At 41.5% G+C, this 72,089-nt stretch overlaps 2 protein-coding genes across 2 annotated transcripts; both read left to right on the forward strand.

Moving 5' to 3' along the window:
• Positions 1-16,904: 16,904 nt before the first annotated feature.
• LOC308311036 (protein NLRC3-like) lies at positions 16,905-38,066 on the forward strand (the record flags this gene model as incomplete). Its single annotated transcript, XM_080757533.1, has 9 exons — positions 16,905-16,918; positions 18,056-18,169; positions 23,175-23,257; positions 23,557-25,336; positions 26,147-26,320; positions 27,151-27,324; positions 27,406-27,561; positions 28,557-28,625; positions 38,042-38,066. 9 exons carry the CDS (start codon positions 16,905-16,907, stop codon positions 38,064-38,066), a joined length of 2,589 nt encoding a protein of 862 aa, XP_080613659.1.
• Positions 38,067-39,157: 1,091 nt separating this feature from the next.
• LOC308311037 (NADH-cytochrome b5 reductase 3-like) lies at positions 39,158-45,756 on the forward strand. Its single transcript, XM_080757534.1, has 9 exons — positions 39,158-39,285; positions 40,198-40,323; positions 40,821-40,893; positions 41,416-41,516; positions 41,909-41,918; positions 42,004-42,087; positions 42,318-42,403; positions 42,799-42,898; positions 45,407-45,756. Exons 1-9 carry the CDS (start codon positions 39,265-39,267, stop codon positions 45,577-45,579), a joined length of 774 nt encoding a protein of 257 aa, XP_080613660.1. The 5' UTR covers positions 39,158-39,264; the 3' UTR covers positions 45,580-45,756.
• Positions 45,757-72,089: the final 26,333 nt, after the last annotated feature.

Raw genomic sequence — 72,089 nt, forward strand, 5'->3', positions numbered from 1 at the left:
GTTTATTTCTGCCTGGCGGACAGAGACGATATATTCAATAGGCCTACATGCAAAATTGTTGCACTATAAAAAATATTACTGCACTGTTTTTTTTGTTGCTTTGTTTTTTTGCATTTGTAATAAAATATCACTGATATCACATGGTGTTCTTTTATGGTATACCATCACACTTGTATTTTAAGGTAGTATGTATGTTATTCATTCAAGTCAAGCATCGTTTGTAAGTAATGTTTGTATCATCTCACTCACATCAATGTTGTCTTATCTGACATGCAATGGAAACGAGTAAGCTATGTTATGTTATGCATTGTGCACCTCTTTCCATGTGGCATATGCCGCATGGCTAATTTGCACACGATGGTCCTAATTTAAATATATGTTAATTAGCCATGTGCTATCGTGGATCATGTGGTATCAATGCTCGTGGGTCTCTGTGATTGGCCAAGCGTTGATTTTCTGCCTTGCTCAAGGGCACGTCGGGACCGAGACAATTGGGCGATACCCTTGGCACAGTCGGTAGTGTTGTCGCCTCACAGCTAGAAGGTTCTGGGTTCGATTCCCGCTTTGGGTGCTGGGGGCGTGTTCTCTCCTCTGCGTCACCAGAGCCCATACCCGAGGCGGGGTTGGCGAAACGGCCTTTCTGTGTGGAGTTTGTATGTTCTCCCCGTTTCCCCTAGGGTATAGTACCCTCACATGTTCTCCCCGTGTCCCCTAGGGTAGGTACCCTCACATGTTCTCCCCGTGTCCCTATAGGGTATAGTACCCTAACATGTTCTCCCTGTGTCCCCTAGGGTATAGTACCCTCACATGTTGTCCCCGTGTACCCTAGGGTAGGTACCCTCACATGTTCTCCCGTGTCCCCTAGGGTAGGTACCCTCACATGTTTTCCCCGTGTCCCCTAGGGTATAGTACCCTCACATGTTCTCCCCGTGTCCCCTAGGGTAGGTACCCTCACATGTTGTCCCCTAGGGTAGGTACCCTCACATGTTCTCCCCGTGTCCCCTAGGGTATAGTACCCTAACATGTTCTCCCCGTGTCCCCTAGGGTATAGTACCCTCACATGTTCTCCCCGTGTCCCCTAGGGTAGGTACCCTCACATGTTCTCCCTATGTCCCCTAGGGTAGGTACCCTCACAAAAACATGCAGTAATCCTGGTCGGAATGTGTTAAGGAGATAACTGTTACAATTACTCAATTCAACAGACCCATTCAGGATTCTAAAAACGCCTTCTCAATCCTGACCTAAGTTTTAAGTGTTTAGAGAGGCACTTGTCTTTATCTCCTTGGGCAAATCATTCCATTGCACCGTTTGTACTACATGGAATACAAGCTATTGTTATGCTAATTACTGTCTGTTATTTACTTAGTATTATTTCTAGTAGTATTATTCACGGTCTCTGTTGTTTATGTATTGTTATTTCTGTCTGTATGATTCCAGAAGTGTCCACCACAGAGCAGAGTCTCCAACTCCCAGTCTTCTGTCTGTGAAGAGTGACTGGTCTAAAGGAAATCCTCCTGACTTCAGTAACGAACCTGGACCTCCTGATTCACAGTATGTCAACCCTCCTATAAATATATACAACACTATAACACTGTAACACTATACAATTTACACTATAACACTATACAATATAAACTATAACATATGTTATAGTGCCGGTGAGAAGGCGGGCAGCTGTGTTCTGCACTAGCTGTAAACGCCTGAGTGACGCCTGGTCGATGCCAATATACAAAGAGTTGCAATAATCTTTTTTTCTTTTTTTTTCAATAATATTTTTATTGATTTTCACATTTTATGACAAAGACAAGACAGGAAAAACAAAACAAACAAACAAAAACACAGACAGCTCAGCTCAGGCATGTTGTGGAACAAAGGACACAGTTATACACATACCAAAACATTAAATACAAAAATAATATACAAATATGGACACATTTGCAGTTTGGTGCAGTTTGGTGCTTGAAAGTCTAGATGGGTCAACAACTCCAGAGAAAATAAAAGATATGCATATACATACATACATAACAATAATATACATAACTTTATCCATCAAGGTTAGTGGCATCGCATTTTATTATCGCGCTAACGCCCGTGCTTCATGGTTGAGGCTGGGAGTGAAAGCAATAAGTAGCACCGGCGAGTACAGGTTATGGCGATTAGCATTAACGTTCCTTTAACATTCCTATGGCCGATGGTCGTTAGAGTCTATTGTTCCGCCGTTGTTGTTGTCGTCGCACGTCTAATTAGGTTGTCGACGCAACAATATGAAGCCTGCAGCTCAGTAGCTATTTCGGGGCAGGGATAGTGATAATTTGGGTCAAATCAGGGTTATCAGGAGGAACACCTGGACACATCAAACGGAGCACCAAAGCTCCGGTTGGGAAACACAGGTTGGGAAACACCGCCCTAGGGTAGGTACCCTCACATGTTCTCCCCGTGTCCCCTAGGGTAGGTACCCTCACATGTTCTCCCCGTGTCCCCTAGGGTAGGTACCCTCACATGTTCTCCCCGTGTCCCCTAGGGTAGGTACCCTCACATGTTCTCCCCGTGTCCCCTATGGTAGGTACCCTTGCATGTTCTCCCCATGTCCCCTAGGGTAGGTACCCTCACATGTTCTCCCCGTCTCCCCTAGGGTAGGTACCCTCACAAAAACATGCAGTAATCCTGGTTGGAATGTGTTAAGGAGATAACTGTTACAATTGCTCAATTCAACAGACACCTTTAACTCATTCTAAAAACGCCTTCTCAATACTGAGGCACTTGTCTTTATCTCCTTGGGCAAATCATTCCATTGCACAGTTTGTACTACATGGAATACAAGCTACTGTTATGCTAATTACTATCTGTTATTTACTTAGTATTATCTCTAGTAGTATTATTCACTGTCTCTGTTGTTTATGTATTGGTATTTCTGTCTGTATGATTCCAGAAGTGTCCACCACAGAGCAGAGTCTCCAACTCCCAGCCTTCTGTCTGTGAAGAGTGACGAACCTGGACAGTAACGAACCTGGACCCCCTGATTCACAGTATGTCAACCCTCCTATAAATATATACAACACTATAACACTATAACACTATACAATATAAACTATAACATATTTTATAGTGCCGGTGAGAAGGCGGGCAGCTGTGTTCTGCAACTAGCTGTAAACACCTGAGTGACGCCTGGTCGATGCCAATATACAAAGAGTTGCAATAATCTTTATTCTTTTTTTTTTCAATAATATTTTTATTGATTTTCACATTTTATGACAATGACAAAGACATGAAAAACAAAACAAACTAACAAAAACAGACAGCTCAGCTCAGGCATGTTGTGGAACAAAGGACACAGTTATACACATACCAAAACATTAAATACAAAAATAATATACAAATATGGACACATTTGCAGTTTGGTGCTTGAAAGTCTAGATGGGTTAACGACTCCAGAGAAAATTAAAGAAAATAAAAGATATACATACATACATACATAACAATAATATACATAACTTTATCCATCAAGGTTAGTGGCATCGCTTCTGTCCAGGAACCCTATGGTCAAGGTGGTAGCTAACTGAGGGCCAACAAATCTCAAATATGGGTCCCATATTTTATAGAAGGTATCTGTGGTGGAGCGTAGCAGGCAGGTTAGGAATTCCAACGGCATGCACTGCATGATTATTTTGTTCCAATCTTTTTTTGTTGGTGGTTTCTCGTTAATCCAAGACAACAGAATATTTTTCCTAGCAGCATAAATTAAGAGATTAAACAGACGTGTATGGAACTTGTTAACAATCTTTTCATCGGGCAGCCCAAGAATCAAACACAGGGTCGGGTTCAAACTCCATAGTAAAGATCTCATTCAACTGCTGCACGATACCCAACCGGTATCGTTTAATCTTATGACATGACCATATACAGTGAATATAATTTCCCTCTTCAGTTTTACAGTTAAGACAGAGCGGAGATAGAGTAGGATTCATTTTATGGCGAAGGCTAGGTGAGATCTGTAATCGGTGTATGGTTCTTAGCTGAATCGACCAAGCTCTATGCAATAATCTATTCTTGATGAAATCAAAGCATGGATAACCATCTCCAGCTGTTTTTTGGGGAAGGTAGGATTTGACCGTGGCGATGATTGGAAGAAGATAGTTTTAACGACGGAGCTGATTTGTTTATTAAGTTGGAAATCTTTATCAAAAATAAAACCAAGAGGAGGGACAGTGGCACAGTCGGTAGTGTTGTCGCCTCACAGCTAGAAGATCCTGGGTTCGATTCCCGCTGTGGGCGCTGGGGATGTGTTCTCTCCTCTGCGTCATCAGTGCCCATACCCGAGGCGGGGTTGGCGAAAGGGCCTTTCTGTGTGGAGTTTGTATGTTCTCCCCGTTTCCCCTAGGGTAGGTACCCTCACATGTTGTCCCCTAGGGTAGGTACCCTCACATGTTCTCCCCGTGTCCCCTAGAGTAGGTACCCTCACATGTTCTCCCCGTGTCCCCTAGGGTAGGTACCCTCACATGTTCTCCCAGTGTCCCCTAGGGTAGGTACCCTCACATGTTCTCCCCGTGTCCCCTAGGGTAGGTACCCTCACATGTTCTCCCCGTGTCCCCTAGGGTAGGTACCCTCACATGTTCTCCCCGTGTCCCCTAGGGTAGGTACCCTCACATGTTCTCCCCGTGTCCCCTAGGGTAGGTACCCTCACATGTTCTCCCCGTGTCCCCTAGGGTAGGTACCCTCACATGTTCTCCCCGTGTCCCCTAGGGTAGGTACCCTCGCATGTTCTCCCCATGTCCCCTAGGGTAGGTACCCTCACATGTTCTCCCCGTCTCCCCTAGGGTAGGTACCCTCACAAAAACATGCAGTAATCCTGGTTGGAATGTGTTAAGGGGATAACTGTTACAATTGCTCAATTCAACAGACACCTTTAACCCATTCTAAAAACGCCTTCTCAATACTGAGGCACTTGTCTTTATCTGCTTGGGCAAATCATTCCATTGCACAGTTTGTACTACATGGAATACAAGCTACTGTTATGCTAATTACTATCTGTTATTTACTTAGTATTATCTCTAGTAGTATTATTCACTGTCTCTGTTGTTTATGTATTGGTATTTCTGTCTGTATGATTCCAGAAGTGTCCACCACAGAGCAGAGTCTCCAACTCCCAGCCTTCTGTCTGTGAAGAGTGACAGGTCTATAGGAAATCCTCCTGAATTCAGTAACGAACCTGGACCCCCTGATTCACAGTATGTCAACCCTCCTATAAATATATACAACACTATAACACTATAACACTATACAATATAAACTATAACATATTTTATAGTGCCGGTGAGAAGGCGGGCAGCTGTGTTCTGCAACTAGCTGTAAACACCTGAGTGACGCCTGGTCGATGCCAATATACAAAGAGTTGCAATAATCTTTATTCTTTTTTTTTCAATAATATTTTTATTGATTTTCACATTTTATGTCAATGACAAAGACAAGACATGAAAAACAAAACAAACTAACAAAAACAGACAGCTCAGCTCAGGCATGTTGTGGAACAAAGGACACAGTTATACACATACCAAAACATTAAATACAAAAATAATATACAAATATGGACACATTTGCAGTTTGGTGCTTGAAAGTCTAGATGGGTTAACGACTCCAGAGAAAATTAAAGAAAATAAAAGATATACATACATAACAATAATATACATAACTTTATCCATCAAGGTTAGTGGCATCGCTTCTGTCCAGGAACCCTATGGTCAAGGTGGTAGCTAACTGAGGGCCAACAAATCTCAAATATGGGTCCCATATTTTATAGAAGGTATCTGGTGGAGCGTAGCAGGCAGGTTAGGAATTCCAACGGCATGCACTGCATGATTATTTTGTTCCAATCTTTTTTTGTTGGTGGTTTCTCGTTAATCCAAGACAACAGAATATTTTTCCTAGCAGCATAAGTTAAGAAATTAAACAGACGTGTATGGAACTTGTTAACAATCTTTTCATCGGGCTGCCCAAGAATCAAACACAGGGTCGGGTTCAAACTCCATAGTAAAGATCTCATTCAACTGCTGCACGATACCCAACTGGTATCGTTTAATCTTATGACATGACCATATACAGTGAATATAATTTCCCTCTTCAGTTTTACAGTTAAGACAGAGCGGAGATAGAGTAGGATTAATTTTATGGCGAAGGCTAGGTGAGATCTGTAATCGGTGTATGGTTCTTAGCTGAATCGACCAAGCTCTATGCAATAATCTATTCTTGATGAAATCAAAGCATGGATAACCATCTCCAGCTGTTTTTAGGGGAAGGTAGGATTTGACCGTGGTGATGATTGGAAGAAGATAGTTTTAACGACGGAGCTGATTTGTTTATTAAGTTTGAAATCTTTATCAAAAATAAAACCAAGAGGGGGGACAGTGGCACAGTCTGTAGTGTTGTCGCCTCACAGCTAGAAGATCCTGGGTTCGATTCCCGCTGTGGGCGCTGGGGGGCGTGTTCTCTCCTCTGCGTCATCAGTGCCCATACCCGAGGCGGGGTTGGCGAAAGGGCCTTTCTGTGTGGAGTTTGTATGTTCTCCCCGTTTCCCCTAGGGTAGGTACCCTCACATGTTGTCCCCTAGGGTAGGTACCCTCACATGTTCTCCCCGTGTCCCCTAGAGTAGGTACCCTCACATGTTCTCCCCGTGTCCCCTAGGGTAGGTACCCTCACATGTTCTCCCAGTGTCCCCTAGGGTAGGTACCCTCACATGTTCTCCCCGTGTCCCCTAGGGTAGGTACCCTCACATGTTCTCCCCGTGTCCCCTAGGGTAGGTACCCTCACATGTTCTCCCCGTGTCCCCTAGGGTAGGTACCCTCACATGTTCTCCCCGTGTCCCCTAGGGTAGGTACCCTCACATGTTCTCCCCGTGTCCCCTAGGGTAGGTACCCTCACATGTTCTCCCCGTGTCCCCTAGGGTAGGTACCCTCGCATGTTCTCCCCATGTCCCCTAGGGTAGGTACCCTCACATGTTCTCCCCGTCTCCCCTAGGGTAGGTACCCTCACAAAAACATGCAGTAATCCTGGTTGGAATGTGTTAAGGGGATAACTGTTACAATTGCTCAATTCAACAGACACCTTTAACCCATTCTAAAAACGCCTTCTCAATACTGAGGCACTTGTCTTTATCTGCTTGGGCAAATCATTCCATTGCACAGTTTGTACTACATGGAATACAAGCTACTGTTATGCTAATTACTGTCTGTTATTTACTTAGTATTATCTCTAGTAGTATTATTCACTGTCTCTGTTGTTTATGTATTGGTATTTCTGTCTGTATGATTCCAGAAGTGTCCACCACAGAGCAGAGTCTCCAACTCCCAGCCTTCTGTCTGTGAAGAGTGACAGGTCTATAGGAAATCCTCCTGAATTCAGTAACGAACCTGGACCCCCTGATTCACAGTATGTCAACCCTCCTATAAATGTATACAACACTATAACACTATAACACTATACAATATAAACTATAACATATTTTATAGTGCCGGTGAGAAGGCGGGCAGCTGTGTTCTGCACTAGCTGTAAACACCTGAGTGACGCCTGGTCGATGCCAATATACAAAGAGTTTCAATAATATTTTTATTGATTTTCACATTTTATGTCAATGACAAAGACAAGACAAGACATGAAAAACAAAACAAACTAACAAAAACAGACAGCTCAGCTCAGGCATGTTGTGGAACAAAGGACACAGTTATACACATACCAAAACATTAAATACAAAAATAATATACAAATATGGACACATTTGCAGTTTGGTGCTTGAAAGTCTAGATGGGTTAACGACTCCAGAGAAAATGAAAGAAAATAAAAGATATACATACATACATACATAACAATAATATACATAACTTTATCCATCAAGGTTAGTGGCATCGCTTCTGTCCAGGAACCCTATGGTCAAGGTGGTAGCTAACTGAGGGCCAACAAATCTCAAATATGGGTCCCATATTTTATAGAAGGTATCTGTGGTGGAGCGTAGCAGGCAGGTTAGGAATTCCAACGGCATGCACTGCATGATTATTTTGTTCCAATCTTTTTTTGTTGGTGGTTTCTCGTTAATCCAAGACAACAGAATATTTTTCCTAGCAGCATAAATTAAGAGATTAAACAGACGTGTATGGAACTTGTTAACAATCTTTTCATCGGGCAGCCCAAGAATCAAACACAGGGTCGGGTTCAAACTCCATATTAAAGATCTCATTCAACTGCTGCACGATACCCAACCGGTATCGTTTAATCTTATGACATGACCATATACAGTGAATATAATTTCCCTCTTCAGTTTTACACTTAAGACAGAGCGGAGATAGAGTAGGATTCATTTTATGGCGAAGGCTAGGTTAGATCTGTAATCGGTGTATGGTTCTTAGCTGAATCGACCAAGCTCTATGCAATAATCTATTCTTGATGAAATCAAAGCATGGATAACCATCTCCAGCTGTTTTTAGGGGAAGGTAGGATTTGACCGTGGCGATGATTGGAAGAAGATAGTTTTAACGACGGAGCTGATTTGTTTATTAAGTTTGAAATCTTTATCAAAAATAAAACCAAGAGGGGGGACAGTGGCACAGTCTGTAGTGTTGTCGCCTCACAGCTAGAAGATCCTGGGTTCGATTCCCGCTGTGGGCGCTGGGGATGTGTTCTCTCCTCTGCGTCATCAGTGCCCATACCCGAGGCGGGGTTGGCGAAAGGGCCTTTCTGTGTGGAGTTTGTATGTTCTCCCCGTTTCCCCTAGGGTAGGTACCCTCACATGTTCTCCCCTTGTCCCCTAGGGTAGGTACCCTCACATGTTCTCCCCGTGTCCCCTAGAGTAGGTACCCTCACATGTTCTCCCCGTGTCCCCTAGGGTAGGTACCCTCACATGTTCTCCCAGTGTCCCCTAGGGTAGGTACCCTCACATGTTCTCCCCGTGTCCCCTAGGGTAGGTACCCTCACATGTTCTCCCCGTGTCCCCTAGGGTAGGTACCCTCACATGTTCTCCCCGTGTCCCCTAGGGTAGGTACCCTCACATGTTCTCCCCGTGTCCCCTAGGGTAGGTACCCTCACATGTTCTCCCCGTGTCCCCTAGGGTAGGTACCCTCGCATGTTCTCCCCATGTCCCCTAGGGTAGGTACCCTCACATGTTCTCCCCGTCTCCCCTAGGGTAGGTACCCTCACAAAAACATGCAGTAATCCTGGTTGGAACGTGTTAAGGGGATAACTGTTACAATTGCTCAATTCAACAGACACCTTTAACCCATTCTAAAAACGCCTTCTCAATACTGAGGCACTTGTCTTTATCTGCTTGGGCAAATCATTCCATTGCACAGTTTGTACTACATGGAATACAAGCTACTGTTATGCTAATTACTGTCTGTTATTTACTTAGTATTATCTCTAGTAGTATTATTCACTGTCTCTGTTGTTTATGTATTGGTATTTCTGTCTGTATGATTCCAGAAGTGTCCACCACAGAGCAGAGTCTCCAACTCCCAGCCTTCTGTCTGTGAAGAGTGACAGGTCTATAGGAAATCCTCCTGAATTCAGTAACGAACCTGGACCCCCTGATTCACAGTATGTCAACCCTCCTATAAATATATACAACACTATAACACTGTAACACTATACAATATACACTATAACATATTTTATAGTGCCGGTGAGAAGGCGGGCAGCTGTGTTCTGCACTAGCTGTAAACACCTGAGTGACGCCTGGTCGATGCCAATATACAAAGAGTTGCAATAATCTTTATTCTTTTTTTTTTCAATAATATTTTTATTGATTTTCATATTTTATGACAATGACAAAGACAAGACAGGAAAAAAAAAAAAAACTAACAAAAACAGACAGCTCAGCTCAGGCATGTTGTGGAACAAAGGACACAGTTATACACATACCAAAACATTAAATACAAAAATAATATACAAATATGGACACATTTGCAGTTTGGTGCTTGAAAGTCTAGATGGGTTAACGACTCCAGAGAAAATTAAAGAAAATAAAAGATATACATACATACATACATACGAATAATATACATAACTTTATCCATCAAGGTTAGTGGCATCGCTTCTGGCCAGGAACCCTATGGTCAAGGTGGTAGCTAACTGAGGGCCAACAAATCTCAAATATGGGTCCCATATTTTATAGAAGGTATCTGGTGGAGCGTAGCAGGCAGGTTAGGAATTCCAACGGCATGCACTGCATGATTATTTTGTTCCAATCTTTTTTTGTTGGTGGTTTCTCGTTAATCCAAGACAACAGAATATTTTTCCTAGCAGCATAAATTAAGAGATTAAACAGACGTGTATGGAACTTGTTAACAATCTTTTCATCGGGCTGCCCAAGAATCAAACACAGGGTCGGGTTCAAACTCCATATTAAAGATCTCATTCAACTGCTGCACGATACCCAACCGGTATCGTTTAATCTTATGACATGACCATATACAGTGAATATAATTTCCCTCTTCAGTTTTACACTTAAGACAGAGCGGAGATAGAGTAGGATTCATTTTATGGCGAAGGCTAGGTGAGATCTGTAATCGGTGTATGGTTCTTAGCTGAATCGACCAAGCTCTATGCAATAATCTATTCTTGATGAAATCAAAGCATGGATAACCATCTCCAGCTGTTTTTAGGGGAAGGTAGGATTTGACCGTGGCGATGATTGGAAGAAGATAGTTTTAACGACGGAGCTGATTTGTTTATTAAGTTTGAAATCTTTATCAAAAATAAAACCAAGAGGGGGGACAGTGGCACAGTCTGTAGTGTTGTCGCCTCACAGCTAGAAGATCCTGGGTTCGATTCCCGCTGTGGGCGCTGGGGATGTGTTCTCTCCTCTGCGTCATCAGTGCCCATACCCGAGGCGGGGTTGGCGAAAGGGCCTTTCTGTGTGGAGTTTGTATGTTCTCCCCGTTTCCCCTAGGGTAGGTACCCTCACATGTTCTCCCCTTGTCCCCTAGGGTAGGTACCCTCACATGTTCTCCCCGTGTCCCCTAGAGTAGGTACCCTCACATGTTCTCCCCGTGTCCCCTAGGGTAGGTACCCTCACATGTTCTCCCAGTGTCCCCTAGGGTAGGTACCCTCACATGTTCTCCCCGTGTCCCCTAGGGTAGGTACCCTCACATGTTCTCCCCGTGTCCCCTAGGGTAGGTACCCTCACATGTTCTCCCCGTGTCCCCTAGGGTAGGTACCCTCACATGTTCTCCCCGTGTCCCCTAGGGTAGGTACCCTCACATGTTCTCCCCGTGTCCCCTAGGGTAGGTACCCTCACATGTTCTCCCCGTGTCCCCTAGGGTAGGTACCCTCGCATGTTCTCCCCATGTCCCCTAGGGTAGGTACCCTCACATGTTCTCCCCGTCTCCCCTAGGGTAGGTACCCTCACAAAAACATGCAGTAATCCTGGTTGGAATGTGTTAAGGGGATAACTGTTACAATTGCTCAATTCAACAGACACCTTTAACCCATTCTAAAAACGCCTTCTCAATACTGAGGCACTTGTCTTTATCTGCTTGGGCAAATCATTCCATTGCACAGTTTGTACTACATGGAATACAAGCTACTGTTATGCTAATTACTGTCTGTTATTTACTTAGTATTATCTCTAGTAGTATTATTCACTGTCTCTGTTGTTTATGTATTGGTATTTCTGTCTGTATGATTCCAGAAGTGTCCACCACAGAGCAGAGTCTCCAACTCCCAGCCTTCTGTCTGTGAAGAGTGACAGGTCTATAGGAAATCCTCCTGAATTCAGTAACGAACCTGGACCTCCTGATTCACAGTATGTCAACCCTCCTATAAATATATACAACACTATAACACTGTAACACTATACAATTTACACTATAACACTATACAATATACACTATTACACTATAACATATTTTATAGTGCCGGTGAGAAGGCGGGCAGCTGTGTTCTGCACTAGCTGTAAACGCCTGAGTGACGCCTGGTCGATGCCAATATACAAAGAGTTGCAATAATCTTTTTTTCTTTTTTTTTCCAATAATATTTTTATTGATTTTCACATTTTATGACAAAGACAAGACAGGAAAAACAAAACAAACAAACAAAAACAGACAGCTCAGCTCAGGCATGTTGTGGAACAAAGGACACAGTTATACACATACCAAAACATTAAATACATAAATAATATACAAATATGGACACATTTGCAGTTTGGTGCAGTTTGGTGCTTGAAAGTCTAGATGGGTTAACAACTCCAGAGAAAATAAAAGATATGCATATACATACATACATAACAATAATATACATAACTTTATCCATCAAGGTTAGTGGCATCGCATTTTATTATCGCGCTAACGCCCGTGCTTCATGGTTGAGGCTGGGAGTGAAAGCAATAAGTAGCACCGGCGAGTACAGGTTATGGCGATTAGCATTAACGTTCCTTTAACATTCCTATGGCCGATGGTCGTTAGAGTCTATTGTTCCGCCGTTGTTGTTGTCGTCGCACGTCTAATTAGGTTGTCGACGCAACAATATGAAGCCTGCAGCTCAGTAGCTATTTCGGGGCAGGGATAGTGATAATTTGGGTCAAATCAGGGTTATCAGGAGGAACACCTGGACACATCAAACGGAGCACCAAAGCTCCGGTTGGGAAACACAGGTTGGGAAACACCGCCCTAGGGTATAGTACCCTCACATGTTGGGAAACACAGGTTGGGAAACACCGCCCTAGGGTATAGTACCCTCACATGTTGGGAAACACAGGTTGGGAAACACCGCCCTAGGGTATAGTACCCTCACATGTTGGGAAACACAGGTTGGGAAACACCGCCCTAGGGTATAGTACCCTCACATGTTGGGAAACACAGGTTGGGAAACACCGCCCTAGGGTATAGTACCCTCACATGTTGGGAAACACAGGTTGGGAAACACCGCCCTAGGGTATAGTACCCTCACATGTTGGGAAACACAGGTTGGGAAACACCGCCCTAGGGTATAGTACCCTCACATGTTGGGAAACACAGGTTGGGAAACACCGCCCTAGGGTATAGTACCCTCACATGTTGGGAAACACAGGTTGGGAAACACCGCCCTAGGGTATAGTACCCTCACATGTTGGGAAACACAGGTTGGGAAACACCGCCCTAGGGTAGGTACCCTCACATGTTCTCCCCGTGTCCCCTAGGGTAGGTACCCTCACATGTTCTCCCCGTGTCCCCTAGGGTAGGTACCCTCACATGTTCTCCCCGTGTCCCCTAGGGTAGGTACCCTCACATGTTCTCCCCGTGTCCCCTATGGTAGGTACCCTCGCATGTTCTCCCCATGTCCCCTAGGGTAGGTAACCTCACATGTTCTCCCCGTCTCCCCTAGGGTAGGTACCCTCACAAAAACATGCAGTAATCCTGGTTGGAATGTGTTAAGGAGATAACTGTTACAATTGCTCAATTCAACAGACACCTTTAACTCATTCTAAAAACGCCTTCTCAATACTGAGGCACTTGTCTTTATCTCCTTGGGCAAATCATTCCATTGCACAGTTTGTACTACATGGAATACAAGCTACTGTTATGCTAATTACTATCTGTTATTTACTTAGTATTATCTCTAGTAGTATTATTCACTGTCTCTGTTGTTTATGTATTGGTATTTCTGTCTGTATGATTCCAGAAGTGTCCACCACAGAGCAGAGTCTCCAACTCCCAGCCTTCTGTCTGTGAAGAGTGACAGGTCTATAGGAAATCCTCCTGAATTCAGTAACGAACCTGGACCCCCTGATTCACAGTATGTCAACCCTCCTATAAATATATACAACACTATAACACTATAACACTATACAATATAAACTATAACATATTTTATAGTGCCGGTGAGAAGGCGGGCAGCTGTGTTCTGCAACTAGCTGTAAACACCTGAGTGACGCCTGGTCGATGCCAATATACAAAGAGTTGCAATAATCTTTATTCTTTTTTTTTCAATAATATTTTTATTGATTTTCACATTTTATGACAATGACAAAGACATGAAAAACAAAACAAACTAACAAAAACAGACAGCTCAGCTCAGGCATGTTGTGGAACAAAGGACACAGTTATACACATACCAAAACATTAAATACAAAAATAATATACAAATATGGACACATTTGCAGTTTGGTGCTTGAAAGTCTAGATGGGTTAACGACTCCAGAGAAAATTAAAGAAAATAAAAGATATACATACATACATACATACATAACAATAATATACATAACTTTATCCATCAAGGTTAGTGGCATCGCTTCTGTCCAGGAACCCTATGGTCAAGGTGGTAGCTAACTGAGGGCCAACAAATCTCAAATATGGGTCCCATATTTTATAGAAGGTATCTGGTGGAGCGTAGCAGGCAGGTTAGGAATTCCAACGGCATGCACTGCATGATTATTTTGTTCCAATCTTTTTTTGTTGGTGGTTTCTCGTTAATCCAAGACAACAGAATATTTTTCCTAGCAGCATAAGTTAAGAAATTAAACAGACGTGTATGGAACTTGTTAACAATCTTTTCATCGGGCTGCCCAAGAATCAAACACAGGGTCGGGTTCAAACTCCATAGTAAAGATCTCATTCAACTGCTGCACGATACCCAACTGGTATCGTTTAATCTTATGACATGACCATATACAGTGAATATAATTTCCCTCTTCAGTTTTACAGTTAAGACAGAGCGGAGATAGAGTAGGATTCATTTTATGGCGAAGGCTAGGTGAGATCTGTAATCGGTGTATGGTTCTTAGCTGAATCGACCAAGCTCTATGCAATAATCTATTCTTGATGAAATCAAAGCATGGATAACCATCTCCAGCTGTTTTTAGGGGAAGGTAGGATTTGACCGTGGTGATGATTGGAAGAAGATAGTTTTAACGACGGAGCTGATTTGTTTATTAAGTTTGAAATCTTTATCAAAAATAAAACCAAGAGGGGGGACAGTGGCACAGTCTGTAGTGTTGTCGCCTCACAGCTAGAAGATCCTGGGTTCGATTCCCGCTGTGGGCGCTGGGGATGTGTTCTCTCCTCTGCGTCATCAGTGCCCATACCCGAGGCGGGGTTGGCGAAAGGGCCTTTCTGTGTGGAGTTTGTATGTTCTCCCCGTTTCCCCTAGGGTAGGTACCCTCACATGTTGTCCCCTAGGGTAGGTACCCTCACATGTTCTCCCCGTGTCCCCTAGAGTAGGTACCCTCACATGTTCTCCCCGTGTCCCCTAGGGTAGGTACCCTCACATGTTCTCCCAGTGTCCCCTAGGGTAGGTACCCTCACATGTTCTCCCCGTGTCCCCTAGGGTAGGTACCCTCACATGTTCTCCCCGTGTCCCCTAGGGTAGGTACCCTCACATGTTCTCCCCGTGTCCCCTAGGGTAGGTACCCTCACATGTTCTCCCCGTGTCCCCTAGGGTAGGTACCCTCACATGTTCTCCCCGTGTCCCCTAGGGTAGGTACCCTCACATGTTCTCCCCGTGTCCCCTAGGGTAGGTACCCTCGCATGTTCTCCCCATGTCCCCTAGGGTAGGTACCCTCACATGTTCTCCCCGTCTCCCCTAGGGTAGGTACCCTCACAAAAACATGCAGTAATCCTGGTTGGAATGTGTTAAGGGGATAACTGTTACAATTGCTCAATTCAACAGACACCTTTAACCCATTCTAAAAACGCCTTCTCAATACTGAGGCACTTGTCTTTATCTGCTTGGGCAAATCATTCCATTGCACAGTTTGTACTACATGGAATACAAGCTACTGTTATGCTAATTACTGTCTGTTATTTACTTAGTATTATCTCTAGTAGTATTATTCACTGTCTCTGTTGTTTATGTATTGGTATTTCTGTCTGTATGATTCCAGAAGTGTCCACCACAGAGCAGAGTCTCCAACTCCCAGCCTTCTGTCTGTGAAGAGTGACAGGTCTATAGGAAATCCTCCTGAATTCAGTAACGAACCTGGACCCCCTGATTCACAGTATGTCAACCCTCCTATAAATATATACAACACTATAACACTATAACACTATACAATATAAACTATAACATATTTTATAGTGCCGGTGAGAAGGCGGGCAGCTGTGTTCTGCACTAGCTGTAAACACCTGAGTGACGCCTGGTCGATGCCAATATACAAAGAGTTTCAATAATCTTTATTCTTTTTTTTTCAATAATATTTTTATTGATTTTCACATTTTATGTCAATGACAAAGACAAGACAAGACAAGACATGAAAAACAAAACAAACTAACAAAAACAGACAGCTCAGCTCAGGCATGTTGTGGAACAAAGGACACAGTTATACACATACCAAAACATTAAATACAAAAATAATATACAAATATGGACACATTTGCAGTTTGGTGCTTGAAAGTCTAGATGGGTTAACGACTCCAGAGAAAATGAAAGAAAATAAAAGATATACATACATACATACATAACAATAATATACATAACTTTATCCATCAAGGTTAGTGGCATCGCTTCTGTCCAGGAACCCTATGGTCAAGGTGGTAGCTAACTGAGGGCCAACAAATCTCAAATATGGGTCCCATATTTTATAGAAGGTATCTGTGGTGGAGCGTAGCAGGCAGGTTAGGAATTCCAACGGCATGCACTGCATGATTATTTTGTTCCAATCTTTTTTTGTTGGTGGTTTCTCGTTAATCCAAGACAACAGAATATTTTTCCTAGCAGCATAAGTTAAGAGATTAAACAGACGTGTATGGAACTTGTTAACAATCTTTTCATCGGGCAGCCCAAGAATCAAACACAGGGTCGGGTTCAAACTCCATATTAAAGATCTCATTCAACTGCTGCACGATACCCAACCGGTATCGTTTAATCTTATGACATGACCATATACAGTGAATATAATTTCCCTCTTCAGTTTTACACTTAAGACAGAGCGGAGATAGAGTAGGATTCATTTTATGGCGAAGGCTAGGTGAGATCTGTAATCGGTGTATGGTTCTTAGCTGAATCGACCAAGCTCTATGCAATAATCTATTCTTGATGAAATCAAAGCATGGATAACCATCTCCAGCTGTTTTTAGGGGAAGGTAGGATTTGACCGTGGCGATGATTGGAAGAAGATAGTTTTAACGACGGAGCTGATTTGTTTATTAAGTTTGAAATCTTTATCAAAAATAAAACCAAGAGGGGGGACAGTGGCACAGTCTGTAGTGTTGTCGCCTCACAGCTAGAAGATCCTGGGTTCGATTCCCGCTGTGGGCGCTGGGGATGTGTTCTCTCCTCTGCGTCATCAGTGCCCATACCCGAGGCGGGGTTGGCGAAAGGGCCTTTCTGTGTGGAGTTTGTATGTTCTCCCCGTTTCCCCTAGGGTAGGTACCCTCACATGTTCTCCCCTTGTCCCCTAGGGTAGGTACCCTCACATGTTCTCCCCGTGTCCCCTAGAGTAGGTACCCTCACATGTTCTCCCCGTGTCCCCTAGGGTAGGTACCCTCACATGTTCTCCCAGTGTCCCCTAGGGTAGGTACCCTCACATGTTCTCCCCGTGTCCCCTAGGGTAGGTACCCTCACATGTTCTCCCCGTGTCCCCTAGGGTAGGTACCCTCACATGTTCTCCCCGTGTCCCCTAGGGTAGGTACCCTCACATGTTCTCCCCGTGTCCCCTAGGGTAGGTACCCTCACATGTTCTCCCCGTGTCCCCTAGGGTAGGTACCCTCACATGTTCTCCCCGTGTCCCCTAGGGTAGGTACCCTCGCATGTTCTCCCCATGTCCCCTAGGGTAGGTACCCTCACATGTTCTCCCCGTCTCCCCTAGGGTAGGTACCCTCACAAAAACATGCAGTAATCCTGGTTGGAATGTGTTAAGGGGATAACTGTTACAATTGCTCAATTCAACAGACACCTTTAACCCATTCTAAAAACGCCTTCTCAATACTGAGGCACTTGTCTTTATCTGCTTGGGCAAATCATTCCATTGCACAGTTTGTACTACATGGAATACAAGCTACTGTTATGCTAATTACTGTCTGTTATTTACTTAGTATTATCTCTAGTAGTATTATTCACTGTCTCTGTTGTTTATGTATTGGTATTTCTGTCTGTATGATTCCAGAAGTGTCCACCACAGAGCAGAGTCTCCAACTCCCAGCCTTCTGTCTGTGAAGAGTGACAGGTCTATAGGAAATCCTCCTGAATTCAGTAACGAACCTGGACCTCCTGATTCACAGTATGTCAACCCTCCTATAAATATATACAACACTATAACACTGTAACACTATACAATTTACACTATAACACTATACAATATACACTATTACACTATAACATATTTTATAGTGCCGGTGAGAAGGCGGGCAGCTGTGTTCTGCACTAGCTGTAAACGCCTGAGTGACGCCTGGTCGATGCCAATATACAAAGAGTTGCAATAATCTTTTTTTCTTTTTTTTTCCAATAATATTTTTATTGATTTTCACATTTTATGACAAAGACAAGACAGGAAAAACAAAACAAACAAACAAAAACAGACAGCTCAGCTCAGGCATGTTGTGGAACAAAGGACACAGTTATACACATACCAAAACATTAAATACATAAATAATATACAAATATGGACACATTTGCAGTTTGGTGCAGTTTGGTGCTTGAAAGTCTAGATGGGTTAACAACTCCAGAGAAAATAAAAGATATGCATATACATACATACATAACAATAATATACATAACTTTATCCATCAAGGTTAGTGGCATCGCATTTTATTATCGCGCTAACGCCCGTGCTTCATGGTTGAGGCTGGGAGTGAAAGCAATAAGTAGCACCGGCGAGTACAGGTTATGGCGATTAGCATTAACGTTCCTTTAACATTCCTATGGCCGATGGTCGTTAGAGTCTATTGTTCCGCCGTTGTTGTTGTCGTCGCACGTCTAATTAGGTTGTCGACGCAACAATATGAAGCCTGCAGCTCAGTAGCTATTTCGGGGCAGGGATAGTGATAATTTGGGTCAAATCAGGGTTATCAGGAGGAACACCTGGACACATCAAACGGAGCACCAAAGCTCCGGTTGGGAAACACAGGTTGGGAAACACCGCCCTAGGGTATAGTACCCTCACATGTTGGGAAACACAGGTTGGGAAACACCGCCCTAGGGTATAGTACCCTCACATGTTGGGAAACACAGGTTGGGAAACACCGCCCTAGGGTATAGTACCCTCACATGTTGGGAAACACAGGTTGGGAAACACCGCCCTAGGGTATAGTACCCTCACATGTTGGGAAACACAGGTTGGGAAACACCGCCCTAGGGTATAGTACCCTCACATGTTGGGAAACACAGGTTGGGAAACACCGCCCTAGGGTATAGTACCCTCACATGTTGGGAAACACAGGTTGGGAAATACCGCCCTAGGGTATAGTACCCTCACATGTTGGGAAACACAGGTTGGGAAACACCGCCCTAGGGTATAGTACCCTCACATGTTGGGAAACACAGGTTGGGAAACACCGCCCTAGGGTATAGTACCCTCACATGTTGGGAAACACAGGTTGGGAAACACCGCCCTAGGGTATAGTACCCTCACATGTTGGGAAACACAGGTTGGGAAACACCGCCCTAGGGTATAGTACCCTCACATGTTGGGAAACACAGGTTGGGAAACACCGCCCTAGGGTATAGTACCCTCACATGTTGGGAAACACAGGTTGGGAAACACCGCCCTAGGGTATAGTACCCTCACATGTTGGGAAACACAGGTTGGGAAACACCGCCCTAGGGTATAGTACCCTCACATGTTGGGAAACACAGGTTGGGAAACACCGCCCTAGGGTATAGTACCCTCACATGTTGGGAAACACAGGTTGGGAAACACCGCCCTAGGGTATAGTACCCTCACATGTTGGGAAACACAGGTTGGGAAACACCGCCCTAGGGTATAGTACCCTCACATGTTCAGTAACTACTAGGGTATAGTACCCTCACATGTTCTCCCCGTGTCCCCTAGGGTATAGTACCCTCACATGTTCAGTAACTACTAGGGTATAGTACCCTCACATGTTCTCCCCGTGTCCCCTAGGGTATAGTACCCTCACATGTTCTCCCCGTGTCCCCTAGGGTATAGTACCCTCACATGTTCAGTAACTACGTTGATTAATAAATATAGCTATAGTATAACCAGGGGGGCAGTCAGACAGATATTTTGTGAAGCCACTAAGGAAATGAAAGTTCATATAATGGCCTGTTGTGGCGCTGTCATTGGACCCAGAAAAACCCATAGCCCCATAGAAGTCCATGTATTTGGGCCCAACTTCACCTAGACTGTATTACCTTAATATACATGGTCATGAATACTTTCTTCTTCCAGTCACTAGTTTAAAGTCTCATTTCTAATGTCATAATATTCTTTTTGGAAAATTATGGTCCCATTAATTTAAAAAATGACCATAAAGTCGTGTATGTTCTGAGGGGCGTGGCTACCGTTACAGTCTATGATAGGGATTCCCCTCCCACTCGAGTCAAAATAAAAACCAACGGAGAAGAAGGGGGGAAGTCCCGCCTCGTTGTCTGGGCCAGCCAATGGCCAGCTGGGCCCAAACGGATCTAGAAAGATGGCGACTTCCATTGCAAGGACTGACAGGCTTCATTTTACGTTCATGTTAGACCCGCGGAACGCTTTGTCCATATTTTTTACAGTCTATGAGTATAACACGCTGTGCACACTACAAAGCACACTGCACACACTGTGCGCAGTCGGATGCATACACACAGTCTTTATTACACACACACACACAGCACTGTGCGCAGTCAGATGCATACACAGTCTTTATTACACACACACACACACACACACACACTGTGCGCAGTCAGATGCATAAACACCATCTTTATTACACACACACACAGCACTGTGCGCAGTCAGATGCATACACACCGTCTTTATTACACACACACACACACACACTGTGCGCAGTCAGATGCATACACACAGTCTTTATTACACACACACACAGCACTGTGCGCAGTCAGATGCATACACACAGTCTTTATTACACACACACACACACACACTGTGCGCAGTCAGATGCATACACACCGTCTTTATTACACACACACACAGCACTGTGCGCAGTCAGATGCATACACACAGTCTTTATTACACACACACAGCACTGTGCGCAGTCAGATGCATACACACAGTCTTTATTACACACACACACACACACTGTGCGCAGTCAGATGCATACACACAGTCTTTATTACACACACACACACACACACACACACACACTGTGCGCAGTCAGATGCATACAGACCGTCTTTATTACACACACACACACACACACACACACACACACACACACACACTGTGCGCAGTCAGATGCATACACACAGTCTTTATTACACACACACAGCACTGTGCGCAGTCAGATGCATACAAACAGTGTATGCATCTGATACAGACTTAGACTTAACTGATTCTTTTGCCTCAGAGTTCCCCTTTAACTTAGCCATTGCACGTGTCACCGCACATGCTGAGAAAACCTCCGGAAAGTCACGTTCACTTTTATCCATCCCCCCAGTTAGCAAAGGAATAGACGTCACCACTGCCGGTGGAGGAACTGTTGCCCACACCCGAGCACCAACCAGGTCGTTTCCCAGAATCACCGTCACCCCTGGGATCGGCAGCGCTGGGCGCACAGCAAGCTTCGCTTCCCCCTGGAATAATTCACATTTGAGCAAAACGTTATGCAAGGGAACCCACAGAATATTCATATCTATGCCACGGATAGGCACCTTGTCACCCGTGTCAGAATCCTGAGTTAAAGGGAGAACACCAGCCTGAATAAATGAGTCAAAAGCACCTGTGTCCCTCAAAGTAGTTACTGGCACTTCTTTTCCATTTTGCAGCAAAGCCACAGAGCCTTTCATGATGAACGGGCGGTAAGATTCCAGTGCTGCAACTGACGTGTCCCTATTTGGGCCGCAATTTGGTGTAGCACAAGTGGACACCGGACGTGGAGCGGCTGCGCCAGCCCCTTTTGGTTGCGAATGTCCTGCAAAATTAGGAGTCCTGGGGTTTCCATTCAACCTAAAACATTCAGACTTCCAATGGCCCCGTTTATGACAGTAATTGCACACCTTGTTGTCTGGCTCACGCAAATTACCACTGCCATTAGAATTACTTTTAGCTTCAGCAGGAAAAGGTTTATCAGATCGGCCGAGAGACTCAATTCAATTCAATTCAATTCAAAGGGCTTTATTGGCATGAGAAAACATACGTTTACATTGCCAAAGCAGAAAGAACAATACAACAATACAGCAATACAATCAAAACAAAAATTATGTACTTTGAAGGTCAGAATCTTCAATAGATCAACTTCTGTGTACCAAGATAACTCGATGCAGGTATAGTGCAGGAATATACACAATTATTAGTCTTTAGGGTGGTTGTGTTCCATTTGATATCCTTCTCCTATCACAGCAACTCACAAATCTTGCTGCTGTGTTTGCACATTGTTGTACTTCGCCCAGCAGATATGGGAGTTTTTTGTCATTGGTCATGTTTTCAAAATCTCCGTGTGTGGTTGTAATCTGTGGGAAGTATGTGTCTCTGATGTCTTGGTACAATGGGCAGATGGTTAGGAAGTGTAGCTCGGTTTCCACTTCGTTTATTGTGCAGTGGGTGCATATATAGTCTGTCTTCTCTCGGGATACAGGTCTGCCTATGACGGCCTTTCTCGATCGCGAGACTGTGCTCACTGAGTCTGTACCTAGTTAAGATTTTTCTTTGTTTTGGGTCGGTCACGGTGCTCAGGTATTCTGCCACTGTGTATTCTCTGTTTAGGGCCAGATAGCATTCTAGTTTACTCTGCTTTTGTGTTGCTTCTTTCCAATGTGTCAGATAGTTTTCCCTTTGCTGTTTTATAATTTGGTTTAGTCCAATGGGTTTTAGCAACTCACTAGCAGTGTTGCCACCGCCAATTAACTGTTGGATACATATGTATCTATATGTATATATTCTATTGTCTTCATCTATATGTATATATTCTATTGTCTTCATCTATATGTATATATTCTATTATCTTCATCTATATGTATCTATATGTATATATTCTATTGTCTTCATCTATATGTATCTATATGTATATATTCTATTGTCTTCATCTATATGTATCTATATGTATATATTCTATTGTCTTCATCTATATGTATATATTCTATTGTCTTCATCTCCACAGAGAGACATTCAGAAACACACCTGGACAGAAGACATTCAGAAACACACCTGGACAGAAGAAATTCAGAACCACACCTGGACACAGTAAGACTGGACACATTTTACACCAAATTTTTATTTCAATGAATGAAATGTTTAAATAGCAGCAGACTCATCAGATTAAATATACTCGTTGTATTCCTGTCTCATTGTCCAAATACAAATACTGACGATAAACACATACATTTAGACAAAAAAAACGATCCAATGTTGTTTATTTTAGCCAATTTTCTCATTTGTTTTACTTTTAGTTTACTTTGTAGTTTTAATGCTATGGATTGTTCAATGTAAAGTTGTAAATGAAGCATAATGTTTAACATGTATTAATTGTCTCCTCATATCAGATGTCCGTCTGCCGGGGTATTTAAAGGTCTATAGGGTCACTTTGGACGGTCTTGAACATGTGACATTCGTCACTGAACATCCCTCCCTCTCCAACATCTACACAGACCTCCACCTATCAGCGGGAGTGAGTGAAGGGGTTAATCAGCAACATGAGGTGTGGCAGCTTGAGACCGCCTCCAGCATGAAGACCCTCTATGACGTCCTAATCAAGTGCCGTTCCATCTTTAAGACCGTCCTCCCTGGCAGAGACACACCCAGCAGCAGAGTTCTGACCAATGGCATCGCTGGCATCGGAAAGACATTCTCCGTGCGTAAGTTCGCTCTGGACTGGGCGAGAGGTTTGGAGAACCAAGATATAGATCTCCTGGTTCTCTTCGCATTCCGGGAGCTGAACTTGGTCCGAGATAAGCAGCACAGTCTTCTCTCACTGATCCATGTTTTCCATCCAACGTTAGAGAAGCTCACAGCAGAGCAGCTTGCTGCCTGGAAAGTTGGCTTCATCTTCGATGGTCTCGATGAAAGCAGGTTTCCGCTGAAATTCCAGAACGTTGACGTCGATTCTGACGCCTTCGACAACAATGACGTCGTCTCTGATGTCACGGTGACATCATCGGTGGGCCTGCTGCTGACGAACCTCTTCAAGGGGAATCTGCTCCCCTCGGCTCTCTTCTGGATAACCACCAGACCTGCAGCAGCCAATCAGATCCCTCCTGAATGCGTTGACATGGTGACAGAAATACGAGGGTTCACAGAGCCCCAGAAGGAGGAGTTCTTCAGGAAGATGTTCAGTGATGATGAGGAGCTGGCCAGCACCATCATCTCACACGTGAAGACATCAAAGAGCATCCACATCATGTGTCACATCCCAGTCTTCTGTTGGATGACCGCTACCGTTGTGGAGGACCTGGTGAAGACAGGCCAGACAGGACAGATGCCCAAGAACCTGACCGGGATGTACAGCCACTTCATATCGCTCATGATAAAAAGGATGATGACAAAGTATGATGAGACTGACAGGGATGTTCTTCTGCAGCTGTGCATGCTGGCGTTTGTACATCTGAAGAAAGGCAGCCTCATGTTCTACCAAGAAGACCTGGAAGAGTGTGGTCTCGATGTGAACCACGCCGCGCTGTACTCGGGAGTGTGCACAGAGATCTTCAAAGAAGAGACCGTTCAATCCCAGAGAAAGATCTACAGCTTTGTTCATCTGAGCATCCAGGAGTTCCTGGCTGCAGTCTACCTGATGCACTGTTTCACACAGAAGAACATGAAGGTACTGAAGACGTTCCTGGGAGATGATGTCAGTTCCCTGGAGGACTTCCTGCAGAGAGCCAGCGAAAAAGCCCTGAAGAGTAAGAACGGCCACCTGGACCTCTTTGTCCGCTTCCTTCATGGCCTCTCGCTGGAGTCCAACCAGAGTCTGTTAGGAGGCCTGCTGGGTCACACAGAGAACAGTCCAGAGAGCATCCAGAGAGTCATCAACAACCTGAAGGAGATGGAAATAGAAGATGTGAGTCTCTCTCCTGACAGATTCATCAACATCTTCCACTGTCTGATGGAGATGAACGACCTCTCAGTACATCAGGAGATCCAACAGTACCTGAAGTCAGCGGACAGATCAAAGACAGAACTGTCTCAGAGCCAGTGTTCAGCTCTGGCCTTCATTCTGCTGACGTCAGAGGAGGTTCTGGAGGAGTTTGACCTGCAGCAATACGACACATCATCAGAATGGGGGAGATCCAGACTACTCCCAGCTGTGAGGAACAGCAGAAAGGCTCGGTTAGTAGTCATGTGGATAGAAAACCTGTTAGAATCAATCTACCATCACACCTAATTACTATAATAATAATCGGGTCTCAAAGTGTGTGTGTGTGTGTGTGTGTGTGTGTGTGTGTGTGTGTGTGTGTGTGTGTTGCCTAAATGGATCTGTCTGACATGCACAGAGAACAAAGTCAAAAGAATAAATAAGAGAACATTCATAGATCAATCAATGCAAGTTACACACTGTAGTATTAAACCATTTTGGGCGGGAAACCCCTTTTGGTGTTAGCATTATGTTATGCTTTAGCTATTGAAAAATAGCAGATCTACAAGCTCATAGCGCGCCACTCGGTGGCGCGCTATGAGCTTGTAGGTCTGCTATTTTAATCGAAGAACGACTGACATAGAAACAGCTTTTTCAGAAAACTGTCAGGATGTACAAGACATTTTTAGAATCTGATCTCGGGTCAGAATGGGTTAATACAGATTATCTGTCTTTCACTTTGATGTTTTCTGGTTCCCTGTTCTTATATGACCTGTTCTTATATGACCTGTCAATATCTGACCAACTAGACTGTTCTTATATGACCTGTCAATATCTGACCAACTAGACTGTTCTTATATGACCTGTCAATATCTGACCAACTAGACTGTTCTTAAATGACCTGTCAATATCTGACCAACTAGACTGTTCTTATATGACCTGTCAATATCTGACCAACTAGACATTGGTACATTTACATTACACTTTATAGTTCATTTCATTGAACATGAATTTGATCTAATCTGTGTTTATGATCACTGATTTTACATCATCTACATTTACAGACTTGTTGGCTGTAACCTCCAAAAGGCAGAATATGAGATTGTGGCTTCAGCTCTCAGCTCTAATCCTTCACATCTGAGAGAATTGGACATCAGTTATAATGACATAGATGATCCATACATGGACCTGCTCTCTGCTGCATTGAAGAGTCCAAACTGTCATCTGGAGATACTGAGGTCACATTATTACTAATAGTTCTGTTTTATTATTTATAGTTTGATTCTTAATAATAAGAGTGTTAATAAAGTTGACATCATGGTATCCCACTGATTAGAATAATAATATGGTCAGAGTTTGTGTTGTCTAGTTCACACTCTCACATCACAATGCTACGGTACAGTAACTACAATATGTGATCCATCATGGCTGCTAGGGGATTATCATTATCAATGCTACGGTACAGTAACTACAATATGTGATCCATCATGGCTGCTAGGGGATTATCATTATCAATGCTACGGTACAGTAACTACAATATGTGATCCATCATGGCTGCTAGGGGATTATCATTATCAATGCTACGGTACAGTAACTACAATATGTGATCCATCATGGCTGCTAGGGGATTATCATTATCAATGCTACGGTACAGTAACTACAATATGTGATCCATCATGGCTGCTAGGGGATTATCATTATCAATGCTACGGTACAGTAACTACAATATGTGATCCATCATGGCTGCTAGGGAATTATCATTATCAATGCTACGGTACAGTAACTACAATATGTGATCCATCATGGCTGCTAGGGGATTATCATTATGTGAACTAATGGGGTACAGTGATTACAGTATGTACAGTAGTCATGTTGGCACGCACACACACACACACACACACACACACACACACACACACACACACACACACACACACACAATTCCTATGTTGGAAGATTAAGATTATGATGATTTACTTCACATTATCCCTGCCTTCTCTTTCCATCTCTTGGGGTCTTTACTCCAAAACTGTGATATTCAGTCCAGATATTTCATGTGTAATTACAGACTTGCTGGCTGTACCTTCACACAGACAGGATTTGAAGTTCTGCTCTCAGCTCTCAGCTCTAATCTTCTCCATCTGAAAGAATTGGACCTCAGTTTCATCTGCCTGCAGGAATCACAACTGCTCCAGCTCTCTGCGTTACTGAAGAGTCCACAGTGTGGACTGCAGATCCTGGGGTAAAGAATGTGTGTTCTCTCTGTGTGGATCTCTACTTGAACATCAACACAGCACTTTGTTAAATGTGTATTTCTCTGCAGGTTGTCAGGCTGTGGAGTCACAGAGGAAGGCTGTTCTTCTCTGGCTTCAGCTGTGACCTCCAACCCCTCCTCCCAGCTGAAACAGCTGGACTTGAACTTCAGCCACTTAGGAGACTCTGCTCTGAAGAAGCTGTCTGCTGCCCTGGAGACTGTCAAGTGAGTAGACTTGTGTAGAGCGGCCGTCAAAGGTTCCAGGTTAAATTCCCGGCTCCTCCTGGCTGCTACATGTCGAAGTGTCCTTGAGCAAGACTCTCTGAACCCCTAACAGCTCCCGATGAGCATGCATGTTTTCCTCTGCCATCGGTGGGTGAATGTGAACTACATTGTAATGTAAAGCGCTTTATAAATGCAGTTTCCCATATTATCATATCATATTACCATATGATCCATGGTTCATTCTAGCAGAGATTTAATATACAGTAGATAGTGTCTATGTTCCATGGTTCTATAACATAGATTAATATACAGTAGATAGTGTCTATGTTCCATGGTTCTATAACATAGATTAATATACAGTAGATAGTGTCTATGTTCCATGGTTCTATAACATAGATTAATATACAGTAGATAGTGTCTATGTTCCATGGTTCTAGAGAGAGAGCATTTTGTTCCTCAATCTAATCCAAATCTGAGAGATACGTGTTAATCACATGACCACAGAGATATGGTACCAATGTGTGTGATGTTTGGACAGAGTCTTAATCACATGACCACAGAGATATGGTACCAATGTGTGTGATGTTTGGACAGAGTCTTAATCACATGACCACAGAGATATGGTACCAATGTGTGTGATGTTTGGACAGAGTCTTAATCACATGACCACAGAGATATGGTACCAATGTGTGTGATGTTTGGACAGAGTCTTAATCACATGACCACAGAGATATGGTACCAATGTGTGTGATGTTTGGACAGAGTCTTAATCACATGACCATAGAGATATGGTACCAATGTGTGTGATGTTTGGACAGAGTCTTAATCACATGACCACAGAGATATGGTACCAATGTGTGTGATGTTTGGACAGAGTCTGTGGGAGAATGATGACAAAATGTGTTTAGTAAATATTTGGTGGGACTAAAACAGGCCGATGTGAGACATTAAGCAGCAGGTTTTGACTTGATTCATTGTTGTTCTACTTCCTACAGTGTGAATCATGGAGGAGAACACTGGACTAAAGCTCAACGCTGTGAGTCTGTCTGTCTGTCTGTCTGTCTGTCTGTCTGTCTGTCTGTCTGTCGGTTCCAGGGGGTCCTTAGGGGGTTCCAGGGGGTCCGTGGAGGGTTCCAGGGGGTCTGTGGGGGGTTCCAGGGGGTCTGTGGACGGTTCCAGGGGGTCCGTGGACGGTTCCAGGGGTCTGTGGGGGGTTCCAGGGGGTCCTTGGGGGGTTCCAGGGGGTCTGTGGGGGGTTCCAGGGGGTCTGTGGGGGGTTCCAGGGGGTCCTTGGAGGGTTCCAGGGGGTCCGTGGGGGGTTCCAGGGGGTCCGTGGGTCGTGGGTCGTTCTTCGATTTTTCAAAAATAGCAGATCTACAAGCTCATAGCGCGCCACTCGGTGGCGCGCTATGAGCTTGTAGATCTGCTATTTTTCAATGGCTAAAGCATAACATGATGCTAACACCAAAATGGGTTCCCGCCCAAAATGGGTTAAACACTTTATCCATGTTTTATACGTTGGCTATTTAAAAATAGCAGATCTACAAGCTCACAGCGCATCACTGCGTGCCACGCTTTGAGCTTGTACATCTGATACTGTGTGTGTGTGTGTGTGTGTGTGTGTGTGTGTCCTTGGAGGGTTCCAGGGGTCTGTGGAGGGTTCCAGGGGGTCTGTGGAGGGTTCCAGGGGGTCCTTGGGCGGTTACAGGGGGTCTTTGTGGGGTTCCAGGGGTCGGTGGGGGGTTCCAGGGGGTCCGTGGGGGGTTCCAGGGGTCCGTGGAGGGTTCCAGGGGGTCCGTGGGGGGTTCCAGGGGTCCGTGGAGGGTTCCAGGGGGTCTGTGGGGGGTTCCAGGGGGTCCGTGGGGGGTTCCAGGGGTCCGTGGAGGGTTCCAGGGGGTCTGTGGGGGGTTCCAGGAGTCTGTGGAGGGTTCCAGGGGGTCTGTGGGGGGTTCCAGGGGGTCTGTGGAGGGTTCCAGGGGGTCTGTGGAGGGTTCCAGGGGGTCTGTGGAGGGTTCCAGGGGGGTCTGTGGGGGGTTCCAGGGGGTCTGTGGACGGTTCCAGGGGGTCCGTGGACGGTTCCAGGGGTCTTTGGACGGTTCCAGGGGGTCTGTGGAGGGTTCCAGGGGGTCTGTGGGGGGTTCCAGGGGGTCTGTGGGGGGTTCCAGGGGGTCCTTGGGGGGTTCCAGGGGGTCCGTGGAGGGTTCCAGGGGGTCTGTGGGGGGTTCCAGGGGGTCTGTGGGGGGGTTCCAGGGGGTCCGTGGAGGGTTCCAGGGGGTCCGTGGGGGGTTCCAGGGGGTCCGTGGGGGGTTCCAGGGGGTCCGTGGGTCGTTCTTCGATTTTTCAAAAATAGCAGACCTACAAGCTCATAGCGCGCCACTCGGTGGCGCGCTATGAGCTTGTAGATCTGCTATTTTTCAATGGCTAAAGCATAACATGATGCTAACACCAAAATGGGTTCCCGCCCAAAATGGGTTAAACACTTTATCCATGTTTTATACGTTGGCTATTTAAAAATAGCAGATCTACAAGCTCACAGCGCATCACTGCGTGCCACGCTTTGAGCTTGTACATCTGATACTGTGTGTGTGTGTGTGTGTGTGTGTCCTTGGAGGGTTCCAGGGGTCTGTGGAGGGTTCCAGGGGGTCTGTGGAGGGTTCCAGGGGGTCCTTGGGCGGTTACAGGGGGTCTTTGTGGGGTTCCAGGGGTCGGTGGGGGGTTCCAGGGGTCCGTGGACGGTTCCAGGGGGTCTGTGGAGGGTTCCAGGGGGTCTGTGGGGGGTTCCAGGGGGTCCGTGGGGGGTTCCAGGGGTCCGTGGAGGGTTCCAGGGGGTCTGTGGGGGGTTCCAGGAGTCTGTGGAGGGTTCCAGGGGGTCTGTGGGGGGTTCCAGGGGGTCTGTGGAGGGTTCCAGGGGGTCTGTGGAGGGTTCCAGGGGGTCTGTGGGGGGTTCCAGGGGGTCCTTGGGTTAGGGTTAGGGTTCCAGGGGGTCTGTGGAGGGTTCCAGGGGGTCTGTGGAGGGTTCCAGGGGGTCTGTGGACGGTTCCAGGGGGTCCGTGGGGGGTTCCAGGGGGTCTGTGGACGGTTCCAGGGTTCCAGGGGGTCTGTGGACGGTTCCAGGGGTCTGTGGACGGTTCCAGGGGGTCCGTGGACGGTTCCAGGGGTCTGTGGACGGTTCCAGGGGGTCCGTGGACGGTTCCAGGGGGTCTGTGGGGGGTTCCAGGGGGTCCTTGGGTTAGGGTTAGGGTTCCAGGGGGTCTGTGGAGGGTTCCAGGGGGTCTGTGGACGGTTCTAGGGGGTCCGTGGGGGGTTCCAGGGGGTCTGTGGACGGTTCCAGGGGTCTGTGGACGGTTCCAGGGGGTCTGTGGGGGGTTCCAGGGGTCTGTGGACGGTTCCAGGGGGTCCGTGGACGGTTCCAGGGGGTCCGTGGACGGTTCCAGGGGTCTGTGGACGGTTCCAGGGGGTCCGTGGACGGTTCCAGGGGTCTGTGGACGGTTCCAGGGGGTCCGTGGACGGTTCCAGGGGGTCCTTGGCTTAGGGTTAGGGTTCCAGGGGGTCTGTGGAGGGTTCCAGGGGGTCTGTGGAGGGTTCCAGGGGGTCTGTGGACGGTTCCAGGGGGTCCGTGGGGGGTTCCAGGGGGTCTGTGGACGGTTCCAGGGGTCCGTGGAGGGTTCCAGGGGTCCGTGGGTTAGGGTTAGGTTTCCAGGGGGTCCGTGGGTTAGGGTTAGGGGTCCGTGGGGGGTTCCAGGGGGTCCGTGGGGGGTTCCAGGGGGTCTGTGGGGGGTTCCAGGGGGTCCGTGGGGGGTTCCAGGGGGTCTGTGGGGGGTTCCAGGGGGTCCGTGGGGGGTTCCAGGGGGTCCGTGGGGGGTTCCAGGGGGTCTGTGGAGGGTTCCAGGGGGTCTGTGGACGGTTCCAGGGGGTCTGTGGGGGGTTCCAGGGGGTCCTTGGGTTAGGGTTAGGGTTCCAGGGGGTCTGTGGAGGGTTCCAGGGGGTCTGTGGACGGTTCCAGGGGGTCCGTGGGGGGTTCCAGGGGGTCTGTGGACGGTTCCAGGGGTCTGTGGACGGTTCCAGGGGGTCTGTGGACGGTTCCAGGGGTCTGTGGGGGGTTCCAGGGGGTCCGTGGGGGGTTCCAGGGGGTCCTTGGGTTAGGGTTAGGGTTCCAGGGGGTCTGTGGAGGGTTCCAGGGGGTCTGTGGAGGGTTCCAGGGGGTCTGTGGACGGTTCCAGGGGGTCTGTGGACGGTTCCAGGGGGTCCGTGGACGGTTCCAGGGGTCTGTGGACGGTTCCAGGGGGTCCGTGGACGGTTCCAGGGGGTCCGTGGACGGTTCCAGGGGTCTGTGGACGGTTCCAGGGGGTCCTTCTCTATTATTATGGTTCTGCTTCTCTATCCTGCTATACGCATGTCATTCTACTGATTCTAGGGCCGATCCCTAAGCCGCTATTTGCAACTCTAGATTTGTTTTATAATGGGATTAATCTAGAGTTGCAATACGGTACCCTCCATTGACTCCCCATTTCATCCAATTGCGTTTGCGATCTGCTTGTCTTAAACGACATTAAACTCACCAACATTGCATCTGTAGGGCAAGCTTGAATTATCCTCTTTCAATCTGCCGAGCTTGTTTTTCATAAAAATTAGACATGTTATGAGATACTTTCTGTCAAGACATCCTCTGCAGGTGATTCTTTTTTTAAGTGTTGCAGTTTGGAAGCACTCGTTTTTGTTAACTGGTCGCGCCGCTGCCTCCTGCATTATGTGCAAATTCGAAACAGGTGTTACGCAGGGCCGTTCAGTGACATACGACGAGTGCTTCCAAACTCTTGCACAGAATGTCTTGACAGAAAGTATCTCATAACAACAATGTCTACGGTGGATTGTTATGAAAAACAAGCTCGGCAGATTGAAAGAGGATAATTCAAGCTTGCCCTACAGCTGCAATGTTGGTGAGTTTAACGTCGTTTAAGACGAGCAGGTCACTTACTTCCTGGACTACATATTGTCTCAGTAAGACAGCCCTCCCCCCTATCCACAAAGAGGAGCAGTGCACCAAAGCATTATGGGAATTGTAGTCCAGGAAGTAAGTGAGCCCAGTGTCCATGACATCCGAGACACTGGGCTCACTGCTACAATCTAAAATATCTAAAACCACACATTACACACATAAAGACCCCCAGGAAAGTGTTCTAAATCTTCTAAACGTCATTAACATATATTTTTTAGCAAAAAGGGCGAAGTGTCCCTTTAACGGTTCTCGTCTCCTCTTGGTGTGGACGGCCCCTAGATTAGGCCCTTAGATGTGGCCCTGAGATTAGGGCCCTTAGATTAGGCCCCTTAGATTATAGGCTTCATGGCGCTCTGTCCTCTGTGTGCCTTTTCAGACCTGGACGAACGCGGAGCCGCTGAAACCTTCCCTCCCGCCCGCTGTACTCTCCTGGTCCGTTCCGCACTTTACCGTTTTCACAGTGGTCACCTGGGCCTCGTCCTTTTCTATAGACACATATACTGTACATACAGTACGTACACACACACACACACACAAAGCAGTGGTTCTCAAACTGTGCACGGGCCCCCCAGATGACAGTGAAGTGACACTTTAAAGGACTTAAATTGAGACACATTTTCACGACTTCTCAAAAATAGCAGACCTACAAGCTCGTAGCGCGGCACTCGGTGGCGCGCTATGAGCTTGTAGATCTGCTACTTTTCAATAGCTAAAGTATAACATATAGGCGAACACATGGGCACGGACATTGCTGTTCCTTGGAATGGTTTGCAACCACTCAAAAAAAATGAAAATAGCCAAACCTATACAAGCTCACACAACGCGAGGCGTTTTTGTGAGCTTGTTAGATAAAGAACGAACACAACGCCCCTGAGAAGGTTGAGAACCACTGCCATAATATATTATAATATTATAAATATTATATTTATAATAATTATTATAAAACACCTGCATCATGGAAGGCCCTGGTGACTACAAAGGGGGGTGGCGGAGAGAAGGTGGCCGTGCTCAGACCTCCTCCAGGCCCTCAAAGACGGCCTTGAAAAGAAGCTCTTAACCCATTCTGACCTGAGATCAGATTCATACGAGGTTTCCACTGGACACACACTGGTCTGGTTAACCCATTCTGACCTGAGATCAGATTCTATAAAAATGTCAGTCGTTCTTCGATTTTTCAAAAATAGCAGACCTACAAGCTCGTAGCGCGCCACTCGGTGGCGCGCTATGAGCTTGTAGATCTGCTATTTTTCAATAGCTAAAGCATAACATGATGCTGACACCAAAACGGGTTCCCGTTCAGAATGGGTTAAGGTGTTTAATAATCTGTGTTGCTTCAAATGCTTGTACGTCCTTCCAAAAAAACCACGACTCACAAAAAGCCTCCCCATTTCCCTACTGTACTGTACTGTACTGTACTGTACCGGTCTCGGTTGTTTTCATCTGCTGCCAGATTACTCTATACTGTACGTGTGCATGGTGTGCTGCATATACTGTACTGTATACAGTGTGTGTGTGTGTGTGTGTGTGTGTGTGTGTGTGTGTGTGTGTGTGCGCGTGTGTGTGCGCGCGTGTGCGTGTGTGTGTATATGTATATATGAAAGATGGTTGGTGATGTTACGGATGTACAGTATACCAGGCACAGCGTTTTCTGCTGTCGAATGTACAGTACTGGAGTGCCTCATGAGAGCGTACAATATAATAATAATAATAATAATAACTTATATTATAGCGCCTTTCAAGAGACCCCAATGACGACGCTTTATACATCAACAATTATTATATATAGTGTATACTGTACATTTACTGTATATATGTAGTATCTATTCGAATGCAGGGTGTGTGTGCGTGAGAGTGTGCGTGAGTGTGTGTGTGTGTGTGTGTCATGATGAACTCGCTGTGTACTGTACGCGTTCTGCCTTAGAGCAGTGATATGAGACCCGATCGTTCAAACAGACTCCGCCTATTTATTTATTTATTTGCTAACTATACCCAATATTATGTCTTGCTGCTATGGCAACGCACCAAAACCCTCCATGTCTCTCTATCCTCATATGGGACCCCCGCCCGGCCCCCCGCCCGGCCCCCTCTAGGCTACCACCAGCCATTCCGTTTTTATTATCTTCATCGGTTCATTTTTAAAAATTCACCAAAAAAAAATTGAAAAAAAATGAACATTAATATTTGGCGATATATATATACTAACATCATGTACAGTATATATATATATATCTTCTGTGGGGAAAAATACTTTTGATCTTATCAGTGGGTGTGATGATGATCCATAATTATGGTTCATTCTGTTTTGACAATAAAAATGCAGCAGAAACTCGAATTTCCAAATGTCTCGTGCAGTTTTGTGTCTTGATACTTTTTTGTGTCTTGAGTTTTGTGATTATGTCAGTGTTGATTTTGCCAGCAGATTTTGATTTAGTTTACGGCATAGTAAGTAACTAAGTAAGTATAGCCCATGGACCTAAATAAAATGTAAGTATGTCTATAGTCGTTTTTATGGTTTTCACCAATAAAGAAAACCAAATATTTTTGCACTATTTTCACAAAGTTGATATATAAATAGCTCAAGATAAGCGTGCGTAAGACAACGTGCAGAAGAGTCAAGGGTAGACACTTCTTTGAGCGATTTCCGACGACATTCTACGGTATGTTGTTTTTCATGGTTTTCGACGATTAAAAAAAAATTGAAAATCATGTAAAATGACATGCATACAGGCTACTATAGTATGTTGTTTTTCATGGTTTTCGACGACACGTGTTGTCTATTTTACGTCTCTAAATGTTTTGATGAATTGAACAAGGTGGACCCTCTTGTAAACAAGTGTAATGCTTAATTGGGTCGTCCCACTCACAGTTAACAGCTGGTCTATGGTCTGGACAAGTAGCCTATCACTTGTACGGGGTTATAGCAACTTATTACATTACTTAAATGCCTTGATATCATATGTCATATTCGACCATATAGGCCTAGCCTATTGCATATCATTTTATTATTGTTAGATTTGCATTTCTTCAAATATGCACACTTACCAACTAATAAGCTTTCAATGAAACTATTACCTTCAACAAACTATACATCAAACTTTTCCAAATCTTGGGGAACACCTGGGGGGGGTATATATATATATATATATATATATTAAATATAAAGTAAATATACTTTTAAAAACACACACATGACAGCACTCATCAAATAACTTTAAAGAGAAAGAAAAGGACAGAGACAGAGCCTCATTTAAAAAAAAAAAAGCTCATTATGCAATGTGCATTATTAGACCACTGAGGACGATGCCAGTAAGGGGACCCGTGTCTGTATTGACTATTTTAGCCGTGACGTACCCGGAAGAGCCACTTCGCGGGCGTGGCCTCACACCGGAAAGAAGTGACGGCCCCCTCAAATACGGAAGAGACGCGTGGATGCGGGTTTGCTCGGTGTTTGTTTGAGAAGTGCCAAGGCTACACCATGTCCGTCGTCGTCCGTGTCCAGGTAAACAATTAAATGTTATTTAATACTTAACGTTGTTGTTGTTGTTCAAACATCTGTTATCACTTATGATGTTACTTGTTGTGATGTTTATATATTATGTTCGTACTACTGTGTAAAACCGTGTTCCAGTAGCCGAATGCACAAACAAAACAAGACAAACTCGGTCCTCCACTGGGAGGAGAACCCGGGCCACAATGTTCAGAAACCATCGACTGTACTGGATCACGGTTTTATATAGTATATATATATATATAACATATATATTATATAAACACAACAAGTAACTTTATAAGGGACATTTCTGAGCCACGGACTACCACTAATGTTAATAAGGCACAGTCACTAACCGCTCTCCTACGGTAATACATACAAAACATCAACATGGTACAAACAAAGGATTAAAAGCAATCTTCTACATTCTCTGTTTTTTTGGGAAATTAAGCAGATGCTTAACAATTAAACTATTGAGAGTGTAAAGATCTACTATTGGAGTCCATTTGGTTACCTAAATTAAATTGCTCTGTATTGTGACAGTAATCATTGTTATAGAGTGTGTGTTCAGTAACAGTGTTAAATAGCTCTATAGTGTGACCGTAATCATTGCTAGAGTGTGTGTTCAGTAACAGTGTTAAATAGCTCTATATTGTGACAGTAATCATTGCTATAGAGTGTGTTCAGTAACAGTGTTAAATAGCTCTATAGTGTGACAGTAATCAGTTGCTAGTGAGAGTTGCTAGTGCCAGTTGCTAGTGCCAGTTGCTAGTGAGAGTTGCTAGTGCCAGTTCCTAGTGAGAGTTGCTAATGAGAGTTGCTAGTGCCAGTTGCTAGTGCCAGTTGCTAGAGAGAGTTGCTAGTGCCAGTTGCTAGTGCCAGTTGCTAGTGAGAGTTGCTAGTGCCAGTTGCTAGTGAGAGTTGCTAGTGCCAGTTGCTAGTGAGACATTGCTATAGTGTGTGTTCAGTAACAGTGTCAAATAGCTCTATAGTGTGACAGTAATCATTGCTATAGTGTGTTCAGTAACAGTGTCAAATAGCTCTATAGTGTGACAGTAATCATTGCTATAGAGTGTGTTCAGTAACAGTGTTAAATAGCTCTATAGTGTGACAGTAATCATTGCTATAGAGTGTGTGTTCAGTAACAGTGTTAAATAGCTCTATAGTGTGACAGTAATCATTGCTAGAGTGTGTGTTCAGTAACAGTGTTAAATAGCTCTATATTGTGACAGTAATCATTGCTATAGTGTGTGTTCACTAACAGTGTTAAATAGCTCTATATTGTGACAGTAATCATTGCTATAGTGTGTGTTCAGTAACAGTGTTAAATAGCTCTATATTGTGACAGTAATCATTGCTATAGTGTGTGTGTTCAGTAACAGAGGTCTCCCGGTCCCTCCAGCTTTTTGTTAAACAGAAAAAGCTTTTTCTGAAACTGCAATTTTATCCAATCAGGAACGCAGTCAGGATACAGTTTAAACAAGTGGAATTGTAATGACTGTAACAGACACAAATAGAACTGGAACATTAAGCTCATAAATAGCTACTTTCTCCTGATTGGCTGAAAATGTGTCACATACCTGATTTAAAAAAAACCTTTATATTTATTAAAGAGCTGGAGAGACAGGAATGTTCCTGCTACTTAACACTGTTACTGAACACACACTATAGCAATTGTTACTGTACAGTACAGTACAGTACTGTAACACTGTTACTGAACACACACTATAGCAATTATTACTGTCACAATAACAGCTACTGATGTTTGTGTGCAATATTTGAGCTGACGGGCCTTTTTATGTCAATCAATCAAGTCACCTTAATTCAAGTGATAGATTATATACAGGGGCATGCCATGTGGTCTACCTGCACAGCCAATGTAAATGTGGGCACCCCTGCAATACAGGATTCCTGTCCAGAATTGTTTTTATTAAATATAGAGGGTTTAAGTCGTTCTAAATACGTGCGTTTCTTTTTCTGTCTTTCTTTCTTAGGACGGAGATCAAGGTAGACGGCTAGCCTGCCTGCAACTTGAATGAGGTGAGTAAACATTTATTTAACGGGTGTGGGTGTTGACCTTGGCTTTTGTGTTCTCCAGATGCTTTTTAAAGGAGAGTGTCCTGTCCAGTGTAACTCCAAGTTACATGGGGTGGGTATGGTTGGAGAGTTTGTGACCATCCCAAGTGACGCTCAGTTATTTTTCCCCGTCTCGGTTCCTCAGGTGGAAGCTGCATAGTTGGGTTTTTGATAGGGTTGGGTTTCACGTGGTTGTATTGTAGTAGCTTGACATTTCTTGGAGGGCACATTCAAGGACAGACAGGCTCAACACAAGCCGATGCCCCTAGAGATCCATCCCAAAGCTTCCCTCAGGGAGCCCAGCAAGCCAGCTAGCCAGCAAGCCTGCCCAGTCAGCCAACGCAGCCAGTCAGCTCCGCCAGTCAGCCAGTGTAGAAAATCAGGCTGCCAAGCCAGAGCATATCAGCCCTTGCAGTCAGCCATTGCAGCCATACCAGCCTTGCTCAGTCAGCTGGCTCTCTGTCTGCCTGGCCCGAGCTAGCCCCATCAGTGGCAGTGGTCTAGTAGGGGGTTCACAGCTAAATGATAGAGAGTTGGGAAATGGACCTTCTGGATAGATCTTTAACTCTTGAGAGCGTAAAATGAAGGGAAAAAAATATTTTGGTTTCATTTTACGCTCAAGAGTTAAATTACTGTTAAACATCTGCTTTACTTAAGTTAATTTACTAATGTAGAATAATTCTTATTTTGATCAATGATATCTCTTTCGAGTCTCGACGATCGTACCATTAACATGGACAACATCTTATCCAACGATGAGCTATAAATCTCATCAAATGGTGGTCCGTGCACTGGTGGCTCAAATGCTGAATAAATAATGGGCCTGATCTGTTGTAGAAATTAGTCTAATCATTTCTAGGTGTATTTTATTGTGATGGAACGACTCGAGACGCTCGCCTTTTATTATGAAGGAGGGCGGTGGAGACGATAACAATGCGGAAGTGTAGTGAGCAGCTGTACAGTTGAGTTTATTCACTCGCCACCAGTTTAAACAACTGACACACTTCTCTGACAGCAGCTCCCTCCGTGTGTACACTCACTGTACGGTTCGCGTAAAACATCAAGCCATTTGCTCGTTTTAGTTTTTTTTTGTCGCACCGATAAACAAACGGACCCCGCGGGTTCTCATTCTGAAACGAAGATGCTGTCTTACATCGTTGGTGTAAGTATACAGATAAGAAACAACAACAATGTTTCAAAACGAACAATATTATTCTCTTCCCATCGCAGTCATGCTAATGATAACTTGCCTTAATGGTTAGCATGATGATGTCCACACACGCATACACAGAGGAAAGGCTAGCGACCAGAAAACTATGCCATGATGACTCATTTCTCCTCCTGTGCAAGGAGGGCATTTGAGGAACGATTCATGGGAGTGACGACGCCCTAAAAGGACTTTTGGAGGCTTTTAGAGGCAGCTTAAAGCCTGGTCGGTTTTACACGTCGTCGTATGACGGTGCCGCTCGCCCAAATAGCCCTGCATCTTATATACAAGCTCACACAAATGCGAGGCGTTTCGAGCTTTGTGTGTAGATAAGATCGGCTGTCTTCGGCGACATGTCACTTAGTTGGAACTGTATGAGTTGAGGTATATTACATTTAGTTTGACTCGGTTCCATGTATAAGAAGTTGTGAGCTTGTGGATCTGTTATTTTCACAGTAATTCAAATTACTGTGAAAATAACAGATCCACAAGCTCACAACTTCTTATATATTATTTGGCCAATGTTTGACCAGTTTTTATTGTATACGGTAGTTTGTTGATTAATTAGTTTTGATGCAGTAGCGTACATGGTCTTTTTTAGATTCATTAAAGTCCTTAATAACCCAACATCATAATTTGATAATTGTTTTAAATTCATGCTCTACTTTTGAAATATCATAACATAATATATTTCTCAGGGTGTGACGAAACTACTTTGGTAAAATCAGTGGTTTCGGATGTCCTCACCTGAAAAAAAAAACATGTGGGGACCCGCAGGTTAATGAAGTAAAGAACCACTAAAACTATACTAAATACTATAAATCCTAACGTATGTTTATATATATATTTTTGTCCTCATCAATACAGCTGATCCGGGGTGGCTTTGACTCCATCATAAACCTCCTATTTAGACTGCTCTTCCCCAAGAGGAGGCCAGCCCTCACATTAGAGGACCCAAACGTTAAGGTTGCACTACGGATGATAGACAAACAGGTAAATGTATATCTGCATGTCCCCACTCTCAAAGATGATATTATTGCTGCATCCCATTCCTTACGTTTCGTGTCCTGCCCGGGGATAAGAACCTGCATCTTCTTCTTGTGAGAGACCACCACATTACTGGTTTTGCGCTTCAGGTTCTTCTTCTTCAGGCCTGCTCCTTGTAAAATAAGTGTCCTTACTGATAAATAAGTTCTGGATTGTAGTTTCCATAACGTTGCTTTCCTGTATATTGCTTATTGCCATATTGCTTATTGTCTTTCATGTATGTTTGTTTGAATTGATTATAGCAACTGTCATTATTCAGAAAGTATTCCATTCTTGATAAACATTATGTGGGCAGGTAGTAATTTGACGAATGAAACCCTGAAAACCAAGCGCGGCTGGATAATCTGTGTTAAAATCATTGTGAACTTGGAATAACAGTGTCATTTACATGTGATTTTGTATGATTTTAATGCCTTGGTTTTTCTGATTTGCTTGCGTTACAGATTGTCAGCCATGACACAAGGAAATTCCGTTTTGCTCTGCCATCTCCAGAGCACATCCTTGGACTCCCCATCGGTTAGTATTTCCGATTCACTCTGGATATTGATTTCCAAGACTTAAAATACAGGTTATTTAGCTGGCCAGGACGCATGTTCTAGAGGCCAGGGGGGACGTCTTGGTACCGCATGCAATGACCAATGCAACACTGTCTATGGTGGATAACTTGTATTCTTCTGGCAGTACACTCGGTATTAGGTGCGGTCGCCCATAAACCATCTCGCCCCTCGATTATTTTCCCGCCGACCGCTCGGTGCCGCGGTTCTTGTATTCTTTATTTAGTTTTACTGAGAATAAGGTTAGAAATAAGTTTAGGGTTAGGCATAGTTTTACTGAGGTTAGGTTTACTGAGGCTAGGTTTAAGCATTATTTACTTTAGGAATACCAGGCGGTGCAGTTCCGCAGGCTGTACGCCCGGGGCGAGATGGTTAAAGGTGCGACTCGTTTGGTATTCGTACACTCCTTGTTAATCATTGTCCTACTGTCAAATAAGTTCTGGAACACTGGCACTACTAATACTTTCATCTGCTTCCAGGGCAGCACATTTATCTGTCTACCAAAATAGATGGAAGCTGGTCGTTCGGCCATACACACCCGTGTCCAGCGATGACGACAAAGGCTACGAAGACCTGGTAGTGAAGGTAGAGACTTCAGAGCAACTTAATATATTTGCTAGGAATTTGTGCTAGATTGATGTTTAATGCCTCAACTGATTTACCAACCTTAGAATGACTGATATGCCATACATTGTATGGCATATCAGTCATGACTGATATGCCTGATATGCCATGACTGATATGCCATACATTGTATGGCATATCAGTCATGACTGATATGCCTGATATGCCTGATATGCCATGACTGATATGCCATACATTGTATGGCATATCAGTCATTCTAAGGTTGGTAAATGAGAACACTCCTTGCGATTTCTCCCGTTCTCGGTACACGCCGAGACGGCATTCACAGCGACACTAAACCCATATAAAACTTCTTCAATGAACACATACGTACAATAATCTCAAACATCCAGGTACATTGCGGTTAGTGCAAGGTGTGATGTATGTGCTCAATGGCAAGGAACAATAGATAATATCTTGCATATTGTGGCTGTCCGTCTCCCAACAGGTACATTTGCTATCCAAGAGGATAAGAAGTCGCCAGCTGTGATAAAGAAAGCCACACAAGTGGGCTTGATTGCTGGTGGAACGGGTAAGGCTTCATCCACATCCGAAACCACTGATTTATTTTTAGTAGTTTCGTCACACCCTGAGAATTATATTCTGTTATTCGACATTTCGAAAGTAGAGCATGAATTTAAAACATTTCTCAAATGATGATGTTGGGTTATTTACTCAACACTGTTAGAACATTGTCTAAGCATTGACAAAACGTTGCTGCTGTTAATGTTGTGGTACTGTGTGTGTGTGCATTTGATTCAGGGATCACTCCCATGCTGCAGCTCGTCACAGCTGTGGTGAAGGATCCTCAGGACACCACCGTGTGTCACCTCCTCTTTGCCAACCAGGTGAATTTCACAAGCACTCTGTGGTCCAATACTAGCTGCAATTTGCAACACTAGATGTTTATTTTTCGACCACTCCTATAGACGGCTATTTGTGTGGCTGTGTCCGAGCACGAAAATAGCGTTTGTTCACCACCAGGTGTCACTGTTGCACAGTCTAACACACAGACACACACAGGCCAGGGAGGAGGGCTAGTGCAGTACCACTCACTTCAGACGGGTCTGATTTATTTTTAATTCAAAATGTTCACAACTAAGTGATGTGTCATCTCATCTGCCACTTGCTTTCTGATGTCATGGGAATGCGTGATCTCTATTCTCTATAAGAGAGGCCACCCTTGGGCGAGTTACTATACTAAAAATACCACAACTGCCCCACCCCACTTGTACACACACAGACTGAGAAAGACATCTTGCTTCGACCAGAGTTGGAAGAGATTGCGGCCGTCAACCCTGACCGCCTTAAGCTGAGGTTCACCGTGGACCAGGCACCCGAGGGTAAGAAAAGCTACTGTAGAGGAGCAGTTCTCTAAGCGGGATTTGGCGACCAGATCCCGCAAAATCTTGTTTGACCACTTTAACCCCGTCTACAACACTATAAACTCACAATGCACTGTGAGCTTGAAGATCTGCTAATTAAAAATAAGAATAATCTCGAAAGAAATGTGTAATGTGTACGGTCCAAAATGTTGAGAAACGAGGCTAACTTTTTTTTTCAAAATTTCAAAAAACATGGGCTATAACCCATCGTTTTTTTTTTCATTTCGTCATTTTTTTCAAATCCTCAAAAATGATGAAAAACGGCGCGCTATAGTATGCCGTACAATATGGGCTATAGCCCATGGTCCAAAATGATAAGAAACGAGGATAACTTTTTTTTTCAAAATTTCAAAAAACATGGGCTATAACCCATCGTTTTTTTCAGTGTCTTGCTCAAGGACACTTCGACAGTAACTCTGGGGGAGCCCGGGTTCGAACTGGCAACCTTGCGGTTCCCATCCAGGCACTCTACCCCTGAGCCACCGCCGCCCCTCGTTGTATAACCCATCGTTGTTTTAATTTTTTTAATTTTTTTCAAATCCTCAAAAATGATGAAAAACGGCGTGCCATAGTATGCCGTACGATATGGGCTATAGCCCACGGTCCAAAATGATGAGAAACGAGGCTAACTTTTTTTTTCAAAATTTCAAAAAACATGGGCTATAACCCATCGTTTTTTCATTTTTTTCAAATCCTCAAAAATGATGAAAAACGGCGTGCCATAGTATGCCGTACGATATGGGCTATAGCCCACGGTCCAAAATGATGAGAAACGAGGGTAACTTTTTTTTCAAAATTTCAAAAAACATGGGCTATAACCCATCGTTTTTTCATTTTTTTCAAATCCTCAAAAATGATGAAAAACGGCGTGCCATAGTATGCCGTACGATATGGGCTATAGCCCACGGTCCAAAATGATGAGAAACGAGGCTAACTTTTTTTTTCAAAATTTCAAAAAACATGGGCTATAACCCATCGTTTTTTTATTTTTTCATTTTTTTCAAATCCTCAAAAATGATGAAAAACGGCGCGCTATAGTATGCCGTACGATATGGGCTATAGCCCACGGTCCAAAATGTTGAGAAACGAGGGTAACTTTTTTTTCAAAATTTCAAAAAACATGGGCTATAACCCATCGTTTTTTCATTTTTTTCAAATCCTCAAAAATGATGAAAAACGGCGTGCCATAGTATGCCGTACGATATGGGCTATAGCCCACGGTCCAAAATGATGAGAAACGAGGCTAACTTTTTTTTTCAAAATTTCAAAAAACATGGGCTATAACCCATCGTTTTTTTATTTTTTCATTTTTTTCAAATCCTCAAAAATGATGAAAAACGGCGCGCTATAGTATGCCGTACGATATGGGCTATAGCCCACGGTCCAAAATGTTGAGAAACGAGGGTAACTTTTTTTTCAAAATTTCAAAAAACATGGGCTATAACCCATCGTTTTTTTTTCATTTTTTTCAAATCCTCAAAAATGATGAAAAACGGCGTGCCATAGTATGCCGTACGATATGGGCTATAGCCCATGGTCCAAAATGATGAGAAACGAGGCTAACTTTTTTTTTTTTTAATTTAAAAAAACATGGGCTATAACCCATCGTTTTTTTATTTTTTCATTTTTTTCAAATCCTCAAAAATGATGAAAAACGGCGCGCTATAGTATGCCGTACGATATGGGCTATAGCCCACGGTCCAAAATGTTGAGAAACGAGGCTAACTTTTTTTTCCAAAATTTTAAAAAACATGGGCTATAACCCATCGTTTTTTTTTCATTTTTTCATTTTTTTCAAATCCTCAAAAATGATGAAAAACGGCGTGCCATAGTATGCCGTACGATATTAACATTTTTTTTCAAAATTTCAAAAAACATGGGCTATAACCCATCGTTGTTTTTTTCATTTTTTCATTTTTTTCAAATCCTCAAAAATGATGAAAAACGGTGTGCCATAGTATGCCGTACGATATGGGCTATAGCCCACGGTCCAAAATGATGAGAAACGAGGGTAACATTTTTTTTCAAAATTTCAAAAAACATGGGCTATAACCCATCGTTTTTTTTCATTTTTTCCAAATCCTCAAAAATGATGAAAAACGGCGTGCCATAGTATGCCGTACGATATGGGCTATAGCCCACGGTCCAAAATGATGAGAAACGAGGCTAACTTTTTTTTCCAAAATTTCAAAAAACATGGGCTATAACCCATCGTTTTTTTTTCATTTTTTCATTTTTTTCAAATCCTCAAAAATGATGAAAAACGGTGTGCCATAGTATGCCGTACGATATGGGCTATAGCCCACGGTCCAAAATGATGAGAAACGAGGCTAACTTTTTTTTCCAAAATTTCAAAAAACATGGGCTATAACCCATAACAGTAATAATACCACCCTGCTGCATTACTTTTTTCTTTTTTTTTTTGGAATCCCGTCTGCTTAAACCCAAACCCCTTGTCTGTTTCAGACTGGGAATACAGCCAAGGCTTTATCAGTGAAGAGATGGTGAGGGACCACCTGCCTCCACCCAGCGACGACACCATCATCCTGTTGTGTGGACCGCCTCCTATGATCCAGTTTGCCTGCAACCCCAATCTGGATACGGTCGGCCACTCCAACAGCGAGAGGTTCAGCTTCTAGAGGCTTCAGCACCGAGCAGCATCGATATATCGGGGTTTAACGGCGAAGACTCGACCCCGAGGCAAATAGTGGGCGCCTTGTGGCGTAAACATATCCAACCCTAAAGCATTTAAGCACTCTTGCAGCGGTTGTAATTGCACTAGATATATATATATATTTTTGAATTCACGTTGGACCATTTCATGTTAACCCATTCTGACCGGGCACCCATTTTGGTGTTGGCATCATGTTATGCTTTAGCTATTGAAAAATAGCAGATCTACAAGCTCGTAGCGCGCCACCGAGTGGCGCGCTACGAGCTTGTAGGTCTACTATTTTTGAAAAATTCGAAGAACGACTGACATTTTTAGAATCTGATCTCAGGTCAGAATGGGTTAATCAGACCAGTGTGTGTCCCGTGGAAACCTCGTATGAATCTGATCTCAGGTCAGAATGGGTTAATGTCGAATGTTAATAAAGCTAAATTATACTTTGGCAGAGGTTTGGGTTGTGTGCTGTAGTTAATGCCAGTGACTCCAAATATTAGTGAGATATCTTCTACAGTTGAATAGAATTTAGATCATTTAAAAACGGTCCTCATTGTTCGGTCCCTATAGTACAGAGTACCCCAATATATTCTAATTTGCTTTGTGCTAAGAGGGCTTTTGACAGTTTGGCTGTACAATAGAGTTACACCGTGCTTGAGGTCATTCAGGTACAGTGCTATGCGTGAATTATTGGAGCTGATTTATGGCAAGTTAAACTACATAAGCCAAACCTCTACAAAAGTGGCATTTTGTTTAAAGGATGAAAATGGTTGGTAACCATGTTTGTTTGGCAATTGAGGTGTGTATATAGTAGTTGTGTTTGCAAGTGTTTTCAATACTGGCATTTGACACGATTGTCTATGCGTCTTGAGCTGATTATTGCAGACCGTTGATGTGATCACGTGCTGTGGTTTAACCAAATCTATTGCCCCTCCGTTTGTTTATTTTGAAGTATTGAGTTCTCAGTGCCTTAATATTCGCAAAGCTTTATTCGTGCAACAACTATTTGTATGCGAGCACTCGTCGCATCTGTCAGTCACAATACCTCATTATTATTGTGAGTCGTGCGTTTATTCTGTCCGTTGACTAACCACTACATACCACTGAAGTTGTGTTGAATTTTATTATGCAACCCGTTTGTCTCCAAATATTGTAATAAAGGTCAAGTTCTCCATCTTAAAATTATTAACTGAGTATGTCGGCACCCTCTACACGATCACAGCACGTCTGAGCATTTGGTTCTCGCAAAGTAAAAAGATATAACTAGAAGCAAAAGAGCCCCACGTTCTGTAAATTAACAACACAAAAACTAAGGCACTGGTGTCGGACTTCTGGTTTACCGGAACGGGGTTCAACTCCCTGCAGTGCCCTGCTCAATGTGTTGTATTTACATGGTTCATTGGTCCATGGTCTCAGGTCATTGAGCGGCGCGCTATATAGACAACGCTATATACTGTTATTTTTCATGTTGGTGTTCCCTATATCTTTTCGTCCTGGGCATGACGTTAAACTGTTCCGTTCGAGAGGACCGGCGACCCTCGAATGTAAACAGCCACGAAAGGAGTTGTTATTTAGGGCTGTGTCGACCAATTTGGTGTGACGTGATCGGCTCCAGCTTGAGCAGGCATACTCTGCTGTAGAGAAAGACAGGGCCATGGCAGTTGCACTGATTGTTTGTGGGTCTGCGTCCCACTTGGAGTTCACTAGTTTTCACAGGATGTTATTGTGGGTGTTGACCGTGGCTTTTGTGTTCTCCAGGTGTTTTTTTTTTGAAGAGTTTGTGATGCTCAGTTCTTTTTTTTTGCGTCTCGGTTCCTCAGGTGGAAGCTGCATAGTTGGGTTTTTGATGGGTTGGGTTTCAGGTGGTTGTATTGTAGTAGCTTGACATTTCTTGGAGGGTACTTTCAAGGACAGACTCAATCTTCTGGAAGTCTGTTTGTTGGATGGTAATGCAGAGGTCGTCGGCGTAGATGAAAAGCTGGCATTCTGTGGGTAGTGGCTGGTCGTTTGTGTAGATATTGAAAAGGAGGGGGGCGAGCACGCTACCTTGTGGGAGGCCGTTCTTTTGGGCTTTCCATTTACTCCTCTGGTCATTTAACTGGACATAGAAGCGACCTGTTGTTGAGGAGGCTTTTCCTGACCATTGTGCGGTGTTGGACAGTGTCGTAGGCAGCAGAGAGATCTCTGAATTAGAGATGCCAAACGACTCATATGTGGCCAATCGACGAATCGAGGCCTAAAATCGATGTGTCGAACGACTCTTTTCCTTTTTTTTTTCCTCATTTTTATATTTTTGTTGTTGCTGCGCAGCAGTTGAGGAGAACGCAACTATGCATTCCTTTAAGCAACACAACTTCTGCAGCTGCATCCATATGTTTAGAATTTGCATCAATGATCAAATCCCAATAATAAAAAATATTATAACAACGAAAACTGAAGGAGCAGGCGCTATCGGCTAGTAGTCCCAACTAAAGTGTCTGCAGCCTGTCACGAGCCCCGTAATGAACTGATACGGGACGCACGTTGTTCCGTATTTTAATGTCGGGTCGGAGAATAAATACAGTATGAATGACGGCGGGATTTATTTGACAACTCTGTCCTGCTTTCTTCACGAGAAGAGAAGAGCGCTCACTGCTGCTAATATGGTAGCAGCCCTGTGGCTGTCAGTTTACTTTACGGCATGTGTAGTGTAGATGATATGTGAACCTGGGTCTGGGAAGCTCAGAGCTGCAGCCATTGGCTCATGATACGAGCACACGACCAATGGGACAGATCATTCAGTGTTGCTAAGATACCACCCCCCACCACACACACGCACACACACCCTTGGACGATGGGGTCTATTCTCAAACTCAGAGCCACAGTGCTCTGCTCAAAATTAATTTGCATGTGAGGAGCGGCACTGACAGCCAGGCACAGCACGGCAGTGTCACACAGACAAACACGTACCTCTCCCATTTGGAAAACATTTGAAACAGCAACGTTTATAACGTTTTACATTATAAAAAAATAATAATACAAATAAAAACGATTTCTCGACTCATAAATTTTGAGTCGTGGGAGGCATGAGTCGATAATCGAGTCGATTTTCAACTTTTTTCAACATCCCTACTCTGAATGCTGCTCCAGTTATTTGTTTTCCCTCAAACCCATCCTCAATGTGTTGGGTGAGGTTGAGCTATGTCCAGCACAGGAGCGGCCGGGACGGAAACGAGCTTGGTCTTTAGTCAGCTTGGTGTCTATGAGTGGCATGAGGCGTTGGAGTAGCAGCCTCTCTTGTAGGTGATGCAGAGGAGGGAAATGGGTCGGTAGCTCTTTGGGGATAATGGGTCTTTGCCAGGTTTAGGGATTGCAATCACTTTGGCCTTTTTCCAGACAGAAGGGATGGTTTTCTGTGCTATGCATGTGTTCAGCATCCCCACAAGCCAGGTCTTTGCGTTGGGTCCCAGGTGCTGTATCATTTATGCCAGTATGTCATCAATCCCTGCTGCTTTTCCGGGTTTCAACTTTCCCATTGCAGTTTCAAGTTCTTCTAGGTCGAAGGGTTTGGTTTGAGGGCTGGCTGATTGTGGTTGGTCTGATACCACTGTGCGGTGGTATTCTCCTGTCCGTCGGTGGTGGTGTTGGTCACAACTGGTAGCCAACAGTCGTAACCAACACCGCCACCGACCCACATGTCCGACATGTCCTGTTCTCTAGGTATGGTACACATGTCCTGTTCTCTAGGTATGGTACACATGTCCTGTTCTCTAGGTATGGTACACATGTCCTGTTCTCTAGGTATGGTACACATGTCCTGTTCTCTAGGTATGGTACACATGTCCTGTTCTCTAGGTATGGTACACATGTCCTGTTCTCTAGGTATGGTACACATGTCCTGTTCTCTAGGTATGGTACACATGTCCTGTTCTCTAGGTAGTGGTACACATGTCCTGTTCTCTAGGTATGGTAAACATGTCCTGTTCTCTAGGTAGTGGTACACATGTCCTGTTCTCTAGGTATGGTACACATGTCCTGTTCTCTAGGTATGGTACACATGTCCTGTTCTCTAGGTATGGTAAACATGTCCTGTTCTCTAGGTAGTGGTACACATGTCCTGTTCTCTAGGTATGGTACACATGTCCTGTTCTCTAGGTATGGTACACATGTCCTGTTCTCTAGGTATGGTACACATGTCCTGTTCTCTAGGTAGTGGTACACATGTCCTGTTCTCTAGGTATGGTACACATGTCCTGTTCTCTAGGTAGTGGTACACATGTCCTGTTCTCTAGGTATGGTACACATGTCCTGTTCTCTAGGTATGGTACACATGTCCATGGTCACGGACCGCATACTGGTCAAGGTCATTTATACTGGTGAAGATAATTTATACTGGTGAAGATCATTTACTAGTCTTATGAAGGTCATTTATACTGGTCAAGGTAATTTACTAGTCTCATGAAGGTCATTTGTACTTGTCAAGGTCATTTGTACTTGTCAAGGTCATTTATACTGGTCAAGGTCATTTACTAGTCTTATTGAAGGTCATTTATACTGCTCAAGGTCATTGATATTGGTCAAGGTAATTAAGTGGCACGCTATAGTGCACGATTCTTCATCATTGTTGAGGATTTGAAAAAAGGTTAAATCGCAGAAAAGCGAAAGGCTAAAGTCCATGGTCACGGAGGGCATACTATAGTATGTTGTTTTTCACGATTTGGTGGTGTGCGGGCTCCATCCAATACCTACACCAGTTGTGATGCAATAGAGTTTGCTGTGACCGTTGTGAATTATGGGTGGTGTGGTCTTTGCCAAGACGGTGGATTGTGGCCCATGCCTTCCTGCTGTTATTTGTCATGTTGGTGTTCTCTATATCTTTTCGTCCTGGGCATGACGTTAAACTGTTCCGTTCGAGAGGACCGGCGAGTCGGCGACCCTCGGATGTAAACAGCCACGAAAGGAAACTATGTGTGTGAGGTGTTCTCTATCATTTCATTCCAGACTTTCCTTCATTCATCCCTAACTTCACTGTCTATCTCCTGTGTTCTCCATTCATCTTGAGCGATACACAGTCGTCTGATGTGCGGGGGGAGGTGCCGGCTAGCGCATAAAGGCACGGGACAGGTGTTGTCTTGACGCATCCTGTGATGATGCGACAGGTGTCATTTAGGGCTGTGTCAACCAATTTGGTGTGACGTGATCGGCTCCAGCTTGAGCAGGCATACTCTGCTGTAGAGAAAGACAGGGCCATGGCAGTTGCACGGATTGTTTGTGGGTCTGCGCCCCACTTCGAGTTCACTAGTTTTCACAGGATGTTATTGTGGGTGTTGACTGTTGACTGTGGCTTTTGTGTTCTCCATGTGTTTTTTGAAGAAGAGTGTCCTGTCCAGTGTAACTCCAAGATACATGGGGTGGGTATGGTTGGAGAGTTTGTGACCATCCCAAGTGACGCTCGGTTATATTTTTCACGTCTCGGTTCCTCAGGTGGAAGCTGCATAGTTGGGAATGGAAAAAGTTGGAAAAAATGAAAAAAACGATGGGTTATAGCCCATGTTTTTTGAAATTTTGAAAAAAAAAGTTATCCTCGTTTCTCATCATTTAGGACCATGGGCTTTAGCCCATATCGTACGGCATACTATAGCACGCCGTTTTTCATCATTTTGGAGGATTTGAAAAAAATGAAAAAATAAAAAAACGATGGGTTATAGCCCATGTTTTTTGAAATTTTGAAAAAAAAGGTTAGCCTCGTTTCTCATCATTTTGGACCATGGGCTATAGCCCATATCGTACGGCATACTATAGCACGCCGTTTTTCATCATTTTGGAGGATTTGAAAAAAATAAAAAAACGATGGGTTATAGCCCATGTTTTTTGAAATTTTGAAAAAAAAAATTGCCTCGTTTCTCATAATTTTGGACCATGGGCTATAGCCCATATCGTACGGCATACTATAGCACGCCGTTTTTCATCATTTTGGAGGATTTGAAAAAAATGAAAAAATAAAAAAACGATGGGTTATAGCCCATGTTTTTTGAAATTTTGAAAAACAAAGTTAGCCTCGTTTCTCATCATTTTGGACCATGGGCTATAGCCCATATCGTACGGCATACTATAGCACGCCATTTTCATCATTTTGGAGGATTTGAAAAAAATATATATATAAAAAAACGATGGGTTATAGCCCATGTTTTTTGAAATTTTGAAAAAAAAAGTTAGCCTCGTTTCTCATTATTTTGGACCATGGGCTATAGCCCATATCGTACGGCATACTATAGCACGCCGTTTTTTATCATTTTGGAGGATTTGAAAAAAATGAAAAAATAAAAAAACGATGGGTTATAGCCCATGTTTTTTGAAATTTAGAAAAAAAAAGTTAGCCTCGTTTCTCATCATTTTGGACCATGGGCTATAGCCCATATCGTACGGCATACTATGGCACGCCGTTTTTCATCATTTTTGAGGATTTGAAGAAAATTCAAAATTTCAAAAAACATGGGTTATAGCCCATCGTTTTTTTAATTTTTGAAAAAAATGTTATCATCATTTTTGAACATGGGCTATAGCCCCTACCGTACGGCATACTATAGCACGCCGTTTTTCATCATTTTTGAGGATTTGAAGAAAATTCAAAATTTCAAAAAACATGGGTTATAGCCCATCGTTTTTTGAATTTTTCAAAAAAATGTTATCCTCATTTTTCATCATTTTTGAACATGGGCTATAGCCCCTACCGTACGGCATACTATAGCACGCCGTTTTTCATCATTTTTGAGGATTTGAAGAAATTTCAAAATTTCAAAAAACAGGGGTTATAGCCCATCGTTTTTTGAATTTTTGAAAAAAATGTTATCCTCATTTTTCATCATTTTTGAACATGGGCTATAGCCCCTACCGTACGGCATACTATAGCACGCCGTTTTTCATCATTTTTGAGGATTTGAAGAAAATTCAAAATTTCAAAAAACATGGGTTATAGCCCATTGTTTTTTGAATTTTTGAAAAAAATGTTATCCTCCTTTTTCATCATTTTTGAACATGGGCTATAGCCCCTACCGTACGGCATACTATAGCACGCAGTTTTTCATTATTTTTGAGGATTTGAAGAAAATTCAAAATTTCAAAAAACATGGGTTATAGCCCATCGTTTTTTGAATTTTTGAAAAAAATGTTATCCTCATTTTTCATCATTTTTGAACATGGGCTATAGCCCCTACCGTACGGCATACTATAGCACGCCGTTTTTCATCATTTTTGAGGATTTGAAGAAAATTCAAAATTTCAAAAAACATGGGTTATAGCCCATCGTTTTTTGAATTTTTGAAAAAAATGTTATCCTTCTTTTTCATCATTTTTGAACATGGGCTATAGCCCCTACCGTACGGCATACTATAGCACGCCGTTTTTTATCATTTTTGAGGATTTGAAGAAAAATTCAAAATTTCAAAAAACATGGGTTATAGCCCATCGTTTTTTGAATTTTTGAAAAAAATGTTATCCTCCTTTTTCATCATTTTTGAACATGGGCTATAGCCCCTACCGTACGGCATACTATAGCACGCCGTTTTTCATCATTTTTGAGGATTTGAAGAAAATTCAAAATTTCAAAAAACATGGGTTATAGCCCATCGTTTTTTGATTTTTTGAAAAAAATGTTATCCTCATTTTTTATCATTTTTGAACATGGGCTATAGCCCCTACCGTACGGCATACTATAGCACGCCGTTTTTCATCATTTTTGAGGATTTGGAGAAAATTCAAAATTTCAAAAAACATGGGTTATAGCCCATTGTTTTTTGAATTTTTGAAAAAAATGTTATCCTCATTTTTCATCATTTTTGAACATGGGCTATAGCCCCTACCGTACGGCATACTATAGCACGCCATTTTTCATCATTTTTGAGGATTTGAAGAAAATTCAAAATTTCAAAAAACATGGGTTATAGCCCATCGTTTTTTGAATTTTTGAAAAAAATGTTATCCTCCTTTTTCATCATTTTTGAACATGGGCTATAGCCCCTACTGTACGGCATACTATAGCACGCCGTTTTTCATCGTTTTTGAGGATTTGAAGAAAATTCAAAATTTCAAAAAACATGGGTTATAGCCCATCGTTTTTTGAATTTTTGAAAAAAATGTTATCCTCATTTTTCATCATTTTTGAACATGGGCTATAGCCCCTACCGTACGGCATACTATAGCACGCCGTTTTTCATCATTTTTGAGGATTTGAAGGAAATTCAAAATTTCAAAAAACATGGGTTATAGCCTATCGTTTTTTGAATTTTTGAAAAAAATGTTATCCTCATTTTTCATCATTTTTGAACATGGGCTATAGCCCCTACCGTACGGCATACTATAGCACGCCGTTTTTCATCATTTTTGAGGATTTGAAGAAAATTCAAAATTTCAAAAAACATGGGTTATAGCCCATCGTTTTTTGAATTTTTGAAAAAAATGTTATCCTCATTTTTCATCATTTTTGAACATGGGCTATAGCCCCTACCGTACGGCATACTATAGCACGCCGTTTTTCATCATTTTTGAGGATTTGAAGAAAATTCAAAATTTCAAAAAACATGGGTTATAGCCCATCGTTTTTTGAATTTTTGAAAAAAATGTTATCCTCATTTTTCATCATTTTTGAACATGGGCTATAGCCCCTACCGTACGGCATACTATAGCACGCCGTTTTTCATCATTTTTGAGGATTTGAAGAAAATTCAAAATTTCAAAAAACATGGGTTATAGCCCATCGTTTTTTGAATTTTTGAAAAAAATGTTATCCTCATTTTTCATCATTTTTGAACATGGGCTATAGCCCCTACCGTACGGCATACTATAGCACGCCGTTTTTCATCATTTTTGAGGATTTGAAGAAAATTCAAAATTTCAAAAAACATGGGTTATAGCCCATCGTTTTTTGAATTTTTGAAAAAAATGTTATCCTCCTTTTTCATCATTTTTGAACATGGGCTATAGCCCCTACCGTACGGCATACTATAGCACGCCGTTTTTCATCATTTTTGAGGATTTGAAGAAAATTCAAAATTTCAAAAAACATGGGTTATAGCCCATCGTTTTTTGATTTTTTGAAAAAAATGTTATCCTCATTTTTTATCATTTTTGAACATGGGCTATAGCCCCTACCGTACGGCATACTATAGCACGCCGTTTTTCATCATTTTTGAGGATTTGGAGAAAATTCAAAATTTCAAAAAACATGGGTTATAGCCCATTGTTTTTTGAATTTTTGAAAAAAATGTTATCCTCATTTTTCATCATTTTTGAACATGGGCTATAGCCCCTACCGTACGGCATACTATAGCACGCCATTTTTCATCATTTTTGAGGATTTGAAGAAAATTCAAAATTTCAAAAAACATGGGTTATAGCCCATCGTTTTTTGAATTTTTGAAAAAAATGTTATCCTCCTTTTTCATCATTTTTGAACATGGGCTATAGCCCCTACTGTACGGCATACTATAGCACGCCGTTTTTCATCATTTTTGAGGATTTGAAGAAAATTCAAAATTTCAAAAAACATGGGTTATAGCCCATCGTTTTTTGAATTTTTGAAAAAAATGTTATCCTCATTTTTCATCATTTTTGAACATGGGCTATAGCCCCTACCGTACGGCATACTATAGCACGCCGTTTTTCATCATTTTTGAGGATTTGAAGGAAATTCAAAATTTCAAAAAACATGGGTTTATAGCCTATCGTTTTTTGAATTTTTGAAAAAAATGTTATCCTCATTTTTCATCATTTTTGAACATGGGCTATAGCCCCTACCGTACGGCATACTATAGCACGCCGTTTTTCATCATTTTTGAGGATTTGAAGAAAATTCAAAATTTCAAAAAACATGGGTTATAGCCCATCGTTTTTTGAATTTTTGAAAAAAATGTTATCCTCATTTTTCATCATTTTTGAACATGGGCTATAGCCCCTACCGTACGGCATACTATAGCACGCCGTTTTTCATCATTTTTGAGGATTTGAAGAAAATTCAAAATTTCAAAAAACATGGGTTATAGCCCATCGTTTTTTGAATTTTTGAAAAAAATGTTATCCTCATTTTTCATCATTTTTGAACATGGGCTATAGCCCCTACCGTACGGCATACTATAGCACGCCGTTTTTCATCATTTTTGAGGATTTGAAGAAAATTCAAAATTTCAAAAAACATGGGTTATAGCCCATCGTTTTTTGAATTTTTGAAAAAAATGTTATCCTCCTTTTTCATCATTTTTGAACATGGGCTATAGCCCCTACCGTACGGCATACTATAGCACGCCGTTTTTCATCATTTTTGAGGATTTGAAGAAAATTCAAAATTTCAAAAAACATGGGTTATAGCCCATCGTTTTTTGAATTTTTGAAAAAAAAATTATCCTCATTTTTCATCATTTTTGAACATGGGCTATAGCCCCTACCGTACGGCATACTATAGCACGCCGTTTTTCATCATTTTTGAGGATTTGAAGAAAATTCAAAATTTCAAAAAACATGGGTTATAGCCCATCGTTTTTTGAATTTTTGAAAAAAATGTTATCCTCCTTTTTCATCATTTTTGAACATGGGCTATAGCCCCTACCGTACGGCATACTATAGCACGCCGTTTTTCATCATTTTTGAGGATTTGAAGAAAATTCAAAATTTCAAAAAACATGGGTTATAGCCCATTGTTTTTTGAATTTTTGAAAAAAATGTTATCCTCATTTTTCATCATTTTTGAACATGGGCTATAGCCCCTACCGTACGGCATACTATAGCACGCCGTTTTTCATCATTTTTGAGGATTTGAAGAAAATTCAAAATTTCAAAAAACATGGGTTATAGCCCATCGTTTTTTGAATTTTTGAAAAAAATGTTATCCTCATTTTTCATCATTTTTGAACATGGGCTATAGCCCCTACCGTACGGCATACTATAGCACGCCGTTTTTCATCATTTTTGAGGATTTGAAGAAATTTCAAAATTTCAAAAAACATGGGTTATAGCCCATCGTTTTTTGAATTTTTGAAAAAAATGTTATCCTCCTTTTTCATCATTTTTGAACATGGGCTATAGCCCCTACCGTACGGCATACTATAGCACGCCGTTTTTCATCATTTTTGAGGATTTGAAGAAAATTCAAAATTTAAAAAAACATGGGTTATAGCCCATCGTTTTTTGAATTTTTGAAAAAAATGTTATCCTCCTTTTTCATCATTTTTGAACATGGGCTATAGCCCCTACCGTACGGCATACTATAGCACGCCGTTTTTCATCATTTTTGAGGATTTGAAGAAAATTCAAAATTTCTAAAAACATGGGTTATAGCCCATCGTTTTTTGAATTTTTGAAAAAAATGTTATCCTCATTTTTCATCATTTTTGAACATGGGCTATAGCCCCTACCGTACGGCATACTTTAGCACGCCGTTTTTCATCATTTTTGAGGATTTGAAGAAAATTAAAAATTTCTAAAAACATGGGTTATAGCCCATCGTTTTTTGAATTTTTGAAAAAAATGTTATCCTCATTTTTCATCATTTTTGAACATGGGCTATAGCCCCTACCGTACGGCATACTTTAGCACGCCGTTTTTCATCATTTTTGAGGATTTGAAGAAAATTCAAAATTTAAAAAAACATGGGTTATAGCCCATCGTTTTTTGAATTTTTGAAAAAAAAAATATCCTCATTTTTCATCATTTTTGAACATGGGCTATAGCCCCTACCGTACGGCATACTATAGCACGCCGTTTTTCATCATTTTTGAGGATTTGAAGAAAATTCAAAATTTCAAAAAACATGGGTTATAGCCCATCGTTTTTTGAATTTTTGAAAAAAATGTTATCCTCATTTTTCATCATTTTTGAACATGGGCTATAGCCCCTACCGTACGGCATACTATAGCACGCCGTTTTTCATCATTTTTGAGGATTTGAAGAAAATTCAAAATTTCAAAAAACATGGGTTATAGCCCATCGTTTTTTGAATTTTTGAAAAAAATGTTATCCTCATTTTTCATCATTTTTGAACATGGGCTATAGCCCCTACCGTACGGCATACTATAGCACGCCGTTTTTCATCATTTTTGAGGATTTGAAGAAAATTCAAAATTTCAAAAAACATGGGTTATAGCCCATCGTTTTTTGAATTTAAAAAAAAAATGTTATCCTCCTTTTTCATCATTTTTGAACATGGGCTATAGCCCCTACCGTACGGCATACTATAGCACGCCGTTTTTCATCATTTTTGAGGATTTGAAGAAAATTCAAAATTTCAAAAAACATGGGTTATAGCCCATCGTTTTTTGAATTTTTGAAAAAAATGTTATCCTCATTTTTCATCATTTTTGAACATGGGCTATAGCCCCTACCGTACGGCATACTATAGCACGCCGTTTTTCATCATTTTTGAGGATTTGAAGAAAATTCAAAATTTCAAAAAACATGGGTTATAGCCCATCGTTTTTTGAATTTTTGAAAAAAATGTTATCCTCCTTTTTCATCATTTTTGAACATGGGCTATAGCCCCTACCGTACGGCATACTATAGCACGCCGTTTTTCATCATTTTTGAGGATTTGAAGAAAATTCAAAATTTCAAAAAACATGGGTTATAGCCCATCGTTTTTTGAATTTTTGAAAAAAGATTTATCCTCATTTTTCATCATTTTTGAACATGGGCTATAGCCCCTACCGTACGGCATACTATAGCACGCCGTTTTTCATCATTTTTGAGGATTTGAAGAAAATTCTAAATTTCAAAAAACATGGGTTATAGCCCATCGTTTTTTGAATTTTTGAAAAAAATGTTATCCTCATTTTTCATCATTTTTGAACATGGGCTATAGCCCCTACCGTACGGCATACTATAGCACGCCGTTTTTCATCATTTTTGAGGATTTGAAGGAAATTCAAAATTTCAAAAAACGTGGGTTATAGCCTATCGTTTTTTGAATTTTTGAAAAAAATGTTATCCTCATTTTTCATCATTTTTGAACATGGGCTATAGCCCCTACCGTACGGCATACTTTAGCACGCCGTTTTTCATCATTTTTGAGGATTTGAAGAAAATTAAAAATTTCTAAAAGCATGGGTTATAGCCCATCGTTTTTTTTATTTTTGAAAAAAATGTTATCCTCATTTTTCATCATTTTTGAACATGGGCTATAGCCCCTACCGTACGGCATACTTTAGCACGCCGTTTTTCATCATTTTTGAGGATTTGAAGAAAATTCAAAATTTAAAAAAACATGGGTTATAGCCCATCGTTTTTTGAATTTTTGAAAAAAAAATTATCCTCATTTTTCATCATTTTTGAACATGGGCTATAGCCCCTACCGTACGGCATATTATAGCACGCCGTTTTTCATCATTTTTGAGGATTTGAAGAAAATTCAAAATTTCAAAAAACATGGGTTATAGCACATCGTTTTTTGAATTTTTGAAAAAAATGTTATCCTTATTTTTCATCATTTTTGAACATGGGCTATAGCCCCTACCGTACGGCATACTATAGCACGCCGTTTTTCATCATTTTTGAGGATTTGAAGAAAATTCAAAATTTCAAAAAACATGGGTTATAGCCCATCGTTTTTTGAATTTTTGAAAAAAATGTTATCCTCATTTTTCATCATTTTTGAACATGGGCTATAGCCCCTACCGTACGGCATACTATAGCACGCCGTTTTTCATCATTTTTGAGGATTTGAAGAAAATTCAAAATTTCAAAAAACATGGGTTATAGCCCATCGTTTTTTTAATTTAAAAAAAAAATGTTATCCTCCTTTTTCATCATTTTTGAACATGGGCTATAGCCCCTACCGTACGGCATACTATAGCACGCCGTTTTTCATCATTTTTGAGGATTTGAAGAAAATTCAAAATTTCAAAAAACATGGGTTATAGCCCATCGTTTTTTGAATTTTTGAAAAAAATGTTATCCTCATTTTTCATCATTTTTGAACATGGGCTATAGCCCCTACCGTACGGCATACTATAGCACGCCGTTTTTCATCATTTTTGAGGATTTGAAGAAAATTCAAAATTTCAAAAAACATGGGTTATAGCCCATCGTTTTTTGAATTTTTGAAAAAAATGTTATCCTCCTTTTTCATCATTTTTGAACATGGGCTATAGCCCCTACCGTACGGCATACTATAGCACGCCGTTTTTCATCATTTTTGAGGATTTGAAGAAAATTCTAAATTTCAAAAAACATGGGTTATAGCCCATCGTTTTTTGAATTTTTGAAAAAAGATTTATCCTCATTTTTCATCATTTTTGAACATGGGCTATAGCCCCTACCGTACGGCATACTATAGCACGCCGTTTTTCATCATTTTTGAGGATTTGAAGAAAATTCAAAATTTCAAAAACATGGGTTATAGCCCATCGTTTTTTGAATTTTTGAAAAAAATGTTATCCTCATTTTTCATCATTTTTGAACATGGGCTATAGCCCCTACCGTACGGCATACTATAGCACGCCGTTTTTCATCATTTTTGAGGATTTGAAGGAAATTCAAAATTTCAAAAAACATGGGTTATAGACTATCGTTTTTTGAATTTTTGAAAAAAATGTTATCCTCATTTTTCATCATTTTTCATGATTTTTTAACATGGGCTATAGCCCCTACCGTACGGCATACTATAGCACGCCGTTTTTCATCATTTTTGAGGATTTGAAGAAAATTCAAAATTTCAAAAAACATGGGTTATAGCCCATCGTTTTTTGAATTTTTGAAAAAAATGTTATCCTCATTTTTCATCATTTTTGAACATGGGCTATAGCCCCTACCGTACGGCATACTATAGCACGCCGTTTTTCATCATTTTTGAGGATTTGAAGAAAATTCAAAATTTCAAAAAACATGGGTTATAGCCCATCGTTTTTTGAATTTTTGAAAAAAATGTTATCCTCATTTTTCATCATTTTTGAACATGGGCTATAGCCCCTACCGTACGGCATACTATAGCACGCCGTTTTTCATCATTTTTGAGGATTTGACAATATTGAAAAAATTAAAAAAACGATGGGTTATATTGAAGCGTGCACATGCGTATGCACACCTGGACCTGTAAATGAACAACACAAAAACTAAGGCACTGGTGTCGGACTTCTGGTTTACCGGAACGGGGTTCAACTCCCTGCAGTGCCCTGCTCAATGTGTTGTATTTACCGGAAAGGATGGGAAACATTAGCAAATTGCGGAGTGTTAGAAAAAAAAGGATGGCTTATAGCCCATGTTTTTTTCATTTTCCGCAATTTCCGCAATTTCCGGATAACTTTTTTTTTCAAAATTCAAAATTCCGCAATTTCCGCAATTTTTGAAATTTTGAAAAAAAAAGTTATCCGGAAATTGCGGAAATTGCGGAAATTGTGGAAATGGTAATTGCGGAAATGGTGGAAATGGTGGAAATGGATATTGTATTTTATTTTACTCAGCCATAACAATTTATTTTCTGTTAACCAACTTGCTGGCTGGCAGGCAGGCAGACAGCTACTCATAGACAGGCAGACAGACAGACAGCTACTCATGGAGAATTGGACAATATTGAAAAAATGAAAAAAACGATGGGTTATATTGAAGCGTGCACCTACACATGCACAGGCGCACATGTATATGCACACCTGGACCTGTAAATGAACAACACAAAAACTAAGGCACTGGTGTCGGACTTCTGGTTTACCGGAACGGGGTTCAACTCCCTGCAGTGCCCTGCTCAATGTGTTGTATTTACCGGAAAGGATGGGAAACATTAGCAAATTGCGGAGTGTTAGAAAAAAAAGGATGGCTTATAGCCCATGTTTTTTTCATTTTCCGCAATTTCCGCAATTTCCGGATAACTTTTTTTTTCAAAATTCAAAATTCCGCAATTTCCGCAATTTTTGAAATTTTGAAAAAAAAAGTTATCCGGAAATTGCGGAAATTGCGGAAATTGTGGAAATGGTAATTGCGGAAATGGTGGAAATGGTGGAAATGGATATTGTATTTTATTTTACTCAGCCATAACAATTTATTTTCTGTTAACCAACTTGCTGGCTGGCAGGCAGGCAGACAGCTACTCATAGACAGGCAGACAGACAGACAGCTACTCATGGAGAATTGGACAATATTGAAAAAATGAAATGGGTTATATTGAAGCGTGCACCTACACACGCACAGGCGCACATGTATATGCACACCTGGACCTGTAAATGAACAACACAAAAACTAAGGCACTGGTGTCGGACTTCTGGTTTACCGGAACGGGGTTCAACTCCCTGCAGTGCCCTGCTCAATGTGTTGTATTTACCGGAAAGGATGGGAAACATTAGCAAATTGCGGAGTGTTAGAAAAAAAAGGATGGCTTATAGCCCATGTTTTTTTCATTTTCCGCAATTTCCGCAATTTCCGGATAACTTTTTTTTTCAAAATTCAAAATTCCGCAATTTCCGCAATTTTTGAAATTTTGAAAAAAAAAGTTATCCGGAAATTGCGGAAATTGCGGAAATTGTGGAAATGGTAATTGCGGAAATGGTGGAAATGGTGGAAATGGATATTGTATTTTATTTTACTCAGCCATAACAATTTATTTTCTGTTAACCAACTTGCTGGCTGGCAGGCAGGCAGACAGCTACTCATAGACAGGCAGACAGACAGACAGCTACTCATGGAGAATTGGACAATATTGAAAAAATGAAAAAAACGATGGGTTATATTGAAGCGTGCACCTACACACGCACAGGCGCACATGTATATGCACACCTGGACCTGTAAATGAACAACACAAAAACTAAGGCACTGGTGTCGGACTTCTGGTTTACCGGAACGGGGTTCAACTCCCTGCAGTGCCCTGCTCAATGTGTTGTATTTACCGGAAAGGATGGGAAACATTAGCAAATTGCGGAGTGTTAGAAAAAAAAGGATGGCTTATAGCCCATGTTTTTTTCATTTTCCGCAATTTCCGCAATTTCTGGATAACTTTTTTTTTCAAAATTCAAAATTCCGCAATTTCCGCAATTTTTGAAATTTTGAAAAAAAAAGTTATCCGGAAATTGCGGAAATTGCGGAAATTGTGGAAATGGTAATTGCGGAAATGGTGGAAATGGTGGAAATGGATATTGTATTTTATTTTACTCAGCCATAACAATTTATTTTCTGTTAACCAACTTGCTGGCTGGCAGGCAGGCACACAGCTACTCATAGACAGGCAGACAGACAGACAGCTACTCATGGAGAATTGGACAATATTGAAAAAATGAAATGGGTTATATTGAAGCGTGCACCTACACACGCACAGGCGCACATGTATATGCACACCTGGACCTGTAAATGAACAACACAAAAACTAAGGCACTGGTGTCGGACTTCTGGTTTACCGGAACGGGGTTCAACTCCCTGCAGTGCCCTGCTCAATGTGTTGTATTTACCGGAAAGGATGGGAAACATTAGCAAATTGCGGAGTGTTAGAAAAAAAAGGATGGGTTATATCCCATGTTTTTTTCATTTTCCGCAATTTCCGCAATTTCCGGATAACTTTTATTTTCAAAATTCAAAATTCCGCAATTTCCGCAATTTTTGAAATTTTGAAAAAAAAGTTATCCGGAAATTGCGGAAATTGCGGAAATTGTGGAAATGGTAATTGCGGAAATGGTGGAAATGGTGGAAATGGATATTGTATTTTATTTTACTCAGCCATAACAATTTATTTTCTGTTAACCAACTTGCTGGCTGGCAGGCAGGCAGACAGCTACTCATAGACAGGCAGACAGACAGACAGCTACTCATGGAGAATTGGACAATATTGAAAAAATGAAAAAAACGATGGGTTATATTGAAGCGTGCACCTACACACGCACAGGCGCACATGTATATGCACACCTGGACCTGTAAATGAACAACACAAAAACTAAGGCACTGGTGTCGGACTTCTGGTTTACCGGAACGGGGTTCAACTCCCTGCAGTGCCCTGCTCAATGTGTTGTATTTACCGGAAAGGATGGGAAACATTAGCAAATTGCGGAGTGTTAGAAAAAAAAGGATGGCTTATAGCCCATGTTTTTTTCATTTTCCGCAATTTCCGCAATTTCCGGATAACTTTTTTTTTCAAAATTCAAAATTCCGCAATTTCCGCAATTTTTGAAATTTTGAAAAAAAAAGTTATCCGGAAATTGCGGAAATTGCGGAAATTGTGGAAATGGTAATTGCGGAAATGGTGGAAATGGTGGAAATGGATATTGTATTTTATTTTACTCAGCCATAACAATTTATTTTCTGTTAACCAACTTGCTGGCTGGCAGGCAGGCAGACAGCTACTCATAGACAGGCAGACAGACAGACAGCTACTCATGGAGAATTGGACAATATTGAAAAAATGAAATGGGTTATATTGAAGCGTGCACCTACACACGCACAGGCGCACATGTATATGCACACCTGGACCTGTAAATGAACAACACAAAAACTAAGGCACTGGTGTCGGACTTCTGGTTTACCGGAACGGGGTTCAACTCCCTGCAGTGCCCTGCTCAATGTGTTGTATTTACCGGAAAGGATGGGAAACATTAGCAAATTGCGGAGTGTTAGAAAAAAAAGGATGGCTTATAGCCCATGTTTTTTTCATTTTCCGCAATTTCCGCAATTTCCGGATAACTTTTTTTTTCAAAATTCAAAATTCCGCAATTTCCGCAATTTTTGAAATTTTGAAAAAAAAAGTTATCCGGAAATTGCGGAAATTGCGGAAATTGTGGAAATGGTAATTGCGGAAATGGTGGAAATGGTGGAAATGGATATTGTATTTTATTTTACTCAGCCATAACAATTTATTTTCTGTTAACCAACTTGCTGGCTGGCAGGCAGGCAGACAGCTACTCATAGACAGGCAGACAGACAGACAGCTACTCATGGAGAATTGGACAATATTGAAAAAATGAAAAAAACGATGGGTTATATTGAAGCGTGCACCTACACACGCACAGGCGCACATGTATATGCACACCTGGACCTGTAAATGAACAACACAAAAACTAAGGCACTGGTGTCGGACTTCTGGTTTACCGGAACGGGGTTCAACTCCCTGCAGTGCCCTGCTCAATGTGTTGTATTTACCGGAAAGGATGGGAAACATTAGCAAATTGCGGAGTGTTAGAAAAAAAAGGATGGCTTATAGCCCATGTTTTTTTCATTTTCCGCAATTTCCGCAATTTCCGGATAACTTTTTTTTTCAAAATTCAAAATTCCGCAATTTCCGCAATTTTTGAAATTTTGAAAAAAAAAGTTATCCGGAAATTGCGGAAATTGCGGAAATTGTGGAAATGGTAATTGCGGAAATGGTGGAAATGGTGGAAATGGATATTGTATTTTATTTTACTCAGCCATAACAATTTATTTTCTGTTAACCAACTTGCTGGCTGGCAGGCAGGCAGACAGCTACTCATAGACAGGCAGACAGACAGACAGCTACTCATGGAGAATTGGACAATATTGAAAAAATGAAAAAAACGATGGGTTATATTGAAGCGTGCACCTACACACGCACAGGCGCACATGTATATGCACACCTGGACCTGTAAATGAACAACACAAAAACTAAGGCACTGGTGTCGGACTTCTGGTTTACCGGAACGGGGTTCAACTCCCTGCAGTGCCCTGCTCAATGTGTTGTATTTACCGGAAAGGATGGGAAACATTAGCAAATTGCGGAGTGTTAGAAAAAAAAGGATGGCTTATAGCCCATGTTTTTTTCATTTTCCGCAATTTCCGCAATTTCCGGATAACTTTTTTTTTCAAAATTTCAAAAATTGCGAAATTGCGGAAAATTGCGAAATTTCGCAATTTTTCAAAAAAATTCAAAATTCCGCAATTTCCGCAATTTTTATAATTTTGAAAAAAAAAAGTTATCCGGAAATTGCGGAAATTGCGGAAATTGCGGAAATTGTGGAAATGGTAATTGCGGAAATGGTGGAAATGGTGGAAATGGAAATTGCGGAAATTGCGGAAATGGAAATTGAGGAAATTGCGGAAATGGAAATTGCGGAAATTGCGGAAATGGTAATTGCGGAAATTGCGGAAATTGCTCTTCACTTATAGCTATCTATTTTCAGGTAGATTGTTTTATTTTACTCAGTCAGCCATATCACTACTAATTTTTTTTCATGAAAAAGGTCATAGCTGGGTAATCTATTTTCAGGCAAATTGTGTTTATTGTACTTTATTTTACTCAGCCATAACAATTTATTTTCTGTTAACCAACTTGCTGGCTGGCAGGCAGGCAGACAGCTACTCATAGACAGGCAGACAGACAGACAGACAGCTACTCATGGAGAATTGGACAGGCAGGCAGTCAGACAGCTACTCATAGACAGGCAGACAGACAGCTACTCATGGAGAATTGGACAGGCAGGCAGATAGCTATGAAAAAACATGGGCTATAACCCATCCTTTTTTTTCTAACACTCGCAAATTGCTAATGTTTCCCATCCTTTCCGGTAAATACAACACATTGAGCAGGGCACTGCAGGGAGTTGAACCCCGTTCCGGTAAACCAGAAGTCCGACACCAGTGCCTTAGTTTTTGTGTTGTTCATTTACAGGTCCAGGTGTGCATACGCATGTGCACGCTTCAATATAACCCATCGTTTTTTTAATTTTTTCAATATTGTCAAATCCTCAAAAATGATGAAAAACGGCGTGCTATAGTATGCCGTACGGTAGGGGCTATAGCCCATGTTCAAAAATGATGAAAAATGAGGATAACATTTTTTTCAAAAATTCAAAAAACGATGGGCTATAACCCATGTTTTTTGAAATTTTGATTTTTCTTCAAATCCTCAAAAATGATGAAAAACGGCGTGCTATAGTATGCCGTACGGTAGGGGCTATAGCCCATGTTCAAAAATGATAAAAAAGGAGGATAACATTTTTTTCAAAAATTCAAAAAACGATGGGCTATAACCCATGTTTTTTGAAATTTTGAATTTTCTTCAAATCCTCAAAAATTATGAAAAACGGCGTGCTATAGTATGCCGTACGGTAGGGGCTATAGCCCATGTTCAAAAATGATGAAAAATGAGGATAATTTTTTTTTCAAAAATTCAAAAAACGATGGGCTATAACCCATGTTTTTTTTAATTTTGAATTTTCTTCAAATCCTCAAAAATGATGAAAAACGGCGTGCTAAAGTATGCCGTACGGTAGGGGCTATAGCCCATGTTCAAAAATGATGAAAAATGAGGATAACATTTTTTTCAAAAATTCAAAAAACGATGGGCTATAACCCATGTTTTTTTTAATTTTGAATTTTCTTCAAATCCTCAAAAATGATGAAAAACGGCGTGCTATAGTATGCCGTACGGTAGGGGCTATAGCCCATGTTCAAAAATGATGAAAAAGGAGGATAACATTTTTTTCAAAAATTCAAAAAACGATGGGCTATAACCCATGTTTTTTGAAATTTTGAATTTTCTTCAAATCCTCAAAAATGATGAAAAACGGCGTGCTATAGTATGCCGTACGGTAGGGGCTATAGCCCATGTTCAAAAATGATGAAAAATGAGGATAACATTTTTTTCAAAAATTCAAAAAACGATGGGCTATAACCCATGTTTTTTGAAATTTTGAATTTTCTTCAAATCCTCAAAAATGATGAAAAACGGCGTGCTATAGTATGCCGTACGGTAGGGGCTATAGCCCATGTTCAAAAATGATGAAAAATGAGGATAACATTTTTTTCAAAAATTCAAAAAACGATGGGCTATAACCCATGTTTTTTGAAATTTTGAATTTTCTTCAAATCCTCAAAAATGATGAAAAACGGTGTGCTATAGTATGCCGTACGGTAGGGGCTATAGCCCATGTTCAAAAATGATGAAAAATGAGGATAACATTTTTTTCAAAAATTCAAAAAACGATGGGCTATAACCCATGTTTTTTGAAATTTTGAATTTTCTTCAAATCCTCAAAAATGATGAAAAACGGCGTGCTATAGTATGCCGTACGGTAGGGGCTATAGCCCATGTTCAAAAATGATGAAAAATGAGGATAACATTTTTTTCAAAAATTCAAAAAACGATGGGCTATAACCCATGTTTTTTGAAATTTTGAATTTTCTTCAAATCCTCAAAAATGATGAAAAACGGCGTGCTATAGTATGCCGTACGGTAGGGGCTATAGCCCATGTTCAAAAATGATGAAAAATGAGGATAACATTTTTTTCAAAAATTCAAAAAACGATGGGCTATAACCCATGTTTTTTGAAATTTTGAATTTTCTTCAAATCCTCAAAAATGATGAAAAACGGCGTGCTATAGTATGCCGTACGGTAGGGGCTATAGCCCATGTTCAAAAATGATGAAAAATGAGGATAACATTTTTTTCAAAAATTCAAAAAACGATGGGCTATAACCCATGTTTTTTGAAATTTTGAATTTTCTTCAAATCCTCAAAAATGATGAAAAACGGCGTGCTATAGTATGCCGTACGGTAGGGGCTATAGCCCATGTTCAAAAATGATGAAAAATGAGGATAACATTTTTTTCAAAAATTCAAAAAACGATGGGCTATAACCCATGTTTTTTGAAATTTTGAATTTTCTTCAAATCCTCAAAAATGATGAAAAACGGCGTGCTATAGTATGCCGTACGGTAGGGGCTATAGCCCATGTTCAAAAATGATGAAAAATGAGGATAACATTTTTTTCAAAAATTCAAAAAACGATGGGCTATAACCCATGTTTTTTGAAATTTTGAATTTTCTTCAAATCCTCAAAAATGATGAAAAACGGCGTGCTATAGTATGCCGTACGGTAGGGGCTATAGCCCATGTTCAAAAATGATGAAAAATGAGGATAACATTTTTTTCAAAAATTCAAAAAACGATGGGCTATAACCCATGTTTTTTGAAATTTTGAATTTTCTTCAAATCCTCAAAAATGATGAAAAACGGCGTGCTATAGTATGCCGTACGGTAGGGGCTATAGCCCATGTTCAAAAATGATGAAAAATGAGGATAACATTTTTTTCAAAAATTCAAAAAACGATGGGCTATAACCCATGTTTTTTGAAATTTTGAATTTTCTTCAAATCCTCAAAAATGATGAAAAACGGCGTGCTATAGTATGCCGTACGGTAGGGGCTATAGCCCATGTTCAAAAATGATGAAAAATGAGGATAACATTTTTTTCAAAAATTCAAAAAACGATGGGCTATAACCCATGTTTTTTGAAATTTTGAATTTTCTTCAAATCCTCAAAAATGATGAAAAACGGCGTGCTATAGTATGCCGTACGGTAGGGGCTATAGCCCATGTTCAAAAATGATGAAAAATGAGGATAACATTTTTTTCAAAAATTCAAAAAACAATGGGCTATAACCCATGTTTTTTTAAATTTTGAATTTTCTTCAAATCCTCAAAAATGATGAAAAACGGCGAGCTAAAGTATGCCGTACGGTAGGGGCTATAGCCCATGTTCAAAAATGATGAAAAATGAGGATAACATTTTTTTCAAAAATTCAAAAAACGATGGGCTATAACCCATGTTTTTTTAAATTTTGAATTTCTTCAAATCCTCAAAAATGATGAAAAACGGCGTGCTATAGTATGCCGTACGGTAGGGGCTATAGCCCATGTTCAAAAATGATGAAAAAGGAGGATAACATTTTTTTCAAAAATTCAAAAAACGATGGGCTATAACCCATGTTTTTTTAAATTTTGAATTTTCTTCAAATCCTCAAAAATGATGAAAAACGGCGTGCTATAGTATGCCGTACGGTAGGGGCTATAGCCCATGTTCAAAAATGATGAAAAATGAGGATAACATTTTTTTCAAAAATTCAAAAAACAATGGGCTATAACCCATGTTTTTTGAAATTTTGAATTTTCTTCAAATCCTCAAAAATGATGAAAAACGGCGTGCTATAGTATGCCGTACGGTAGGGGCTATAGCCCATGTTCAAAAATGATGAAAAATGAGGATAACATTTTTTTCAAAAATTCAAAAAACGATGGGCTATAACCCATGTTTTTTGAAATTTTGAATTTTCTTCAAATCCTCAAAAATGATGAAAAACGGCGTGCTATAGTATGCCGTACGGTAGGGGCTATAGCCCATGTTCAAAAATGATGAAAAATGAGGATAACATTTTTTTCAAAAATTCAAAAAACAATGGGCTATAACCCATGTTTTTTTAAATTTTGAATTTTCTTCAAATCCTCAAAAATGATGAAAAACGGCGAGCTAAAGTATGCCGTACGGTAGGGGCTATAGCCCATGTTCAAAAATGATGAAAAATGAGGATAACATTTTTTTCAAAAATTCAAAAAACGATGGGCTATAACCCATGTTTTTTTAAATTTTGAATTTCTTCAAATCCTCAAAAATGATGAAAAACGGCGTGCTATAGTATGCCGTACGGTAGGGGCTATAGCCCATGTTCAAAAATGATGAAAAAGGAGGATAACATTTTTTTCAAAAATTCAAAAAACGATGGGCTATAACCCATGTTTTTTTAAATTTTGAATTTTCTTCAAATCCTCAAAAATGATGAAAAACGGCGTGCTATAGTATGCCGTACGGTAGGGGCTATAGCCCATGTTCAAAAATGATGAAAAATGAGGATAACATTTTTTTCAAAAATTCAATAAACAATGGGCTATAACCCATGTTTTTTGAAATTTTGAATTTTCTTCAAATCCTCAAAAATGATGAAAAACGGCGTGCTATAGTATGCCGTACGGTAGGGGCTATAGCCCATGTTCAAAAATGATGAAAAATGAGGATAACATTCTTTTCAAAAATTCAAAAAACGATGGGCTATAACCCATGTTTTTTACAATTTTGAATTTTCTTCAAATCCTCAAAAATGATGAAAAACGGCGTGCTATAGTATGCCGTACGGTAGGGGCTATAGCCCATGTTCAAAAATGATGAAAAAGGAGGATAACATTCTTTTCAAAAATTCAAAAAACGATGGGCTATAACCCATGTTTTTTGAAATTTTGAATTTTCTTAAAATCCTCAAAAATGATGAAAAACGGCGTGCTATAGTATGCCGTACGGTAGGGGCTATAGCCCATGTTCAAAAATGATGAAAAATGAGGATAACATTTTTTTCAAAAATTCAAAAAACGATGGGCTATAACCCATGTTTTTTGAAATTTTGAATTTTCTTCAAATCCTCAAAAATGATGAAAAACGGCGTGCTATAGTATGCCGTACGGTAGGGGCTATAGCCCATGTTCAAAAATGATGAAAAATGAGGATAACATTTTTTTCAAAAATTCAAAAAACGATGGGCTATAACCCATGTTTTTTGAAATTTTGAATTTTCTTCAAATCCTCAAAAATGATGAAAAACGGCGTGCTATAGTATGCCGTACGGTAGGGGCTATAGCCCATGTTCAAAAATGATGAAAAATGAGGATAACATTTTTTTCAAAAATTCAAAAAACGATGGGCTATAACCCATGTTTTTTGAAATTTTGAATTTTCTTCAAATCCTCAAAAATGATGAAAAACGGCGTGCTATAGTATGCCGTACGGTAGGGGCTATAGCCCATGTTCAAAAATGATGAAAAATGAGGATAACATTTTTTTCAAAAATTCAAAAAACGATGGGCTATAACCCATGTTTTTTGAAATTTTGAATTTTCTTCAAATCCTCAAAAATGATGAAAAACGGCGTGCTATAGTATGCCGTACGGTAGGGGCTATAGCCCATGTTCAAAAATGATGAAAAATGAGGATAACATTTTTTTCAAAAATTCAAAAAACGATGGGCTATAACCCATGTTTTTTGAAATTTTGAATTTTCTTCAAATCCTCAAAAATGATGAAAAACGGCGTGCTATAGTATGCCGTACGGTAGGGGCTATAGCCCATGTTCAAAAATGATGAAAAATGAGGATAACATTTTTTTCAAAAATTCAAAAAACAATGGGCTATAACCCATGTTTTTTGAAATTTTGAATTTTCTTCAAATCCTCAAAAATGATGAAAAACGGCGTGCTATAGTATGCCGTACGGTAGGGGCTATAGCCCATGTTCAAAAATGATGAAAAATGAGGATAATTTTTTTTTCAAAAATTCAAAAAACGATGGGCTATAACCCATGTTTTTTTTAATTTTGAATTTTCTTCAAATCCTCAAAAATGATGAAAAACGGCAAGCTAAAGTATGCCGTACGGTAGGGGCTATAGCCCATGTTCAAAAATGATGAAAAATGAGGATAACATTTTTTTCAAAAATTCAAAAAACGATGGGCTATAACCCATGTTTTTTAAAAATTTGAATTTCTTCAAATCCTCAAAAATGATGAAAAACGGCGTGCTATAGTATGCCGTACGGTAGGGGCTATAGCCCATGTTCAAAAATGATGAAAAAGGAGGATAACATTTTTTTCAAAAATTAAAAAAACGATGGGCTATAACCCATGTTTTTTTAAATTTTGAATTTTCTTCAAATCCTCAAAAATGATGAAAAACGGCGTGCTATAGTATGCCGTACGGTAGGGGCTATAGCCCATGTTCAAAA

Source organism: Protomyctophum bolini, assembly GCF_963924005.1.
Source record: "Protomyctophum bolini genome assembly, chromosome: 23".
NCBI classification, from domain to species: Eukaryota; Metazoa; Chordata; class Actinopteri; order Myctophiformes; family Myctophidae; genus Protomyctophum; species Protomyctophum bolini.

Bases quoted from the DNA above. Each gene is read 5' to 3' on its own strand.
- LOC308311037 (XM_080757534.1), top strand. From the start codon at position 39,265: ATGCTGTCTTACATCGTTGGT. The intron at 39,286-40,197 runs GTAAGTATACAG...TCATCAATACAG, and splicing joins TGCTGTCTTACATCGTTGGT to CTGATCCGGGGTGGCTTTGA. The intron at 42,088-42,317 runs GTAAGGCTTCAT...CATTTGATTCAG, and splicing joins CTTGATTGCTGGTGGAACGG to GGATCACTCCCATGCTGCAG.